At 37.6% G+C, this 60,948-nt stretch overlaps 1 protein-coding gene, 1 long non-coding RNA gene and 1 pseudogene across 2 annotated transcripts; all 3 read left to right on the forward strand.

The window, feature by feature from the left end:
- The first annotated feature begins 41,392 nt into the window (after positions 1–41,392).
- On the forward strand, positions 41,393–44,606 carry LOC112177815 (annotated as a pseudogene).
- An 8,156-nt stretch (positions 44,607–52,762) lies between these two features.
- Positions 52,763–53,584, forward strand: LOC112175568. Its single transcript, XR_002926517.2, has 3 exons — positions 52,763–52,945; positions 53,028–53,094; positions 53,311–53,584. It is a non-coding gene; the product is annotated as an uncharacterized LOC112175568 (long non-coding RNA).
- Positions 53,585–54,090: 506 nt separating this feature from the next.
- On the forward strand, positions 54,091–58,941 carry LOC112180644 (probable inorganic phosphate transporter 1-9). The gene is made up of 2 exons (XM_024319205.2): positions 54,091–54,901; positions 57,811–58,941. Exons 1-2 carry the CDS (start codon positions 54,180–54,182, stop codon positions 58,667–58,669), a joined length of 1,581 nt encoding a protein of 526 aa, XP_024174973.1. The 5' UTR covers positions 54,091–54,179; the 3' UTR covers positions 58,670–58,941.
- Positions 58,942–60,948: the final 2,007 nt, after the last annotated feature.

Genomic DNA, 60,948 nt, shown 5'->3' on the forward strand with positions numbered 1-60,948 from the left:
TTTGGTACCCCAAGTTTGAAGCTCGACCCAAGAATGGTACATGCCGTCCATCACGGCGTTAAGTCTTTGTTATGTGGCAAACCATGAGGGCCCTCAAAATATGCCACGTGGTTAGCTAGTTAACGCCGTGATGGACGGCGTGTACCATTCTTGGGTCGGACTTCAAACTTGGAATACCAAAGTGATAGTTTTGCATAGTCGAATACTGAAGTTAAGAATGAGCCTTAGTTTGAGTACTGTTTGTAACATTTTCTCTTCTCTCACCAATTATTCACTACTAATAACGAGGTTTACAGAAAGGTTTTGGTCATATTTCTTTTGTAAACCATAGCTAGCTAAGCTAATTTTGTCCAAATTAATTTATGCTCGAAGTCTGAACTGTTGGCTTAGCGGGGTAGCATAGTGTGCAAGCGTGAAGGAATAACGTTACTACGAAAGTATGCATGCCTGCTTGTTTGCCCCTGATACCATTGATTGCTTCGAGAGAAGAGAATTGTACAGTGCCTGGTTGCATGCAATACTCCAATAAATAACAAATACCTGCAATTGCATGTTAAATACTTCATTTAGGGACAGTGTGAGGAGGCGGGTATGTACAATTGATATTGTGTACGTACATACCCTCCTCCTTATATATAGATGTACGTGTATCGATAAATGAAATATTTTGCAGGTATTTGTTATTTATTGGAGTATTGCATGCATGATCTGCATGAAATTAGTTATGAACCTCCACAGAGCTGATGAGCCCAGCAGCAGCAGCAGCCTCCTCTCTGGAACACCAGCCTTGCATCATATTCAGGGACAGAGTACTCCAGTTTAATCAATTTCTGCATCTGCATATATATATATATATATATATATATATATATATATATTAGTGCTTGTTTTTCAGTAGAAAGGTAGTAAGCTGCAGATGAATTTTATATATGGATGGAAGTGTAAGAATGGTAGGTGGCTAACTCTGTGTCTCAAGTTCAATGAATTACTATTGTATATTGTAGTACAGATCGATGGATGGTATTAATGAATGGAGGTACGTATTAATGAATGGAGCTAGCTTAGTGTGAATGGAGGTACGTATTAATGAATGGAGCTAGCTAACTAAGCTAGCTGGGGTAAGGGGGGTCAGGACTCAGGACTCAGGAATCAGGGACGGACCTGCACTGACAGGAACCACCGACCTACTCAGTTGAGGGTGTGATTCTGCAAAAGCAAACTTGCAACTTTGTCAGTCTCCCTCTGTTCATTTCATCAGTTTTGCTGTATTTATCTTTATGTTTACTCAACCTCCCCAAAAAAATGTATTTTCTAGCAGACTACTCTAACATCTAAACTAAGTTAGCATGAGAAATTGATTTGTATCCAGGTGTTTATAGCAATCGATCGACACCAAATAGTTTCTTAGTATTATTCTGGTATTCTGGCGCACACGTGCGTGTGTACAGTCCTTCTTGGTTAAGGATGTCATTACCTTAGCTTAGGAACGGATTTCAAGTTTTTGACTACTTTTTGATCACATATTCACATCTTAACCATTCAGTTTTTAGGTCTTAATGTATAGATCATCTCTGTAAAATTTCAGCCAAATTGATTATCGTTAAGACATTCAAAACTGCAATTTACAATAATGAACATGAACGGTTCCGGTTCAACAGATTCGGTTCGTTCATTGGTTTAATAGTGTTTGATACCTTAATGATCATCAATTTGGCTGAAAATTTGCATAAGTGATCTATACATTAGGATCTAAAAACTGAACGGTTAAGATGTGAATATGTGATCGAAAAGTGGTCAAAAACTGAAATCTGTTCCTAAGGCTAAGGTATCCTTACCTGACTGTATATATATAGGCATAGGCCCGATCAGAAGTGGGCGTCCTCAACCCCGAAAAAGTGTGAACGTCCCTCCTCCGGCCTAGATCAGGTGGCGATGGAGGCGTTGTGGTTGCCGGATGAACCCTCTGGATGTCTCGGATGGTGTCACCATCAAGGTAAAGGCTCAGCTGATCGGAATCAAAGGAACTAACAGCGAGCTCGCTTGAAACCATGGAAGCCTATCGAGGTAGACTTCGAACTCTTCATTGACGACTCCAACAGCAATCAGAGGCTCGGCATCGACTGCTGGTTTTGGTCCTGCAACCACAGTGCCTCCATTGCCGCCTGATGGAGGCCGGAGGAAGGATGTCCGCACTTTTTTTAGGTTGCGAACGTCCTCTTTAGAATGCCTTCGTGAATATACATACACACACACGAAGGCGTTCTAAAGAGGACGTTTGCATTGTCGTTAAAGTGCGGACGTCTGGGATTTCTCCTCGTTCAAGCGCTTCTTGCCGGACGGAGACCAGGGGCATCTCGGACCAGTCTGTAGTCGGGTGGAGTCACCGGCTACCAGTTTGCAGTCGCTGCCTAGAACCTTGAAGTAGCAGGTGAGGTCGCTACCCAGAACCTTCGACCTCGATCGCTTCCCAAAAGGATTCTGGGATGCATTTGGCCTCTGTCCGGCACAATTCACGCTGTCGTCGAGGCCTGATTGCTGCAGAAGCATCGACGTCCGCACTTTAGCGACAGTGCAGACGTCCGCTCCAGAACGGGCCTATATATATATATATTAATGCATGTACCGATAGAGAGTTGATATACCATTAATGTATTGATTATAACATAGAATTTTTAAATATTTTACACGGATATGTGGATCTAAAGTTTCAACTATTTCTTATTTGAAATCTTCAGAGTTAAGTGTCCATACTTTTCCTCGGACTACTATGTTCTTAGTTCATGATGTTATTCCATATCAAGGTGTCTTAATTTATTTATTTTCTTTGGTGTATATCACCTTCGTGGATGCTCGTGAAATTAATATGCCTAAAATAAGCACACAATTAAATCCTGCAAGCTTAAATCGTTAGTTGCTAATAGTAATGAAAAGTAGGAGTCTTCTGTCACGTCCTGAATTTCAAATAAAGAAATTCGAATCCAAAATGCGGTAACCTAACAAACCCAAAAGAACACTCAGAAAAATTTTCATTTAAACCAAGCAACAAAACAAACCGAGCTCACAATGTCAATATCGACTTGTTCTTTAGAGTTATATATTACATTATAAAAGAGTGTACAAATTAAACTGAATAACAATTCAATGAGTAAATACACCCACCACACTCACTATACAACGAAAGACTAGAACCAAAAGTGCTTCTACATCCAAGCTATGACAATAACAAAGCTTCAGCTTCAACGACATTTACTCGTTACTCTGACCTGCACAATAACCCTACACCATGGAATAGTGCATCGGGTTGAAACAACAAACCTGGTAAGGTGTTTTGTGAAGGTTTTTTGTGGTTATTTACTCACACGAGCTTGCAAAAGCTTACCGGGTTTGTTGTTTCAACCCGGTAAGCTTTTGCAAGATCGTGTGAGTAAATTCAAATAACCACAAAACACCTTTCCGACTCAAGGATAACAAATCAACTCAATGATTATTTCAAAATCAAATCCTTTTCTTTTTTAAGGAAAATACATGTCACCACTGTGACAAACCAAAGCATTTGAAATCTAACAAATCCCAGAAATCACTTTTCTTTCCTCTCGACAGGAAGCATTTATCACCATGATGACATGATAAAGTATTTCTCAATTCACTACGAGTCTCAACCACAACTGCACTCATAAACTAAACTAAATAAAACCAGTAATCTCTGCATAGAAAATTAGTTCAGGAGATCACCAAAAAGCACACAGTCAAAAATCATAGTAATCCCTACGTGTAGTTTAGTTCAGGAGATTACATTAAAATCAAACAATAGAAATCATAGTAATCCGTTCATATAGTTTAGTTAAGGAGATTACATTAAAATCAAACAATGTAAATGAAAAAGAAAAATAAATAAGGAAACCAAACAACTCACGCTAAAGCCAAGAAATCACCATTTCAACTCTAGTAAAAACTCTCACCTTTTAAATACAACACCCAAGTCCCTCATGGACAATAAAAGAAAGAAACGCTCAAAACTCTCTTTTACAAACATGTACTCACTAGAATGATAACACAAAGTTATACCCCAAGCAGTACATTGGCAGACAGACTAGAGCTCTAATTGATCGTAACCACTCACCAGGCCAAAGGTGTGGTTCCTGATTTCCTTGCCTCGATCACCAATGTGACAATAGGTCCTCAGACCGGAAACATTTAACAAGCCTCACACGACTCAAAATATTACACTCAACTCAATCACCATTGTGACAATAGGTCCTCAGACCCAAAACATTTAAAAAGTCATACATGACTCAAAATATTACACTCAACTCAAGGTACTCTTCAATACTATAAAAATCAACAATTACATGATATATGACATTCCCGAAAAGAGTAAATGCTCAAAACAATAACTCAAATAAAATCACAATTATTTTACTTCTCACAATGCCACACCACCAAGATATATATTTCACGTAAATAAATAAATAAATAAATATATATATACACACACACACACACAAACACGTATTCATCCATTCAGGAATGTCACTAATACCAACGATAGTCCACAATCGCAAAACTCGAGAAAATTATTTTTATAATAAAATCTCATTTTAACTTACCTATGAACGGTAACCGATCAAGTTCATATAATTTAAAACAAATATTTATTTTTGAAAATGATTTCACAATTTAACAAATAAATCTGAATAATAAAGTAACTCCGTTCATAAATGAACCTCGTGAGACTTACTCACTTCTAAATCCCGTTGCGTCTTCTCTTACAATCGAGATAGAGTATAGAAAACACTTCGTCAATCACCTAAGTAAAATAAGGTCTCAACTTAGTACACGATTAAAATAAAAGCGGTTATGGTTCGAACCGAGCATTTGAACAAAAAATGGAAGATTTTGTCAATTGAGACAAAACATCCTCCGAGACCTCCCAAGGTCTTTGGAACACTTCTAGGATCAATTTCTCAAAATTATAAGACGATCCAACGGTCAGATCCTCACGGGTCTCAAACCGAGAAAATCGAAAGTACGTTAAATCTAGCATGTTTCAAATGGTCACAATATGACCCCATAATATATTAGCATGATTGTATCGACGAGTAGATGACAACCACGAAAACATAACCCCAAAAACTGGCTGGACGCCCCGCCACGTGACGCTGACAGTGGTTGAGCGTGGGCTCCACGTGCCTCCAATAACTCCAAAATTGGGTCATGAAACCTATGCCAAAATGTTTGTCTCAACATGTACAACAACTTTCACAACTAGCACAAATTCAGAATCTAAGCCATTTGGCTGGAATTTACCTCGAAATGTCAAGAATTTGGTGAAACCCTAAAATCCCAATATGTTCGATTCTCCTTTGATTCCTCGCTGCACATTGGTTCAAGAGGCTTGAGGGTAAATGATCAGCGCCTCATGGCCTTGAAAAACACTCAAGAAATGGCGCCGAAGGTGGCTGGAAACGGAAGAAATCGAGATAGCTCTGAAACCGCATCGCCACAAAGGTTTTTGCCTTACTGTGTCGTCCCGCTGGTGAATCGTTGTGTACCATCCCCACAGAACTATGGGGAAGGAAGAGAAATTTCTAATATGACTGGTGGCGCGTCCAAAGGTGGCCTGATGGAGGAGATATAGTTGTGAGATTGCTGTGCTGTGAGAAGAAGCACTTCCGAACTTGCTGTGAGAGGAAGCACTTCCAAACTTGCTGTGAAAAGAAGCAGCTGAGGTGTTTGGTAAACTGTTTTTAAAAGTGTTGTGAGAACAAAAAGCAATTTCTATGTGTTGGGTAAGTTATAAGGCAAAAGTGCTTTGGCTAGGTATAATTACCAAAACGATCATACATGTTAAGTTATGCTACTAAAATACATAATTTTGTTTTTTGATTATGTAACCATACCAAATAAAAAAATTTCTTATGTATTATCCTTGTATCCTTGCTTGGACCGAATAAGAGATTTACTTTAAACCCTTCAATATGCATATTATGTTTTACTATTACACAAAATAAGTCTAGAATATTTGGATTAATTTCCCAACCATAGTTCAACGGGAACCTTTACACAAATTGGGCCTTACTCCCGTTGATTATACAACAAAGAGCATTTACTTATGAATCAAGTTTTGCATATCAAATTACTCAGATGCTAGAAAATACAAAATGGGACTATTCAGTCCGTAATCTGGACCATACAAAACCAATGATACCTCAACTATGACTAGCTATTTCAGATCATCAAGCCAATTTAAATAAGGTGTAGCTGACTTAGATCCTCACCAACCGTAGATCAGATATCACTTGATACATACTAGGTCAAATTATCTCTCATTTGTTTTAACGGGGACATCTCTGTACAATTTCACTTGTTCCTTCAAAGCATCTCGCCGTGGTTGCGTCACTTTGTTGTTAGGATAAAAAAGAAGCACTTCTTCAAATGCATTTAGAGCAGACTTAAAGTCTTTCTTATGTTCATAGGCATCACCAAGGTTGTTCCAAGAAGTAACATAGCCTAGATGAAGCTTCACCGTAGTTTCAAAAATGGTAATTCCCTTAGCAAGCTTCCCATCACGGACATAACTGACCCCAAGGGCATTGTAAACCTATTCATACATATGAAAGGTGGAAAATAATATCAGCATAAACCATGCTTCACAACATGATGTAAATAAAGGAAATACAATCTTACAATCTTGTTCAAATGATGTTCTTAATTTTTCCCCCCTCTTTCCCTCTATGGTTTGCCTTAATGAACTTAAAGAACAGGGCGGAAAGAGATTAAAGGTCAAAACTTAAACCATTGCTACATAGACTACCAAATCATGAGAACATTTATTTATATGGAGTTAGTGCTCTTTTGAAAGCATTTACGTATACAAAACGCACTAAGCACGAGTTACATTGACAATTTAGTGGTGATGGAAACCATTAGCAGATGCAATGGAACAAGTACCAAGTATGCATGTGCAATCGCAGGCTTTATGAACTTTAGAGTTGGAAACACCAAAACAAATAAAAATAAAAATATAATACTACAACCAAGTAGGGGTATACGTACACAAATGACTAGATGAACAAATTTCTCCAATTGATATTTCTTTTTTCCATCAGTAACTAACTGCTATGTCATAAAATGTTCAATCAAAAGAGGAGTCGTAATTATTATATGCTAAAAACAAAACCAAAACAAAAAACAAAAAGAAGAAGAATTCCTTAAATAAGGACCAAGATGGAAGATAAATATACCAGGCTTTATGTGCTGTAAACATTCAGCATTCAAAAACTGAATTGTTTTATTCGTCAGAGCACAATGAAGCGAAATGGGGTCACTTGCAGCAAGTCATTTAGAGTATCCATCTTTCAGGCAGCAGAAGGAAAGCCATACGACCTACTCACTTTTCCATTCACTTGATTGAATGTGTTTAAACAGAAACATCAATACAAGATGCAAAAGGGGTTCGAAACCAGAAAATGCATCAAGGCAATCTTTCTTTCAATTACCATCAACATAAATGGAAAAAACTCATTCTTAACCTATCTGGATCAATATGAAATGAATTCACTAAGCTCAAACATATTGCTCAATATAGAGATCAACAAACCTCCAGCATTGCATTCAAAACTCCAAAACATACTTACAACCACAATGACTTCCAACTTGACTAAGAAAACAACAAACCAGAGTATTTGTTAAGAAAAAATCACACAAAAGAGAGCAAGAAATCTGGAATCTAAACTCAACCAATATTGTGAAACTTCTCAATAACTAAGTTCTCAATTAATAACAGCACTGCTAAGCTAACAGATGATTCATGAAATTTCAAACTATAATAATTCTCTCAAAGCAACAAAAACCCAGATCAAGATTTATCATTCTTTCTTATAAATTATGTCAATTCATCACTATCACATCTAAGTTTCAATCAAACCATGTAAAGAATAAAGTCTACCTGTTTCAAGAATCAGAGCAGGTCTTATGAAAGGCTTGGAGAATGAGATTGCTAGCAACAGTGAGAACCAATCCAATGACTGGACCTTCAAATAGAGAAGTTGTGTTCCACTTTCTGAAATACCCAAATATTCCTCCACCCACCAGCAACAGCCTGTAGAGGATCGTGAAGCAGAAATCGTGCATTTCTCAAACTGGGTCTGGGCTTGTTTTTCTGGGTAAACTTGGATTCATGGGAAATTTATCAGATTTCACAAAATCAAATAAAGAAAGAAAAAGGCTTTGGCTTTATATTTCTGTACTCTTTTTGTGCCTGAAATGAGGCTGAATGCATTTCAAAAGGTGATCAGAAGTGGAAATCCTGTCTCAAATTTCTGATAAGGATGAATGATGCTCCTCAGATTATTTCAGCGACTGCAAAAGAAGGAGGAGAAGGCGATGAGTAATAGAGGCTAGGTAATTCATTAATTTCTTCGTGTTTTTCATTCTTCTCGTAGAAGCCGTTTTCAAAAGCTACGAAATGTAGCTTCTCAATTTCCGCTGTTGGAGGAAGCTAGAGTGACCAAAAGCTGATATCTAGGATTTTACCAAACAGCCTATAATAGACCCAAAAGATGTTTTGATCCCAAAATCAGTTTAGGAATCAATCCCAAACTGGGCCTAAAACTGGGTCTGGTCGGCGCGGGGAGAGAGAAAGGGAGCTCGGGTTTCCGTTTTTAGAAACTAGGGTTTTTTGATTTTTTTCAATTTTTTTCTTCTGTTTATCCAAAATTAGAAACTTTTTTTAATGGCCATAACTTCTTCGTACGAACTCTGATTTTTGCGTTTCGCATGTTCACGAACTCTTATTGACGCGCTCTATGACTTTTATGGAGGAAGTTTTCAGAGAAACTCAACGAATAAAAAGTCAACCCTTTAACCCCTCGTAAATAAAACATTTCGAGCAATTATTCGTCCGAAACACTTTTGCTCTACCTTCGAACCAAGAAATCGTCCTAACAATCAACTTAATAATTTCCAAAAAATCATCAGAAATTGATAACAAATTTTTGGGGTATTACATCTTCAATAGAGGATATTGTTAATCTAAGACTAGATTCCACACTAAACTCTATACTGTGCAGCAAACAAAACAAAATTATTTACTTAAGCTAGACTCAACAAAAATCATAGAACTTTACAGACACAAACTAGACACACTAAAGTACATGCATACAAATTTTTTGATTAATAGCAGGTGATTTACTGTGTTAAATAATTAAAAAAAAATAGATGGAGAAAGCTTACAAAAATAGACTACAATTTTTGGTAGGCGTGGGCATTTTAACCCGAAACCCTGCCCGCATCGGACCAATCCGGACTGCCGGGTTCGAGCCTGGCTTTTACAAAAAAAAAAAAAAAAAAAAATTGAACAATGAGAGGCCCAGACCGTTTATGAAAAAAAGGGACAGTCCCGGGCCTAGGAATCCACCAATCAGAAAACCCGGAAAACCTAAAAAAAAAAAAATATATATATATATATATATATATTTATTCCACGTGTCATTTAGTTATTGGTTGTCTGAACAAAAATTGTATACCTTACCGAATGTAATCCTCACCCCAATATAAATATTCTTCTAATCCTCAGCCGCACAATTCTTCTCTCCTCCTCTCTTCTTCTTCTTCTTTCTCCTCAGCCAGTCAACCCCAAGTCCCCAACTTTACCCATCCTCCAAAAACTAGAGACCTCATCCCCGTCGTCTATTCTCCTTTTCGCGTCCGTAGCCCCGAGGCTCGAGCTTCAATGAAGTGTCTTCCTCAATTATCACTTTCTCCGAAGCACGGCCACTGCTGCCAGTAGGACGACAACCTCGATCTCCTCAAATTCCTCCACCTAAATCCCGACGAATATGTTTCTAGCCAGATTTCTTTCGTCAAATTCCTCGACCAAAATCTTGACCTCTCAAATTTCTTCATCGGCATATCTGCTTCTAGCCCGATCGGTGATAGATCTTCACCGGATATTCCAAAATCTCAAGATGGTGCAATAGACCTGAAAACCCGAGAAACTCGGCCTGGAAAACTTGGTCCGGGATTTCTCCAGTCTCAACTTCTAGAAAACTTGATCTGACACCGACCCGAAAACTTCGGGCTCGATCTCGGGCTTAGAATATTGACCCTCGGGCTGGGACCGCGCCCATGCCTAATTTTTGGGGTTTTTGATTTGTTAAAACAATTTGAGAAAACAACACTAAGAACTCATTCTCTACCACCAAACACTCTAAATCGTATCAATGTTCAGTCATGGTTTGCTAATTTTGCTAATTTTAAATGAAGTTATCCAAAGTAACTCACAAGCTCGAATTAACTCATTGCCCTTTCTTAGTTCTTCGTTAAGTGTATACAAGCTCCCCACTTAATCCATTTTCGATTAATGCAACCTACACACAAGCTCACTAAGTTTAACATATCACTATGCCAAAAAGGCCTTCAGATGACAGAACAGTTCTGTCGTTTGAACGAACAAAAATATGTCGTCTAGTACAGTGTCATCTCTTGGGGGCATCAGACGACATAATAAAATAAAAGTCTTGTGTTGTCTGATGAGTTTTGCATTTTGGGAACATTATGATCGGTATCTTTAAAAGCATTCAAACAACAGTTTTGTATTGTCTGATAAACAAAACAACCACAGTATTTTTTAAATACTATTGTGTGAAGCATATTTGCAAGACTTATTTGTGTGGTCTGAATGCCGTTAAATAAGAAATATGAAGACTCGTATGTAGTGTCTTCTCTCATACAACAACACTTAAAGGTTGTGATAATTTACTTTAAACGATAATTATATGTGGTCGTAAAGAGCATCAGAGGACAATTAAGTGTCGCTCTAGGGTAGGTTTGTATGACATTTAATTGTTGTCTGAAAGATTTTGAAATTATACATATGTGATGTTGGGAAATGGTTTAGACAATAGATATCATATTCTTTCTGTTATGTCAGTCTCATTACGAAGACAATTTACTGTCGTTTGAGATTATTTAGACGACAAATATTTGTGGTTTGAATATAAAAAGGACCACTAATAGTATGTGTTTTATATTGTCTATAATCACGTCCAATCACACTTATTTGTTGTTGTTATACAGTTTAGTCAATATTTTCATCTAACTTATGTTGTTATTTTGCCTTTCAGACTACAATTTTCTGTTGTCCCATTGTCAAAAAGGCAATAGACTTCTTATTGGTTTTTGTGTGGTGTCTGTGCAGCTGCAACCACACCTTTTGGTGTGCTTTTGTTGTAGCTTGCAGTTTGTGACGACACATTTTAGTAGTCCCCTGTACAATTGCTGTGCATGCATTCTAGAAATTAAAATTGGCTATTCCTGAAACCATAAAATCCACATCCAAAATCATTCATTGCAATTTCCTTTAATCCACCATTGTCTCATGTACACAAATCTAATCATCAACATCTGCCATATCTACTAATCTGGACAGCCAGCAAAATATATGCATGCAGTACTGCTTGCTAATAAACCAGAAACACTACACAATGTGGGCAACCAACTAAACAACATAGCAAAATAGCTAGCAGTACTGCAATCAAAATCTGGCCTATATTATATATAGATATATACACACTATGCATGTCCAAAAGTTGATGCTACATATCTCCAACTACTAGTTAACCTACACATGCACTAGTTATCTTTGAACTTCATAACATACTTTGCCCACTCTGCCCGGACAACATCAACATTCTCCATTGTGTAATAGTGATTTGCTTTTCTTTCCCACTGCAAGGACAGAAGCATAGTTATGCATCACAATGGATTAATGACGTACAAAAATTAGTGTATCAATTTAAAACCCTATCAATGTAGTAAGAATAAGTAGGGATCGTTCTCAACCGGGGATTAGGGCCTAATTAATTCTTGAAAAATAAGACATTAGTAAAACAAATTAAAGAATATATATACATATTTACGAAAATAAGAAGGGGATTTAGGATTTATTTAATTTAATAACTAAGTATTTATATACATATGTGACACATCAAAACCAAGAATCAAATCGAAATTAAATGAATGAAACAAAAATAGATAGGATTAACGACTACTAACACGTTGGCAAGGTTTCAAACATCAAATCACGAATCAAAATATGTTTAAGCATAGAATCAATCAAGAACAAAGAAGAACGCATACAAAGTTCTTTTTACTTCCCTTAATTAAATTAACTAGATGAACGCACCATAGTTAACCCTATTAATCATGCAATCATTAGTGGTAGCTAATCACTAACAAAAACACTCATAACGCATTAAGAATCATGGAAGTTTGATAAATTCAAGTCAAGAACACAAGTTAGAACACTAATCAAGCATGCAAGACTCATTGTTAATTTACCTAAGTAATTATAGGTTTTCCACCGAAATTATCGCTATCACCTTAATATGGATTCAATTACATATTCATCAACCTAAGTATGCATCCAAAGATCAATTAACACATAAAAGATGGGATTGAAGTTGAAAATTAACAATCAAGCAAGAACACTTTGAAATCACAATTTATCTTTTTGAAAACCTAAAACATGCTTCATAGTATTTGAAAATCACATAACTAAATTTAATCTTTCATCCACCATAGAAATCGCAAATCATATTTCCAAAACAGAAAATTAAATTGAAAATCCATAGAAACCCGAAATAATATTCTTATACAAAACCGACAACATAAAGATGTGTTCAAGGTTACACTTTTTGATCTTCAAGAACGCAAGAAACTTCAAAAGGTGGTGGAATGGATGAGGGCTACGGCAAGGATGCTTGAATGGATGAATGGATGCTCATGCACGGCCTTGAACTTTGGATTTCTTTGAAGTTGCCGAAATCTTGGAAGAGAAAGGGGAGTGTTTGTGTATTTGATTCTGAATTTTGTGGTGTGTTTAACGTCTTCACAAACCTCCTTTTTATAGTGAACGGCAAGGGCTAGAGAATCTAGGTCAAAATCGACTTGTGACATCATTCAACTAATGAAAATATTCCTTGAGAAGTAGAGAACAAGTCACCTCCTTGCTTTGCCGAATTCACCATGTATCTAGTCCATATTTCGGCCTCCTTGTATGTAGAGTTATAAATCAATACTTATTCCTCTATTTTCTCTCATAAAATCCCAAGAAAATCCAAAATAATCCCTTAAAGATATTTGCTGAAAATCTTTTATTCTTCCTTGTAATTGTCACGGCAAAGGCATGTAAAATAGGCCATGGACTCCTCAAAAACATCAAGAAGGATATAAAGCATCATGTGCAAGTCACATGCTTCAAACTTCGGGCCAAACTCTCCCAAAATGGGCTAATTCGAAAGTATTCTTCATATTGCCGAAATTCCTTCTTTATTCTAGAACATTCTTGAACTATCTTGAGTCATCTTCAAGACACAGCATCTCCTAGCAACACCAGGACTCCTAGTGTCATCAGGTTTCCTAATCCAAGAGGGACTATGTCATTTCTTCATTTCCACGCACATTTTTCCGAGCTCACTCCTAGTTGCACTAGGATTCCTACTTCAACTGGGATTCCTTCTCCTAGTAGAACTGAGAAAACTTCATTTCTCCATTTCTTTGTCATTTTTGCGCCTCATTTTCTCCTCGCCTTCATTTTCATCATTTCCAGCTCATCTGAGCTCATTTCCTGCTTTTGGAGCTCAAATGTACCTAAAAACACAAAATTAAGTCAGAAATGATATTGTTAAGAGAATAACTAAGTAAAACGTAGAGAAAATGATACTAAAAACATAGAAATTATTACTTCGATCACAAGCCCACACCTAGCTTTTTTGCTAGTCCCTTAGCAAAACAAACTAACTAAGAAAAACAAACTAACTAAGACAAACTAACTAACTAAACAAACTAAGACAAACTAACTAACTAAACAAACCAAGACACATGAAAATAACTAAGTGTAGAAAATCTAAAACAAAAACAAAAAGCAATGAAAATAAAGGGCTAAATACTAATTACTACCCTGTAGTTTGGGTACAAAATCAATTCATTCCCTGAACTTCTAATTTCATCAAGAACACCCTTGCACTTTCAATTTTGATTTAATAGGTCCAATTTGTTAGTCTTCTCACAATTGAGTCATTTAACTTGTTGACGTGGCGCATATATGGCCTATGTTTTATGATGTGGTGTTGAGGTGGTCTGCATAGTCAATTTAGGAGTGAGTCCGACTATTAGAAATCTATCAAATAAATAGTTTTCAACAAATAATCAAACTGTAACTTGAACCCGTAACAAAATATTAACGAATTGGATCTATTAGATCAAATTCAAAGTACATGGGTGTTTTTGATGAAATTAGAAGTTTAGGGACTGAATTGATTTTGGACTTAAACCACAGGATAGTAACCAGTATTTAGCCCGAAAATAAAAGACTCAAAATACTCTAACGAAAACACTCTAGTGCCCTTCAACATATTCTCTTTGAAATCTCATACTTACACATCACCAAGAATAACACTCAACCAAGAATTAATCATGTATTTTTCGAGAGTTACATAAAAGATATACACAACATATAAACATGTAGGACTTAGAAGCAACAATGGTGAGTGGTTGGAGCTTAGCATGCATATATAGATAATGATTCACCTCACAATGGATATACACTCTTTCTTCTCTCGGAATTCATGGGACATGCTTAAAAGCTTCTTATTCACTCAAGTATATGTGAGAGATGATATATATTTTTCAACAAAAAGCTCACATATAATGAAACAAAAAGCACATATATATAATTTTTTTTTTCAAAAGATCTCATGAAGATATCAATCACATGCACTAATGAACCCAAGCCATAAGTTCAATAGTCATAACTCATCTCCACAGATCAAAGCCTACCCCATTTTAAGGATAAAAAAGGTCTTATAAAAGGGTTGTAATTGGGCCAAGGTTTAGGGTTAAAGAAATGAAGGGAATAAGAAAATCACAAAGGTGTTCTAAAAACAAAGTAGAGCTCTTGAAACATCTTCATGTAGTCACCAAAACAATCTTCAACGTCATGGCCCATAGAGGCTTATATACAAGGCTTAATTTCATCATGTTGGGCCTTTGCTTCATTCTAGACCTCAAATCTATAATGTAAAAATACAAAAGTCCACAAAAACACAAACAATAAACCCAAACCCGTTTAACAACATTTTTTTATTTTTTTTTAACGATTTTTTCTTTACTTCTTTTTTTTTTTCACGAATTTTCTCTTTTTTTTTCTTTTCTCACGGCATAACCATTACAAAATAGTTCCCATGGACATTTATACCCCCACACTTGAACTTTCACATCTTTTCAATCTTCACGCCTTCTTCCTTTGCAAAGTCTTCAAAAATAGCTCCACTAAATCTTTAGAACAAAGGGTAAGGATGTAACTATACTAAGGTTAAGGGTTAAGGAAATTTAGGATGATGAATGAAAAGGCTAAAAATGTAAGCTCAAAGGGGTTAAACTAGGGGAGTCCCACGACGGGCACAAATATGGACGCATGTAGGTTTATTTGGCAATGGTGGTAAAAATCCTAAAGTACCTCTAATCCTTTCCAAAATCAGGGATATATATTAATAAAAGTTTTGACAAGTATAAAAGTGAATTCTAGCATTCTCTAGTCCATTAAAGAGCTATGGCATGTAATCAATCAAATGAAAGATAATGAGATCAACTAAGTATCGCCAAGAAAATAAGAATATACACAAGGTATATAACGTTTATCACTCCAAAGAAAAAGGTACATGGCTCAAATTCTCACATAGGTTATTTTGAATCAAAACTCGTTTTAGCATGCTCATAATCTGTACCATGTCATCAATCCGTATCCACTACACAGTTATATATGACATATAAGTCGTATTTAACCAAAGAAAAATAACAAAATTCATCTCAATATTGTGATCATCTTTTAGCCATGCTTTCAAAGATATAGAATCATCCTAGATAGTTGAAAGGGCGATCCTAATGACTCAAAAACAAAACAAAAGAGTCAAACAAAAACAAATAATTTCGACTCCTAAAAATAAAACCTAAAACAAAAACTCTTTTTTTTTTTTACGACACTTTATATATTTTCTTTTTTTCAATTTTTCAAATTTTTATGGCTTTTCAAAATTTTTTTAACTAACCTAAAAACAAAAACCTTTTCAAATTTGTTTAGCTAACCTAAAAACAAAAACCTAAAATCAACAAAGTTAACGTTATCCTTCCCCCACACTTAAATCATACATTGTCGGATTGTCCTCAATGCAAAACAATTTAAAGCATGCAAAGCACAAGATAAGCATATAAGGGAATAAACCACGAATTACTTTATTGAATAACCAAAAAGATTACAAAATACTAACCAAAAATCGCAAAAAAGCTAACCAAATAATTGTTCCAAAAACAAAAGCTAACGAAAATAAAAGAAAAAGATAGAGAGATCAAATCTGGTTTCTCATGGAGTGCCTCCCATGTAGCGCTTGGTTTTAACGTCTGCTCAGCCTAGACGTGGTCTTCCTTTTGCTCCTTAAGTGTTGGTGCCTTCAAAGCCTCCCTAAGGGTTTGGAATGGTGTTACTTGGAAGCTTCCCTTGTTCATGGAACTTGGTCATGAAGTCCACCACTTGTCCCATTTGCTTTTTCAAATCCGCTATATATATATATATATATCATTTCCATGGTTCTGTTGCCCTTGAATCAAAGCTTGAATTGAAGAATTTAACGTCTCAATGATCTTGTCATAATTAGGGGACGTTCCTTGAGCTTGAGGAGGAGCTTGAGGTCTCTGATAAAATCCTCCTTGAGGTCCTCTGTTGTAGGTGTTCTGATTAGCAACATTATTATTATCCCTCCACCTAAAATTAGGGTGATCCCTCCAACCTAGGTTGTAGGTATTGGAGAAAGGGTTATTCCTTGGACGAGCTTGCCCTTGATTCTGTTTCTGATACCCCAAGTAATTCACACTTTCCCATCCACCATTCTCTATCAATTGAGGACATTGATCAGTCATGTGCCCTTGAGTAGAGCACACCCCATAAACTTGCGCCACTCCTTGAACCTTTGGCGTTAACACTTGTGACATAAGAGACATAAGCTTGTCCAATCTAGCATTCAAGTCCGAATTGAGAGATACTTCCTTCACTTGGCGAGATGTACTCCCAATGCCCTCATATTGATGAGCATTGGCAGCCTTATCAGCTATCAACTTCTTCCCAGCAGCTGGACTTTTGTCCACAAAAGTATCTCCACTAGCAGCATCTAACATTTGGTGCTCAAGAAGGAGCAAACCCTCATAAAAGTATTTCAAGGGGCTTTCATCCTTGAACTTGTGTTGGGGACATTGTGCTAAAAGAGATTTGAATGTTTCATAGTTGTGATGACCTGGTTTTCTGTTATTTAAATTTGGTATTTAATAATGGACCAGTTGTACGAATAATTGTTAGTATGCTTTATTCATAGGTTGTATGTGGAGTGGAATGGTTTTCGCATGTATAAATAATTGAATTTCACAGTTTAGGGGGTCGTGTGAAGTTTGCCTTTTTTTTTTTTATGTTGGGATTCTCGGAAAAGTTCCTTCACGAAAGTTGTAGAGCACGTCGATACGAGTTCATGGACATGCAGAACGCGTAAATCGAAGTTCGTATGAGGAAGTTATGGCTATCGGAAGAAGTTTCCGTTTTAGTATAAATATGGAAAATCAGAAATTAAATTCATTATTTCCCTTTCCTTTTCCGGAAATAATTCTCTCTCTCTCTTCGCTCTCGTCCGCTCCTTCAGAAACGAAATTTTCCTTCTGACCTGACCAGGACCCAGTATTCCGACCCGGTCGGAACTCGCATCTCCGGCGACCTCTTCCGGTGAAACCAACCCAGAACGATTCGCCTCCTTGCTCCGGTCGTCTCTTTGGTGGTCTCTTACGACGATTCTCCGTCTCGGTGGCATTTAAAGGCGGCACAGATTGAAGAAATCGGACCCAGACGGAAATCCTTATTCCGACGTCGGCAGGGCTTCGAGTCTTTTTGGTTGGGCTCAGAGCAGCCTCGCCGATCGATCCTTGGTGGTTGTTTGGATCGATTCACATGAAACTTCGATCAACTAGTTGGGATCACTGTTCACGGCTTGTGAGGTAGTTTTCGATCCCTTAGGCTTGTTTTCTGACTTCGATCCAGTTATGAAAGTTCACAAGCATGCTTAGATGAAGCTTTTTGATGTTGGGAGTTTTGTAAAATATTGAGTTTTGGCCGGCGGCGGTGCGCCACCGCCTGTGGCGGCGTTCCGGCGGTGTTCCGGCCATGTATGGGACTGTTTCTGGTATTATATGTCTTCTACTCGTCCATACGAGCGTTTCGATGTATAATATGCAAATTTTGGAGTTCGAATGGATTTGTTATGATTTTTGCAGTTTCATACCGATTGATTTATTCGATCCGTGAGGATTTGAGCGTCCGATCGACTTGTGGTTTGGTCACATCGATCGTAGACGTATTCCGGAGACTTTGGGAGGTCTCGGATGTGGTTTTGCCTCGATTGGCGCCACTTTGGGGATTTTAGTTCAAAACAGGAGTTTCGAACATAAATCAAATGTGAATCGTCACTAAGTTGGAACCGTATGTGATTAGGTACTTGACGAAGTACAGTGGACGATTATTTGTGAATTGGCGGCTTTGTGCTTTATTGAAGACGCAGCAGGAGTTTCAAGGTGAGTAATCTCACAAGGTTCTTTATGAACAGAATTACCATTATTGTTTCGGCGTTAATCATTTAACTGCAAACCATAGTTGGTATTAGTAGGCATTCCTGAGCGAATGTCTACATATATATATATATATATTTACGTGAAATATATATATCATTGTGGATGATTGTGATGAACAGTAATATGCATGATGATGTTCATATTATTGTTGAATGTGACTTTTCAGGAAACAATATTGTGGAAAAATATGTTTTCTATTGCGTGAAAAGTATTGAGCTTGATGTTACATTTCTGAGTCAAGCGTGACTCATTTTAAATGTATTGGTCCTTGTACCAAGAGTCACAGATGGTGAGCGGGGGTTAGGAAAGCCGAAGCTAGATGTTATAACGTTTTTAGGTCGGTTGCGACTTACTTAACGTTTAGCTTTAAGACCAGATAGGGTCTAAGAAGATTACATATCACAGATGGTGACAGGTTGCAGATGGTGACCTTGACGTTTGAATTCATGACCAGACGGGGTCTGAAGATCATGAGTCACAGATGGTGACAGATGATGATCAATGGTTGAGCTGAGACCAGATGGGGTCTAAAGATCATATATCACAGATGGTGACAGATTGCAGATGGCGACCTTGATGTTGATTTCCTGACCAGACGGAGTCTGAAATCATATGTCACAGATGGTGACAGGTCGCAGATGGTGACCAAGGCAGGAAATAGGTAATCACGTCCGTAGTCGGACGAGTGGTTACGATTTCAATAGAGCGATAGTCTGTCTGCCATATTAGATTATGGGAGTAACGGTCGAGGTTGCTGGAGACTTATAAGTATGTAGTTAAAGGAGAGTTCCGACGGCATTCTTCTTTAATTGTCTAGATGAGACTTGAATTGCTACTTGATGGTTAAGTTAGCAAATAGAGCATGGTCATAGCGGTGACTCATGTTGTCCTTTCTTTGGAAAGGATATGGAATGTTAGAAGGAATCATGGCTGCATGTTTCCTTAAGTAGATTGATGTGAGTTGTTGATTGATGTTCATGAGTTACTCATACGAGCTTTCATAAGCTTACCGGGTTTTGTTGTGTGGAAACCCGGTGCACCATTCTTTTGGTGTAGGGGTTAATCCTGCAGGTCAGGAAAATTGTGGCTGAAGCTGAGGTAGCTACAGGCAGCTGAACGGGTAGGAAGCAAATTTTGTTGGCTTTGCCATTGTTATGACTTCCGCTATGTAGTAAGCTCTGAGGAGCATTTACGCTTTATTTTGTGATGGCAACTTAATTCGTAAATTTGTGTAATATATGACTCTATGGAGCGAGTGTATATTAACTCGGATGGTTTCAGGGCATCATTATGTACTTGTTATAAAGGAAAGATGTTCCAGGTATTTGTATTGATGACTGAACATTCACGCATGTATAATTATGGGATTATATATATCGATTTTCATGTGTGTAAAATCAGGGGTGTGACAATAGTAGTTGGCATAAGACTCATCTGCAGCTTGTTGAATTCCAGTGATCTTCTTCCTTATAGTTATAATTCTTGAAGCAGGGAAAAATTTCTCAAGGAATGCCTTCATAATTGCGTCCTAAGAAGTAACATGTTCATCATAAAGTTCATATAACCAATCCTTGGCTCGATCAGCTAGAGAGAAAGGGAATGTCTTCAACTTGAAAATGTTTTCATCAGCCTCATTGGGTGTCATGCTTCCAACAACAAATTGAAAATCCTTCAAGTGCTTGTTAAGGTCCACCATGGAGAGTCCATGAAATGTAGATAATCTATAAAGAAGTTCACCCTTGATCTCAAAAGTAGCAGACTTACCTTCAGCAGGGTTTGGGAAAACAATAGAAAGAGGAAGCCCTCCTTCAACAGTGGACGTAGAGAGGTCCCTGATACTCTGATTAGCCTCGTTATTTCCTCCAAGACTAGCCATTTCGAACTCTTCTTCAGAGGGTGGCGTATGAGGTGGTGTAGGTGAGAGAGGTGATGAGATCCGAGATGGTGGTGAGTTGGACGAAATGAGTGGTGATGGCGTAAGTGATGGTAGAGATGGAGTAGGTGTAGGTGATGTAGATTCCTCTGAAGATTGTAAGATCCTCTTCCCCTGATAGTTAAAAGTGTATGACTTGAAATTCAAAGGAGAAGGTCTTCTGTACTCAAGTTGTGGAGGATTCTTCAAACGTTTAAGTCTTTCTACAATCTCTTGTGCACTAGGGATCTTAGAAGGCTCGGACATTCATAGAAATCCTGAACAACATTAAAAATTAACTAAGTTAGTAAACTATACAATAAAAGAAATACAAGTTAATTATTTATATAAAGTTAACGTCACACAAAAATACAAACATATAATTACACGTATATAATTTACAAGTATACCACGAAAATTACAAGTATGGTGCAAGTATAAAACGGGTTTTTACAATTTTAGGGGTGGATTTATGAAATCAAGCAATTCATAAGAATTTAAATCAAAGTACAAGCTTTCAATTGTTCGAACGTGCGGCCCAAGTATAGTCATCTAGACACAAGCTTCCTTTCCTATCTTTTGGGCAACCTTACTGAAATGGCCAGGTGGGGGAGGACGAACACAAGAGGTAGAAATCATTTTGCCTTGAGCTACTCCCACATAGTGGTTTAGGCGCAACTGTGTGCACTTATGAATTTAGAACCCGTTATGGACGTTGTCCCCTTTCTAGACTCCACTCCACATAGGCTATACTTACTAAGATAAAAAGTTCCACAAGTGTGAAGATAGTTCAACAAGTGTTAATAAAAACCTCCCTCAACTCTAAGAGACCCGGACTTGGTGCCCTTAAAGGGTTTAGGTTAATATTAACAAAAGAGACTTCACCTATTCCAATCAATATGAACTCATAATCAAAATCAAACACCCGCAAATTACCATCAAACATAAATCTCGAAAAACATTCAATTACATAATTTACAATTTCCAACGCCATATAATCAAGAAATAATAAGATTTAATCCCAGGCAACGGCTCCAAAAATTGACGTACACAAATTAGTGTATCAATTTAAAACCCTATCAATGTAGTAAGAATAAGTAGGGATCGTTCTCAACCGGGGTTAGGGCCTAATTAATTCCTGAAAAATAAGACATTAGTAAAACAAATTAAAGAATATATATACATATTTACAAAAATAAGAAGGGGATTTAGGATTTATTTAATTTAACAGCTAAGTATTTATATACATATGTGACACATCAAAACCAAGAATCAAATCGAAATTAAATGAATGGAACAAAAATAGATAGAATTAACTACTACTAACACGTTGGCAAGGTTTCAAACATCAAATCACTAATCAAAATATGTTTAAGCATAGAATCAATCAAGAACAAAGATGAATGCATACAAAGTTCTTTTTACTTCCCTTAATTAAATTAATTAGATGAACGCATCATAGTTAACCCTATTAATCATTCAATCACTAGTGGTAGCTAATCACTAACAAAAACACTCATAATGCATTAAGAATCATAGAAGATTGATCAATTCAAGTCAAGAACACAAGTTAGAATGCTAATCAAGCATACAAGACTCATTGTTAATTTACCTAAGTAATTATAGGTTTTCCACCAAAATTATCAAAGCCTAGAACGCTAGCACCTTAATATGGATTCAATTACATGTTCATCAACCTAAGTATGCATCCAAAAATCAATTAACACATAAAAGATGGGATTGAAGTTCGAAATAAACAATCATGCAAGAACACTTTGAAATCGCAATTTATCTTTTTGAAAACCTAAAACCTAAAACCTAAAACATGCTTCATAGTATTTGAAAATCACATAACTAAATTCAATCTTTCATCCACCATAGAAGTAGCAAATCATATTTCCAAAACAGAAAATTAAATCGAAAATCCATAGAAACCCGAAAAAACATTCTTATACAAAACCGAAAACATAAAGATGTGTTCATGGTTACACTTTTTAATCTTCAAGAACGCAGGAAGCCTCAAAAGGTGGTGGAATGGATGAGTGCTATGGCAAGGATGCTTGAATGGATGAATGGATGCTCACGGCCTTGAACTTTGGATTTCTTTGAAGTTGCCGAAACCTTGGAAGAGAAAGGGGAGTGTTTGTGTATTTGATTCTGAATTTTGTGGTGTGTTTAATGTCTTCACAAACCTTGTTTATATAGTAAACCGCAAGGGCTAGAGAATCTAGGTCAAAATCTACTTGTGACATCATTAAACTAATGAAAATATTTCTTGATAAGTAGAGAACAAGTCACCTCCTTGCTTTGCAGAATTCATCATGTATCTAGTCCATATTTCCGCCTCCTTGTATGTAGAGTTATAAATCAATACTTATTCCTCTATTTTCTCTCATAAAATCCCAAGAAAATCTAAAATAATCCCTTAAAGATATTTGCCGAAAATCTTTTATTCTTCCTTGTAATTCTCACGGCAAAGGCATGTAGAATGGGCCATGGACTCCTCAAAAACGTCAAGAAGGATCTAGAGCATCATGTGCAAGTCACATGATTCAAACTTCGGGCCAAACTCTCCCAAAATGGGCCAATTCGAAAGTATTCTTCATATTGCCGAAATTCCTTCTTTATTCTAGAACATTCTTGAACTATCTTGAGTCATCTTCAAGACACAGCATCTCCTAGCACCACCAGGACTCCTAATGTCATCAGGTTTCCTAATCCAACAGGGACTCTGTCATTTCTTCATTTCCACGCACGTTTTTCCGAGCTCACTCCTAGTTGCATTAAGATTCCTACTTCAATTGAGATTCCTTCTCCTAGTAGAACTGGGAAAACTTCATTTCTCCATTTCTTTATCATTTCTGCGCCTCATTTCCTCCTTGCCTTCATTTTCATCATTTCCAGCTCTTCTTAGCTCATTTCCTACGTTTGGAGCTCAAATGTACCTAAAAACACAAAACTAAGTCAAAAATGATATTGTTAAGAGAATAACTAAGTAAAATGTAGAGAAAATGATATTAAAAACATAGAAAATATTACTCCGATCAATTAATCCAATAAATCACTAGTACTATAGATTAGTTACTGATTACCTTAGCACTCCACTCTTAGTTTTTGTCCTCTACTATATCCCTCATGTAATGCATAATCCAATATCCACAAGTCTTATCACCCATCTGCTCCGAAATGCCCTGAAACAAATAAATATTTTCAGTGCCTAATAAACCTTGCCTGAACTGGAAAAATGCAAATATAAATAGTTAGCTAGATGGGGAACACATACTGCATAGTTTTTCCATTGAACTGTCTTTCGGCCTTTCCTATGTTTTTGTGCATTGAATATTTTGATGGAGCTTCAACAACAACACAATACACAAAATTATGATGAAACTAACAACTTATAAATTGAGAATCGATAGAGATCTCTAAAAAAGAGAGGACTAAACCGTTTTGTACATAATACCAACAAAAAACAGCTGGCATTCAAATTTATGATAATCAATACCAACACGAATCTGATCTAGGTACTTGCATTGCTATATTTATGAGATCAGAAAGTCAATATTTACAAAAACAAAAATGCATGAATGAAGCTTTCGTACCCTGAATTATAGGGGACCAAAAAAATCTGACCAGGCGTCCCTCTTTCATAAGAAACTGACAAAGAACGAGCCCGTTCAGTCAGATTTCCACAGCCAATGACACTAGTATTAGCAGGATCTACGAAGCCAATCATGTCAAGCATTTTCGATTTCTTCAACACTTGATAAAGGAAGCTGTAAAACCACAAGTCTCAAAATATCATTCAATAACACTGAATTAACATCTTCATTTAAAATGCATTACAAACCTCATATACATCAGAATGCAGCTGCCAGAAAGCTCCTTCATGTTGGTCATGGCATACACATCTCTTCTGAAGATGGCGACCTTTTTTGGATATCCAAATAATTCCTCGCCTAAGGTTGTGTGGATGGTGATCCCATCCTTCAAGTTATCATTAGCCCATGTGGCCAACGTCTTAAGTGGTGGAGGCAAATTGGGTCGCAGCTTGACCAAATCATCATGATAAAAAAATCATCATATGTATCCTTCTTTTTCCTCCGCACATTTTTATGCTTTTGTTGCTGCAATTGATTTAAAAAATAACATTGCATGATTAGTATTTCTATATCATGTAATATAGCAGCTCACATGGTCATTTCGGTAAGAATAAAAAGGTTAAAAATGACAAATAATTTAAGCAAACTACATTACCTTCGCATTAGCTGCAGTGGGTATAACCCAGTCTCTAGGCCAAGCAATGCATGTACCAATTGCATCGCGGACAAACAGAATCTCATCCTTCATAGGAATTAGTACCAAAGCATTAGCAATAATAGATTTGGTGATCGACACTCGGACATTTTCCTCAACCAATGGAACACCATGGATAGTTTGCTTGTTGGACTCAACATCCACTTGAATGATCGTTCCTTCAGCCACTATGTTGTCCAATGAATCTATCGCAAGTTTACACCCTGACTGGACAATATTGGTGGACTGAACCTGCTAATTCAAACCAAAAAATATGTAAGCATTAGTCACATTTGAGGAAGCAATGTCATCGATATGGTTGATCAAATGTAATTGTAAAGAAAAAGAAAAGAAAACTAATTGTAAGGAAAAAGAAAGTAAAGCTAGGGTAGCGATTAATTACTTGCACTTGCTCCACAACTGCATTTTTTTTTTTGAGTTAAATCATTCCTAACTTCCTCCTCAATAATCAAGGTTAGTTTGATGTTCAGCTCCCCATCCACAAAGACTTCATTGTCCTCAACTACTTTTTGCTGGTCCTCCCCTAAATCTAACTTCTTCTTGGCAGTTTTGGCGGCTTCAATTTCAATAGCTTTCAAACTAGCCTTGTCAAGTTGCCTTGAACAGCTGCCCTGGCCAGAGATCAGCCAGCTGGCATCTCTTTCCCATTAACCATCGCTTCTAACTTTTGAAACATTTCCTCCCAAGCGGCTCTTTCCCTAGCAATTTGTTGCTCCATCTCCAACTCCCATTTGGTTCTTTCCTGAGCAATGATATTTTCTTTGTCTTCTTCTAGTATCTTCTTAATACTTATCCTAACACTATCTTCTACATTTAGCGTTTAGGTAGATGAAAATATGCCGAAGGCTTGACGAAGCCACCAACACCGCGTACCCTACCAAGATAATCAGGATTTCCCAATGCCAAAGTCAGAACATCATCTGTTCCTTCAGGGTTGATTTCTCCTTCAAACACTTTCCTCTTCAAACTTTCCTGATATAGACATCAATCACAGCACACAAAAATTATCCTTGGGATACAAAACCTAAAAAGAAAAAAAAGAAGCAACAAGTAATAAACAATTACAAAATACTGAACTTACAATTTTTTCGACCTTCTTCTTCACTGCTGGCCCTTTAAAGTTACCGCTCTTATCTTGCCGGGCCTTTATCCACATCGTAGCACAATCCAATTCTTCAATCGGTATTTTTTCAGCCTATAAATATGAATAGATAGGTGTGACATCATGATCAGTTTGGTGTAAACCGAAAAGAATTACAAATATATTGTAAATAGAGTTGTAAGACGAATACTGACCAGTTCTTCTTGGAAGTTAGCATATCCTTTCCGTGACATTCGATGAGGATTCTTATTCTCCTTCCTCTTTATTCTATGTTTTTCACGAAGTACCTACAAAGCATATGTAGAATTATGCATTATATTTTAGTATTTGCATAAACAATAACTAATAATGCATAAACTGTTCCACAACTGCATGTCCAAGTATGGTATCAGACAAACCTGAAATTGTCGTGAAGTTCTATCAGCCACGAACGTATTCCATTCATCTACCTCAATGGATCGATAATCATCTGGAGGGAACTGTAAAAGTTCAGGAGAATTCAGATAGGGAATAATGTACCAGTTGGTTAGTTTGCTTTTGAACTCTCTCCATTTGTGGCCGACTGATGTAATCACTAATTTCTTCCACTCTTTTGGCACCACATAAGCATCCTACACATTAACGAATACAAAGTATCATAGCTTTAATTACTGTTTTTAGGATTAATTTCAGTTTACCCCCCTGAGGTTTGGGGGTGAAATCATTTCACCCCCTAAACTTTCAATTTTGAATTTTTACCCCCTAAACTTTTCAATTTCAATCAGCCGTGTTCACCCCCTAAACTTTCAATTTTGAATTTTTACCCCCTAAACTTTTCAATTTCAATCAGCCGTGTCCAATTTTTACTGTTCCGTCCAAATTGGACGTTAAGTTTGACTTTTGAGGGTTAAAATGGTCATTTCAACATAAAAAAATAAAAAATTTTTTTTTTTTTTTTTTAATAATTTTGTCTCCAACCTATATACCACAAGTTATAATAGGTTTATAAAAACAAAAAAAAATACTCTAGGTAGTTGAAAGCCGCTCGCTGGTCTACGATATTTGTGACATATCTCCGATAAAGTGAAGAATTTAGGATATATCCCAAATAAAGTGAAGAAATATTTGTAAAAAATAATTTTACACTTTATCTGTAAATAAATATCTGTATATTCCCAATATTGGATATATATCACAAATATCGCAGACCAAAAATGATTTTACACAGATATTTCTTCACTTTATTAGGAATATACAAATATTTATTTTACAGATAAAGTGTAAAATTATTTTTTACAAATATTTCTTCACTTTATTTGGGATATATCCTAAATTCTTCACTTTATCGGAGATATGTCACAAATATCGTAGACCAGCGAGCGGCTTTCAACTACCTAGAGTATTTTTTTGTTTTTATAAACCTATTATAACTTGTGGTATATAGGTTGGAGACAAAATTATTAAAAAAAAAAAAAAAAAAAAAAACAGAATTTTTTTTATTTTTTTGTTTTTTATGTTGAAATGACCATTTTAACCCTCAAAAGTCAAACTTAACGTCCAATTTGGACGGAACAATAAAAATTGGACACGGCTTATTGAAATTGAAAAGTTTAGGGGGTAAAAATTCAAAATTGAAAGTTTAGGGGGTGAAATCAAACCTCAGGGGGGTAAACTGAAATTAATCCTTTTTTTTTTAATAAGAATAATGAGATGTAAATTAGTGAACAACTAGCAACAACTTATATATAGACTGATTGTTTACCTGAATACTATTCCAAATCTTGTCTTTTTCATCCAAAGGCACATTTCTCCAATCATTTATAGATATTGGGATCTTGGTACGTGCCAACACCCCAATGTATGGCTACGTCTCCTTAGCTGCCTTCCCAATTGGCTCCCCATCAGCATTAGAATTCACCTTTAGCTTCTTTCCTCGAATCAGTCGCCTAGTAATTTAATTCATGGTTACCATCCCTTGCTTAAGCAACCTCAATCCACCAGTGATGTTGTCATCATCATCAGAATCCTCGGATGACTTGCTCTTTGCAAACTTACGACCGGACGACGAATTTTTTGTTGCCACAACCTTCTTGGAATTTATTGCTTTAGGCGGTGGCATACTTCTCCTAGCGGACGCATCCTTGTTGGACTGAGTAGCTTTATGTTTTCGTGGAGTTCTCCTAGGGAAGGTAGCCTTGTTGGCTTCTGTCAGTCTTGCTTCAGCCTTCTTGGGGGTAGCAGGTTTACGATTTGGAGAAGTAATAGGTGGTTCAGAGACGGTTTTTCTACTACGTTTCATCTGCACCGCCTTTATCCTTAAGGCTATAGATCTAGCAATTTTCGATGTGCTTGCAGATGGAGCCATGACCTGCAATACACAATAAACACAGTTAGCCCCATAATATATATTAACAATTAATGTCAATAAACAAATGAAACAAAACACATAAAACAATGAAATAACTAACACATAAAGCAATGAAATTACTAACACAACTCAAAATTAAACAACACAGAAGACAATGAAATAACTAACATAATTGGAAGTGTTAATATACATGTTTCATCAAACACATCAATACATATATATAGGCATTCTAAAACAAATCAACCACGAACAAACAACTTTAACTAAATTTTTTTTTTCCCTCAGCCACATTGATTGCAGTCATTTTCCACCCATATTGCTTCATCTCCAGGATGTATATAATTGCTATGCTGATCACCATCTATATTATCAAAAGTCTCGATGGATGGCATTGTTGCTTCAAATGGCTATTGTTCTACTTCAATATCTTCTAACTTCTCATCCGAATCAGCCCCTTGATAGTCTCTATCTAGGATCCTTACTACCACTGACCATTGAGCATCGAGGGGCTCATCAATGTAATATATTTGCTTAACATCGCTAGCTAAGACAAAAGCATCATTAAGATGACATTTCCTATTCAGATTTACCAATGTGAACCCTAGTTCATCTACTTTAATGCCCCTAATATTCTCAACCCAATCACATTTAAACAACAGTACCCTAAACTTGTAGTAGTCCACCTCCCATATTTGTTGTATGACACCATAGAAATCCATATCATCAGTTTTGGGATTTTTATCCTTTGCACTAGAAACTTGCATTGCATCAGCCACCAAAAAAACCCTGCTGTTTTGCATTGATCGCACATTGTCCCGCTCCTTAGTGTTGAAATCAACACCATTAACCTGGTATCCACTAAAGGTCGGCACTACATGATTCGGTCCACTTGACATCCACCTCATTGTTTCCAAAACATTATTGTCCGGAAACTGCAGTTCATTTGAAACCTTCAAATCAATAATAGATTATATTAGTGTAATGTTGAAATCTTATTTTTTTTCAATAATTATATTAACAATCAAGTATATGATCACATACCCTCTCTTTTAACTAAACAGCAAAGGTCTGGTTTTGTTTATCCTTTAGCCACTTTTCATTTTTGGAAAACCTTAGATTGAGAAACTTTAACAATTCCAGATGTTCATTGAATATCAAACACACAAAACTCAATGATTTAAGTAACAAAATATTGAATCAATGCATGGACTGTGGGAAAACTGATGATAATTAAAAGTTTATGACTTACATGAAATAAGGACTTGCATCCTCGGTATTCTGCAATATACACAGATGTGCTTGATGCATCTCCTTGCCATAGACAGAAATCATGGTAGCGCCTGATAGCAGTTTGGATGCTAATCGGGCTCGTGGTTTTGAACTTTCAGGGATTCCAGCAGTAGAAGCATTAGTAAGCTTACGTTCGGTGCAAAACTCAACAGCCTCTTCGACAATATAAGACTCTGCTATGCATCCCTCAGGATGTTTTCGACGTCTAACCCACCCTTTAAAGACTTTTATGTACCTCTCGAAGGGGTACATCCACCGAAAAAATACTGGACCACAAAGCTGAACTTCTCTTACGAGATGCATAGTTACATGGATCATAATGTTGAAAAATGAAGGCGGGAAGTACTTCTCCAATAAGCAAACAGTAACAACCAAGTCTGCTTGCATTTTTTCCAGCTTCGAAACATCTATCACTTTAGCACATATTGCCTTGAAGAAAAGGCAGAAGTGGATGATCGCATACCTAACCGGCTTCTCGAGAACAGAATGTAAAGCAATAAGAAGAAGAATCTGCATGATAGTGTGACAGTCATGCGATTTTAGTCCAACAAGTTTTAAATCCTCCATAGAGACAAGATTCCTTACATTTGACGAAAACCTAACAGGAACAGTCATTTCAAAAAAAGAGCCACAAACTATTTTGTTTTTTAGCAAGCATCAAGTTCTAACTAGCCAGAGGTAATTTATCCCTTTTGGCACCAACTTTTGGGTTCAAACCAGCCCTAATACCCATCTCCACCATGTCCAAACGCGCTGCAACCCCATCCTTTTTCTTCCCGGGAATGTTTAGTAGCGTACCAATGATGGCATCACAGCAGTTCTTCTCGATGTGCATGACATCGAGATTATGTTGTGCTGGAATATATTTCCAATACTCTAGTTCAAAGAAGACAAGGGTCCCCAGTAAAGTGGCCATCTTTGGCTGAAGGGCAGTCCATAATTTAGTTCCAACTCGAGTTGCTTTAACTTCTAAAGGTTATTCTGGTCCCTTGCATTGTGTTATCTGTGCTAGGCAAGCGGAAACGCTAGAACACCTATTTTGTGGCTGTAGTTTTTCGCGGGAAATCTTTGAAGCTCCACCTTTCTCTATTCCGGCATCAGATTTATCTTGGAAGGACTGGTTGTTGGAACAAGCTGTCTCTCTTTCTTCAGGTGTGTTTGATCAGCTGTTGGTGATGCTTTGGAGTATTTGGAGAAATAGAAACAATATGTTATGGAGGGATCAGGCCCAGACTAGTGTTGCCATTGTTACTGGTGACATGGCCTGACACGAGGAGTTCTTGCAAGCTCATCGATCGTTGATCGTTTCTCAGCAAGGCAGGGAGAAGCCCCGTAAACAGTGGGTTGCTCTGGTAGATGCTTATGTTAAGCTCAATGTTGATGGGGCTTTTCTTCCTTCTATTCAGTTTGGTGGAACAGGGGGTGTGCTTAGAAATTCACAAGGCCAGTTTCTTGCGAGCTTTTCACATAAAATAGATTTTGTCAGCTCCCCTTTGCATGTCGAGCTTTTAGCTTTGAAGAATGGACTAGAGTTGTTGCAGGCCATGTTTATTGATCAAGCCATCCTCGAAAGTGACTGCTTACTTGCAGTACAGGCTATTCTTTCTCCAGCTGCAGACCTCTCTTCTCTGGGAGAGTTGATCATGGATATAAAGACTATTCTAGCAGCAAATGAGAACTTCAGAATCTGTTTTGCTCCCCGTCAGGCTAATGCCGTAGCTCATTGGTTTGTAAATGCTCCGGAGTTTATCCTGGATGCCCTCATGTACGATCTCCATCATATCTAGTAATACTACTTCTTCTTTTCCTCTAAAAAAAAAAGAAGACAGACTTCTTCTTCCAGCAAGGTCTACCTTGGTCTTCAACACCCTTGGCAGGAGGAAAGCGTTTTTTTTTCCCACACACACAATTTAGACCTTCTACTCTAGCAAACACCTCATCTCCGGTTAATGGTAGAGGAGGTAGGTCCTCCTCTAAGGTGTTGTCAAAAGCAGCAGCCTGTTTCCTATACGGATGATGTCAAGGTAGAAACCTGCGATGCCTCATGAATGCCATTTTTTTTACCTCTCTTTAACCTATAAGGTCGAGTCTGGTCAAGGCATATTGGATAAGCATTGTATCCTTTAGCAATGCTAACACACAAGTTCCCGTATGCAGGAAAGTTATTAATAGTCCATAGCAGCACCGCTTTCAATTTGAAGTAGTCCCCTCTTAGTGCATCGTATATTCCCTCAACCCCATCCCACAATACTTTCAGATCATCTATTAATGGCTACAAGTAGATGTCGATATCATTACCAGGTTGCTTCGGTCCTGATATTAACAATGTCAACATCATAAACTTCCTCTTCATACAAAGCCGTGGAGGAATGTTATATGTGACCAGTATAACTGGCCAACAAGAATACTTGCTGCTTAGAGAACTATACGGGTTAAATAGATCAGAAGATAGGGCTAGTCTGAAGTTTCTAGGGTCGCTACTGAATTCTGGATATTGTTTCTCAAGTAATTTCCAAGTAGGAGAATCAGCTAGGTGTCGCATCATTCCATCTTTCTTTCTACCAGACTCATGCCAAGTAAGATTCTTAGCTGTGTTGGTCGATTGATATATTCGTTTGAACCTTGGGATTGGTGGAAAGTACCATAAAACCTTCGCAGGTATCCCTTCTTTCACAGTTTTATCCCTACCCAATTTCCACCTTAGAACACCACAGTTGGGGTAGATAAGAGCATATGCATGCTGCTATCTATACAAGATGCAGTCATTAGGACAGACATGAATTTTTTCATACTCCATCCCTAAAGCACTAAGTGTCTTTTTCGCTTCATACAAAGACAAAGGAACCTGATTCCCTTCAGGAAGTAGACCCCCAATCATGATAAACATATCTGAATAGCAAGCATCGGTCATTCCATGCTTTGCTTTCAAATTGAAGATCTGAATCAGACCATTTAACTTGGTTGTCTTCGTACAACCTGGGTACAAAGGTTGATCCCCATCCTCTACATACTTCAAAAACTCATTAGAGTCTTCGGAAATCTGGTCATCCTCACTTTCTCCAAAGCCCCAATCATTCTCCCCCATCCCAGGTTCCCAATCTACAGTTTCAGATTAAACTCTATTGTCATTCATAGCAAATGTAGTAGGTTCCCCATGCCACCTCCAATGCTTATAATTCTCGTTAATACCATTCCAAAATATATGATCCTTAATAACTCCAATAGAAAATCCCTCTGTGTTACTACATTTCAAGCAAGGACAAGAAATCTTGTTTTTGTTATTGGCATTAGACTTGGCAAACTTAAGAAACTCTGCTACTCCTAGCTCAAACTTCTTTGATCTTTCTATCAGCATGCATCCATGACTTATTCATCTTAAATATATAGGTTCCTTCATATATAACAAAACACACTTAAATACTGTCTCTATCTCAATGATACTGTTGCTTATACTTTTAACATGCTTATACTTTTACTATACAATATACTCATTAAGACTAGTACTGCTAAGAGTGGTCTTAACACGTATAAATTCATTCACATAAAGCTGCACCAATTACATCGATCCATGACAATTCTAATGATCAGATTGCATTCCATGCTCAAACTTTTATTATACAAAGTAATACAATATTCTATCAAGAAATAAAACTGAACTTATGATTATACTCAACTAGCTAGCAGTAAACATATAATCATTTTGTGTAGGCAAAGATATGAACAAAAGGATAATTAGATAGTTGCTAACTACATAATGTATAAAGCACAAACATTGAAAACTCACCAAAAATTTACAAAAAAAAAAGCCTTCTATTTTTCTCTACACTACTAGCAGTGAGCCTTCCTTCGCAAATCCTTTTGTTCCACCAAGTTTCCCTATGAAGGCCAACAAAACAGAAGAAACATGTTACAAAACATAAGAACTATGGCAGTTCCTTTTCATAGTCATGGATCTTATGGTAATAATAGGATATTATGCACACTTTCTGTGGACTTTCTAAACCTCAATAGAAATTATTACTGTGTGAATACTGCAGTTTCGATGGGTGGGAAGTTCTTCCTATATGTGTATATGTACATAAACATGACTCGTATTTTATGAAGCTGCCTTTAGTTATGCAAGTCATCAAAGTTTACTCTGGCCTTGACACTTTGCAACTATAGCTTCTTCACTGGGAGTCTTTATTAATAAGTTGGCTTTGTACTTGGGCTTAGCAAGTGTACAAGTATTTTCTACATGGGGCTACACATATGAAAATGACATCCACAGAAAGTCATTATACCTGAACAAATCTGTAAAGGCCAGGTATTGACATAAGATCAGTGCCTATAAGCTGTAATCCAAAGTCAATATAAGGCTGCAAAAAAGAGGGGAAAAATATAGAATTAGTTATAGCCAAAATATATAAAGGCTATATGCAGGTTAAATACTTAAACATACAAGACAACAAGATTGTAACAAAAAAAAAAAAATACAAGACAACAAGATTTAAAGTAACAAATTAAACCTAAATTAGGCATACATCAAGAGATAAAAGATTGGGTAATTACTTAAGGGATGGCTAAATTGTACTTTTGCACTGAAAATAAACCATCCCTAGTACAAATTAAACCTAAATTAGGCATACAACAAGAGATTTCTTTTATAAATTTCTTTGTACCCTTCTATCATAGCTAGAATCAGTCTTGGAAGACATTTGCAACCTCATTAAATGTTCCTTTCAGTTCGGATGTGAACTGTATTTTTGCAAGTTAATACAGGCCAAATCAAAGTAGGTGCAGCGCGCGTTAAGATAATAAGCTCAGTCTTAAACCAAAAATAATGGAATAGCCAATTTTGACTGCCATCTAATGCTAGTAAACTGCTTAGGAAGCTAGCCATTTTACCATAGCAAACTTTCAAGTTAGAAACACACTAAACAAACCTAGAAAATAGACCTAGACCTGGGCTAATTATTCAGCAGCAGACGGAAAAGGAGAAAGATCAATCTCAAATATTGACACTATTTTCTCAAATGCACAATTTTGATTTCAGAAAATAATTTTTGATACTAACACTAATATTTTCAAGGGCCCTTCTTTGCATCATGACAATAATGATTGATAAAGCATTTTAAAGGGATTTGATGAAAAACATTAACCATAAACCAAATGGGAAGGAAAAATACTAAGCTCAAGATAATAAACAGAAAACTATTAATTGTTATATGTGTCACAGATGCAGGGCCACACAGCTTCCTTCTATCTTGTCTTTCCTTGCAAGCATACCTTATACAGAAATGAATCTTTGAAAAAGTTAAGGAAAAAAAAAACTAGTTTTGGAAATAGTAAATATTGAGGAAAAAGAAAGTACCTTAGCAACACACTATTACATATTTGAGTATAAATAGGCAGAGGCTCACTCTCAAGTTGAAACTCTGGAACTTTGAGAGCAGCTGTTGTCCTTGCCTTATACCTGTACAAAAGGGTTCATCAAAATTAAAATCCTTTCCGAGTTGACAAAGTACAAAGAAAAAGTGAATCTGGTTCTAGTGTCGTAGATTGAAGGAAACTTAATTATTAATATGTGCTTCGCATGGTATCAAAGTGTGGCCAACAAAAGACAATAAAGTTAAAAAGCTGTGAAGAGGTGGCGACATAGAAACATCAAAGAAGAAGTGTTGACGGTGGCATTCTAATTCAATCATAAAAGTTTGATCTTTGACAATCAAGTGTGAAGTGACACACCTTTGTTCGAGCACAGAATTATCAAAGCATTTATTGGAACCAAAATTGCCCAGGTGCTAAAATTTAATTAAGTCTTGTTCTCTTCCCTCACCTTGATCATTTGGTGGTGGCTCTATATTAAACAAATGAGATTAAGCCAATCCCATAAATTGACAAAAGCAAAATCCTTTCATAGTGGGCTTGTGAATAGAAAGGAAGAACATCAAGACAATCAATTCAGAGTGCAGCACACAAAGCTTAACTGAAGTAAATTTGGCCTCACGACAGATTAAAGGAGTTAAACCAAATATGCATAATCGCCATCCAAGGAACTCAGACACAAAACAATTGAACCTCACCTTCTCAATAGAAATGACCCCCAAAGCAATTGAACTGTAATAGTAGTGAAAGATTTCTCTCTTTTCAATTGTTCTGAAATTACCCAAAATTAAAAACTCACCTTCAACCTCCTCAAATCAATCATTCAAACCTCGAACTGCAGTAGGACCAATACCCCTACAAAATCCAAACCCAGGTCAATTGAAAACTACTTAGATTGGTTCTTGAACAGGGAAAACCAAAACGGTTATGTATGATAATGGAAAACATGAGAGACTGACAAAAAACTAAATCAAACAAATTCAAACCCATCATAGAATACCTAGGATGATCAGTTTACTCAATTTCTGTTGGAATCGAGCATCAATTTCTTCCCGTCTCCCTCTTCTTCATCTCTTCTTCTTCTTCTTCTTCTTCTTCTTCTTCTTCTTCTTCTTCTTCTTCTTCTTCTTCTCGTCTGTTTTAACAAAATTCCAAAGCAAACTAACACCAAGACAAGAGTCAATGAACCTTCACCATTCCGCCGCCGTCTACTGTCAAGGAGGGTGACAGAGAGAGAGAGAGAGAGAGAGGTTTGGGGTTTCAGTAATCGGAACACCAAATCGAGGATAAAAGGAAAAATGATATTCAATCGCCCCATCCCCAAATAGAAATAGAAAAAATCGAATCGAAATCAAACACTAAAATCGATTGAACCCAGTTGAAACCCAAAACTAAAAAACGATTGAAACCTTAAATTGCTTACCAATATCCAAATCGAAAATAGCTCTACTGGTCGCTGTAGAGCTCCATTAATCTGGACGTGAAAGACGAAGTAGAGACTAAGGTTGATGAATTGAGAAAGTCAGAAAATGAAGGAGAGAGTGAGAATCGAGATATGACAGAGCTAACTGAGAAGGAGAGAGTGAGGTTGGTGTTTGGGCTTTTGCGGGTTAACGTTCTAGGTTGAGCTGAGAGATCTAGCGATGAGAAGGACAGATCGAAAGTGACTTAATTGCGAGGGATATATGTCAAATAGCAAAAGTCAAAATAACTTGGGAAATTTTAAAACAATCCCAACATTTAGACAACATTTCAATGTCGTCTGAATGTCACAACATTTTCTAGTCAACTAGGGCGTGGCTATTTGAGAGGGAAAAGACTCAATCAACTTTTGGATATCCCTCCAAATTTGAGATAGGAAATCACCACCAGGCCCGGCCCTAACCCAGGGCGATGGCCCAGGGCCCAATGTAGATGGATAAAAAAAAATGTTGTTTGAGAGGCTATAGTATATCAAAAATGCAAAGGTTGTCCAAAACAGACCCAACACTATGAGAGACAAAGTCATGAGACAAAGAGAGAGAGAGAGAGAGAGAGTGTGTGAGAGGAGAGAGAGAGGGATGTGTCATCATGGGCCTAATTTTTTCATCAATATGAAATATTTTTGAATTTTTTTTTATATAAAGGGCCCAATATTATTCTTCGCCCCAGGCCTTGAATTTCCCAAGGCAGGGCCTGATCACCACCTTCTACAGCTACACAAATGTGTTGTCTGAATGCTCACCATTTTTCCAAATTAAACCAGTATGGTTTTAGTGTATATTCAGGCAACTGAAAAAAAAAATTTGTCGTCTGAAAAACTCAGACGACATAAAACAAAACTTATGTCGTCTGAAGGCCTTTTTGGCATAGTGTATCAAAATAATTAAGAAAGAAAAGGGCTTGGGGTAAATTTAGGGTCACAAGCACAAGTATGTTGAAATATTTTTTGTTTTATTTATTTATTTATTTTTGTTTTTTTTTTTGAGATAGTGAAAGAATAGTTTATTTTGAAACCTGGTTTGCTTCGAATATGATGTTAAAATTGTGGTTTTAGTCAGATATTCTAATTTAGTATTTAGACCTCCTTGTTTTAGGGAATCGATATTTGGGAGAGTATTTGTTGTGCTTTCATTGATTATAGGGGTCTCTTTACATAGATGCTTACAAGCATAGAAGCAGAGTTGTACATGGAAACATAATCGTACAATGATTGGATATCTACGAATATCTCCGAAAATCTCCGAAAATATCTCTAATATAAACTCTATTACAACTTGCAAACCCTATTACAACTTGCACAAGTAACCTAGAGTTTGGGCCAGACATATATTATGGATTTACTTGAACACTCCCCCCTTGTGTCACCCAAACGTGGCACTCTTCTTGTTACCTCATTAAAAACCTTGCTGAGTAACAAGAACCTTATGAGACAAAAATAACCTCGGTCAAAAGGGAAAAAGAGCACAACACACCATTCACGTTTCGAGATCAACATGTGGACATCTCCCCCTGATGTCTACATCTCCTTCTGATGACTATGTCATGGGTGTTCGGATAACTTCCGCAAGCCAATGCTTGCAACATGTTTCTTGAACGTGAATTTGAGCAATGACTTAGAAAACAAGTCTGCCACATTATCCTCAGATCGAATCTGGTTCACTATGATTTTGAGGAGCTTCTGTTATTGCTGATTGTAGAAGAACTTGGGCGATATATGCTTGTCATTGTTGCCTTTGATTTAGCCTTGCTTCATTTGTTCAATGCAAACAGCATTATCCTCATAAATGTTGGTAGGCTCATCTGTGGTAGACTTCAAACCACAATTTCTTCGCACATGCGTAACTATGGATCTAAGCTATATCCATTCACGAACCGCTTCGTGAAGAGCAATAATCTCTGAATGGTTCGAAGAAGTAGCAACTACGGTCTGTTTAGTAGACCTCCAAGATATCGCAGTCTTACCCATGGTGAACACATAACCAGTTTGGGAACGACCTTTGTGTGAGTCCGAGAAATACCAACATCAGCAAAACCTTCCAAAGACTTATGTCGTTTTAAGATGAGGAGAGGGAACGCAGACCACTATTGATGGCGTCCCTAACATGTGATGGGTCTGAATCTATCATCTCTCTGTAAGGAAAGAACAAGCTCATATCAATCGCACCACTTAAGTATCGAAAGATATCTTTAACAACAGTCCAATGGAGTCTTATTGGCGCAAAGCTATATCTAGCTAACAAGTTCATGGAAAATGAGATGTCCAGTCTTGTGCATTGAGCTAAGTACAATAATGCGCCTATTGTACTCAAGTAGGGTACATTTGCCTCTAACACATCTTGTTCGTCGTCCTTTGAATGAAGAGGATCATTTTCAGGATCAATACTACGGACGATCATGAGGGTGCTTGAAGGCTTGACCTTGTCAAAATGCCTAAGCATCTATCAACACCATGCTCAAGTTCCAAACCGAGACATAATCATATTCTCCAAGATCCTTCATCTCAAACTGGATTTCAAGTGTTAAGCGGTTTTCCTTATCTCTTTAAGAGCTTCCAATAAAGATCATGTCACCAACATGAACCGCGCTAGAATCTGAAACTTGTTCTAGAAACACGCGAGCATATCCCTTCCCAATAAAGTAGTCACTTTAGTGTGTGTTTCAACCTTATTGCAAACACGCTCTGTGGTCTAGAGCCACTTGACTTGGGTAAATGAAGTTCACCATGAACTTTCATGTATATTCTGTATCTAGATCCCCATAGAGATACGTAGTGACCACATTCGTAAGCTGCATGTTCAGTTATTGAGAAACTACCAAACTGACAAGGTAGTGGAGTGCAAAGACATCCATTACGAGAGAATATGTCTCATCGTAGTTGATTCCAGGGCATTTTGTGAGAACTCTTGCTCCATAAGGCAAGATTACCATCTCATTTTCTCATCATGCTTTCTAACGAAGACCCATTAGTCAATAGGTTTTATATTAGGAGGTGTTTACTGGCTCTATAAACCTTCCTCTTTGTTAGAGAATCCAAATTAACCTGGATCGCATCTTTCCATTTAGGCTAAATTTCTCTACGTTGGCATTCATTCATCAATGGAGCGTGGTTCGATATCATCAGACTCTACAAACTCATGAGAAACGAAATGAGGAACTACATCATCAATTATGATGGAGTTTCTATCCCACATCTCATGTACACTAGTGTAATTTTCATAGAGCTCTATACTCTCAGGAATAGGTTATGACATTGAGGCGTTCCCCAACAATAACCATAATCCGGAAGATTCTCATGAGACGGATTTTGAGTGTCGATGATCCAAGGATTGGGTTGTGCCAAAGTATCATTCGAACCGACAGGCCTCCTACGCATCTTAGCTAGGGCCATGGCCTATAGCACCAAAATGCCACCCTTTATGGCGTTGGCGCCATGCCTACTTCCGTGTAGGGTGGCACTATGTCCTCTTGTAGGGATGTCCATCCTTGCAGGCATGTTTGCAGCATATATGTGTGATCTCGTCACTTTAGCTGAGATAAAGATGAGACATAGTGGGGACAGACCACGACAATTCCTGTCATTCCTGCTAAACATCCGTGTTCTTATATCCCCCTAATGATGGGAAGACTGTCTCATCAAAGTGACAATCCTCAAATCTAGTGGTAAGGATATCGCCTAGCAAGGGCATTAAATGGCAGACGATTGTTGGAGTCTCAAATCCAACTTAGCTGCCCATCATAGTGCGCTGTGGTGGCACAATTGGCACATAATAGCACATTCAAATATGCGTAAGTACGAGATACTGGTACCCAGTCACTAGTTGTAATGCAGAGGTAGATTGAGTGATGGTGGGTCATAGATGAATTAGCATAGCTGCATGCGATATTGCATTACCCCAAGCGGATATAAGGAGATTGGTGCACATTACCAATTTTCGGGCACCATCATAGTCGTTTCGGCGAGATCATTTGGGTATGTACATGGGAATATGATGTCTAACATCAGTCCCATTGCAATAACCATCGAAAGTCTTCAATGTAAACTCTCTAGTATTGTCAAGTCCAATTGACTGAATAAGATGATCCAGGTAGTGAGCTTGTTGTCATATGATATGTGCTAGGAGTGTAGTATAAGTAGCATTTACAGGTGGACAATGACACACCACGTGACCAGTCACGTGTTTGCGTGTCAACCAACATCATGAAATTTTTAAACGTTCGCAAGTTGGTTGAATCAATGCACAGAATCCCCATGGATTCTATATAAGAACAGAATGAGTATTTTCATATCCTTTGCATAGGACGGTCTTAGTCTTAGTTTACCTAAGGAACGGGCTTTGTAAAATGAGCGAGAGGCCTTAAAAGCAACCAATAAGGATTTTGGTTAGGCTTGAGCGTCTGAATCGCTATTTGAAGCAAAGTTGGTTATTGTAGCATCACTTGGGGCGCCATCACCTTGATGGACGCCATCCATGGTGTCATGAATAGGGGCTGTGCCAGCCCTAGGCAAGTGGTGGACGGTAGCCGCGCCGGAGGTAGCGGCGGCGATCACACTTAGTTTAGGAATCAACTTTTGATTCATGCTTCATTTCGCTCGAAAGAATGGATGTCCGTGTTAATTCTTTAGTAGATGGATGATCATATCATGACTAGGATGACCTATCCTGTCGTGACAAAGCTAATATGTATCTAAATCTAAGAGATATTCTCTCATAACTTTATTGGATTTCATACCTCGAATAGTGGTGACATAAAATCCACTAGAGAGACACATACGTTTTTCTAAGATGCGTCTTTATTTTCAATCATTAGAGATAGTGCAAAAGAACTCTTTTTCGTTCTCCATATGCATTTCTACATGGAATCCTTTGGCTATTCATTGGGTGAGATTTCATTTATACTTTATTGTTTTATTTCCTTTATTGAGAAAACACATTTTACTAGTATAAATAAGGAGATTGAGATTGTTTTGAAGCAATTTTAAAATATGAAATCTAGTCAAGAACAATCACCATTTTAATAGATAGAAATTTCATTTAGAGATTTTTGTATGTTTTGATATTAATAATGTGTGCCCCAGTGAGCTTAAAATTCTGGCTCCACCATTGTCTGTCAGTCTTTTGTAGATTGTTGTTGAGGCTTGCTTTTGATTTATAACAACAAATTAAGAGCAACAAATCCCTGTAACCATGGTTTTGTTTCTTTATCTTTTTCTCTCTGTTTATATTTATCTTTTATTTGTGATGAAATTTCATATTGTTTGTTATTTGTGGAGTTCACGAGCATTGAGATTATATAGACCTTCATAGGAAGCGATATGGGTATAGACTTGATCACTTTGAGCGCAAGTGCAAGAAGGAGGCTTGTGAGGTCCACAAGCGCTCTGAAATTACGTAAAAGGTCAATTCTATTTGTTTTCACCTACTTTACTGAGAAATTACAATAAAATAAAATAAAATTGTCCTTATTATGGTTCTTACTAATTTTGTAATGGAACAGGCTCTGGGTATCAAGGGCAAGATGTTTGCCAAGAAACTCTATGCAGAAAAGGCTCTAATGAAGAAAACATGGGTTCTGTTTCTTGGCTTTCAGTTTAATTTAATTGAGCCTTTTTGTTTATTTCTTCATAGTTCTGCTATGTGGGTTCTCTTAAATATTTTGCTCATAATGCAGAAGTTTTCTATTATCAGTTAATATGTTTTGCATATAGTTACTAATTTTGATATTCTTCTTTTGTGGTTATTGATATGGTTCTTTTTCCACCCTAGATTGTTAATATGTTCTTCTTGATTCATAAGTATTATATATTTGGGTAATTATCACAAATGATACCTGAACTTATTCTCTATCTTATCGATGATACCTGAACTTCAATTTTGATCACAACCAGTACCTGATCTTTTTGATTTTATTTTAAATGGTACCTATCATTAACTTTCGTTAATGTTCCATTAAAAACTGAAATGTGCTAAACATGTGACTCATTTTTTAAGGATAAATTTGTAAATTACCTTGTTCTTTTTTTGTAATATCACTTATTTTCACTTATATTGTGGCTATAAAAAATGAGACTATCAAAGGGAAAAACTTTCAACTTCAATTAAAAATATGAATGACAGGAAAAAAAAAAGAATTACGAAAGTTTTGATAAGCTTTGGTTTTTAAATGTTTTATAGTTCGTCCAAAAAAAATGTTTTATAGTTTTATTTGAAATGTTTTGTCTGTATCTATAAAACAAATTAATTTTTGTTAAGATCTTGTTTTAAAATTATTTTCATAAGAGGGTAGAGATACATTTTTAATTTTATTTTTAATTGATCTTCTATTTTTATTAACATATTAAATGATCAAAATATCAAGTAAACAAAATCATTTAAATGGGTATTTTCGTCAAACTACTCTTGAATATAGGTCATCTGTTTTGCGCATGTTAGTTTTTGACGGAACATTAACGAAAGTTAGTGCTAGGTAATATTTGAAATGAAGTCAAAAAGTTCAAGTACTGGATGTGATCAAAATTGAATTTTAGATACCATCGATAAAAATATAAGATAGAGGATAAGTTCATGTACCATTTGTGATAATAACCCTATATATTTATATTCATATATGTAGCAATGATTACTTAATAATGATTAATTTGTTGTTTGATAATACACAATACGAAGTAACGATCATATGTACAAGTTTATACGCTTATCAAATAGTTTGTAGTTGTGTTGGTAGCTCACGCTGGAGGGTGTACGTGTTTACTGTTTATTGAACTAGTCATTATGGTGACTTGAAAGTCACAATTAAATATTATTTTGTGAACGTTGACAGATTGGCTATGCATGAGGAGTCATCGACTAGGCACAAGGTTGATGATGATGATGTCCATGAAGGAGCTGTTCCAACATTGATGTTGGACCGTGACAATACAACACGAGCAAAGGTATGGTTGAACAGCCATCAAATAAAATGATTAAGATAGCTTTTCGTGGATGGTATCTGACTTTATGCTGTAAATAGACTCTTAGCAATTCCATCAAGCAAAAACGGAAAGAGAAAGCTGGAAATTAATGGGAAGTCCCTCTGCCTAAGGTAAGACAAGTGCAAGTTTCTGACTCAGTACTCTTTCATGTGTGAATAAAATTTTGTAACTGAGTTGTATCTTTTTCAGGTGAGGCCTGTGGCTGAAGATGAGATGTTTAAAGTGCTTAGAACGGGCAAACGCAAGAGTAAGAACTTGACTTCTCTCTATCCCTATGCATCCAAGTTTGAAGTTAGCTTCGCATCGATAAAGTTTGAAGCCAATTGGTCGTTTATATTTATTCAGTCATTATTTAAGGCTTATGATTTAGTTTTTTCCACATAACCAGATAAAATTGTTCTTCGTTCATGTTCATGATATGCTTGTAAAACTTTTGCACGAGTATATTCATGTAATTTTATTGCTCTCATTCTTGATAGCTTATATTTTGGTTCTTCTGTGTAGCTAAGCAATGGAAGCGGATGATCACAAAAGCCACATTTGTGGGACCTGGTTTTACAAGGAAACCTCCCTAGTATGAGCGATTTATCGGCCTAGTGGATTGCAATTCACTAAAGCTCATGTGACTCACCCTGAACTCAAATGTACTTCTAACCTTAAGATACATCAGTGTGAAGAAAAACCCTAATGGTCAAATGTATACCTGTCTTGGTGTCTTGACCTAGGCAACCATCATCGAGGTACCTATCTCAGTCTTGTGTGCTGATTCATGACATTTAGAATTTCTATATCATGACGTCTCAAGCTGTTTGTGATTGTTTGTTTATCTGTGAATTTCAGGTGAATGTAAGTGAGCTTGGTTTAGTCACACCTAACGGGAAAGTAGTGTGGGGTGAGTTCAAAACCTCCGTGTACTTGGCATTCTGCTTAATTTCCAATTCACTTTGCTGTCGTACTCCCCCTCTTTTGAATGAGGGTACTTTTAGATTTTTAACTTGTGTGGTTGTACACATCTTTGCCGGTGGATGCAGGGAAATATGCTCAGGGGACAAATAATCCAGAGAACAATGGATGTGTAAATGTAGTTCTACTTGTATAAGAGAATTAACTGTCGAGCTTTGAGGGGACTCTTCTGATCTTGGCATCCTGCATCGCACGCCTATGCCTTATCATGCAATAGCCAACCACTCCAAATTTTAGAACCAAAAATATGGCTGTAATGTGATGTGTGCATGGATCATACAATTTCGACTTTCAGAAATTGAATTTGCAATAGACTTCTTTGTTCAACTGTACTCCCAAGCTATTATCAGTCGAGCAAATTTTTTGTCCTACTGATTTATACTTTGAAAGTGATTATGATGCCAAATGATTTAGTCAAAGTCAAGTTAATACTCTATAGGCGAGATATTGTCAAAAGTTCCTATTCCATCCGAAATTTTTTTGTAATCGATAAACCCTGGCCCAAACTCCCTTTTGTTTATTTGATAGTGTAATTTTTTAATTTAATTTTCAGACATTATTTCTGCAAAAAAAAAAAAAAATGCGCGCAGTAATTTTTTTTTTTTAAGGGATTTTGTCCATTTACCCCATTTCTAGGGATTTTTTTCCCACTTACCCCATTAAGTTTTTTAATTCTCTCTTACCCAATACACTCTAAGGGAGTCTTCCCTAATACCTTTTTTTTTGTTTTTAATTTTTTTTAATACCATTTTACCCTCACCCCCTTGTTACTTAGAGAGAGAGAGAAAAAAAATAGAAGAGAGAGAAACCATGGGAGACTTCGCCGGAGCCCGTCACCGGCCGCCGGAATCCGGTCACCGGCCGCCGGAATCCGGTCACCGGCCGCCGGATTCCGGCCACCGGCTGCCGGATTCCGGCCAACGTTCGCCGGATTCCTGCCAACTTTCGCCGGAATCCAGTCACCGGTCGCCGGATTTCGGTCACCTACTGCCGCCCACCGGAATTTGCTGAAAATCTTACCGGAAAGTTTTTTTGCCCCCAATAGACATCTATTGCCCCCTAGTAGATGGGCAATAAACCTCTATTGCCCCCCAATAGACGTCTATTGCCCCCTAATAGACGTCTATTACCCTCCAATAGACGACTATCAGCCATGTATTGCCCCCAATAGACGACTATCAACCATGTATTGCCCCCCAATAGAAGCCTATTGCCCCCCAATAGGACTTTCAGTTGCCAGAATGGGAACTAATCTCCATAAATTTAGACAAATAAAACTTTGATTACAGAAAAAAAACAAGGAGATTACATCAATTCAAAACGTCTATTGCCCCCCAATAGACATCTCTCTCTATTTCCTTCTCGGATTTATGCCCAAAGTTTACAAAAAAAATAAAATAAAAAGAAGTTGATTTCGGCACCCAGAGAAATGCTCTGGGCACCCACGCAGCAACTGGACCAAATCACTCGAGTCCGACGGAGGTGGAAGCTGGCCACGAACACCTTCCCCTGGTCGCCGGCGACGAGATCTCCTACCACATGAAGGCAAGTGTATCTGGACAGATCGGTGTCGCCATAGCCTTGAAGATCCGGTGCGACTGTTGGTAGCCGAGCGAGGCCACAGCCTGGTTTTGGTGCCTCCATGCCAGATCTCCGAGAAGCCGTGCCAGTGACAACGAGGGAGGGAGGGAGGGAGTGAGGCCACAGTCTGGTTTTGGTGCCTCCATGCCAGATCTCCGAGAAGCCGTGCCGGTGACAACGTCGTCGATGGGAGGGAGGGAGCGAGGCCACAGTCTGGTTTTGGTGCCTCCATGCCAGATCTCCGATAAGCCGTGCCGGTGACAACAAGGGAGGGAGGGAGGCCTGCAGAGACCGCCGGTGACAACGTCGTCGATGAAGGGCGACCAGAGGAGGGAGAGAGAGAGAGAGAGAGAGAGAGAGAGAGAGAGAGAGAGAATATCGTGCCTGCAAAGAGAGGAGAGACAGTGTGGCATGACAGTAATTTATTAATTAGGCTGAGGGCAATTTTGTCTTTTCATTTTAAATTGGGTAAGTGGGATTAAAAATCTGTTGGTGGGGTAAGTGGGATAATTTTTGTTCATTTTGGTGCTATTGGTCAAGGACCCTTTTTTTAATGTCAAAAGACTATAATTAAATATGAAAGCCTCTAGGTTAACCAGCGGTTACAACATCAAATAATAAGGCGGCATTTGAGGCATTTATTAGAATTGTGTTGGTCCAAGAGAGGCCATCAAAAAATCTAGGGCTCTTGACCATTTACCCAATTTGGACCTAACAAATGCCCACAAACTCTACTAAAAGATTTGTGTGCTTACTTAATCCATTTAAATGTAAAAAGACAAGTTTGCCCTCCGAATAATTAAAAAGACAGTAAAGACTTCGCTGGAATCCAGTCACCAGCTAGAGGTTCCTAAAGAGGTCATCATAGACTTCTATTACCCCCAATAAAACCCAATAATTTTTATTTGAGGGCAATAAAACCAGAAGACAGACTCCGATCACTAGCCATTGGTCACTGAATGTCCTCAAAGAGGTCGTCAGAGATTTTATAGGTCACCAGAGGGGAATAAAAGTTTATCAGGTATTATTAGTGGTAATAAAACCTGTTGCTAGAGATCACCAAAGAGGTCGTCGGAGATCTTATAGGTCACCAGAGACTTTTATTACCCTCCCAATAAAACCCAATAAATTCTTTTTGGGAGGCAATAGAAGTTTATTGGGTTTTATTTGAGGGCAATAAAAGTTTATTGAAGATTATTGGGGGCAATGAAATCAGACGCTAGACTTCGGTTATCAGTCCAGGGGTTGCTAGAGGTCCCCAAAAGAGGTCGCTGGAGACTTTTGTTACCCTCCAATAAAACCCAATAAATTTTTAATAAAGTTTATTGAGTATTATTGAGGGGCAATAAAACAGGACACTGGACTCCGATCTACCGTCACCGGTCGTCGGAATCTGATATTTGATCATCGAATTCGGGTGGGCGGTCCTTGGAGTTTGGCTAAGTCTCTGATGACTTCTTTCTCTCCGAGTGACACAGAGAGAGAGGGGGGGGGGGGGGGCTAAATTGTCCCAAAATTGAACAAAAAAAATTAAATTGGGTATTAGGGCAAAAAAATATGTAATTTCTTGCTTAAGTGAGCAATCTCATAAGATTTTTGGTTAAGTGGGGTTAGTGTAGCTCAAATTTGGGTAAATTGATATTTTTTCAAAGATCTATGACCTACATTTGCAATTTAATCGGCTACAAAATTAGCTTTCCTATGGACATGTTTGAAAAAGATAGAAGAGAACATTGTAGTGATCTTCCGTATATCTCGTACAATCTTCAAGATCCTCCAAGGCGGTTTTATAGTACCCTTTACGGCATCAATGACAAATTTCGAGTTGCCCTCTCTACTTGGACGTTTAACAAACCTGTTGCTAGGCACTGATAAGACTATTTCTTAACGCTGTTGCTTTTGCTATTGGAACTGTGGCACTTCCAAATTCTTTTGCAGCTGCAAGTAGAGGTTTACCACTACAGTCTCGCTTGACAAAGCCTCCTGCAGCGGAATTCCTATGGCCATAGCCATCAAGGTTTATTTTGACAAAAATTTCTAGGGGGGCAGTAATCGTTTGATTATGCAATTACACTGATGATCGATTATAGTTGACAATTTCATGACTAACTGTCTATTTATTTGATGCAATCAGAATAATTGCAGTTTATATTATATTTTGCACATGAATTTACGCTACTGACACACGGGTCTAAACCGGTATGAACCGGAGGTTTTTCCTTTTGTGATCCATAGCCCATCAATTTATACTCTATGAGAATAAGTTAAATCAAGTTAAACAACTTCTAATAAAAAATCAAGGACTTTATTCTAAACAATCGAGCTTTATAAATCTTCTCTTTTTCTTGATGAGAGAAGGTTGTATTACTTAGTGAGATGTGGTCTACAGCTCTTTATTACAAGTTAAACTAATATATTATTAACTTTTTTGGCTTAATAGGTGCATCTGAGGTATCAAGACCATAAGGACGTAAATTGATAGCATATAGAGTATAGACAGCCAAAATAATGCTGGTTACCATCCATGTCTGAAGCCAGTTGTTGAATGAACGTACTGCTGGACCAACTATTAATTGGTCATGTACGTTGACACTGGCGTGAGTACTGGCTTGAGTAATGCTGCCAACTTATTTCGAGCAGCAGTTCCTGGACGTCTTCGGAGGAAACAAACTGAGATTCTTTGTCTGTAATTTTCATCATATATGCGCCTCTCATACTTGGATGCACAAGCACTATTTTTGCACTGGTACGCTCTTTTAAATGCCTACATAATAATTGAAGATAGTGACAATCAAGTATTTAATTCTTGGTCTAACAGGTACAGTTAAATGTATCATCGGAAGTGAAGGGAAGGTTCATATTGAAGGAGTCATGACTCATGACGGAGAGCGGACTTGTCGTAAACTCATAAACTTGTACCAAATGAAAGTCCAGGAACTATGTGCAGCTGGACCATTTACCATCTGTTTTAATCTTCCAGGATCTGTTGATACTCGGCTGTTTTCTCCTGGCTTTCGGCCAGATGGAATCCTGGAAGTGGTGGTTATGAAATCCAAAATGTCTCGGAAATTCCTCAAGTTCCCTTTTAATGGTAACAAGTCTTCTCCTGTCAAGTTTCCCCAAATAACCATCTGCTGTAAAGTTTCTGTAAGGGAAGTCTGTTCCATGACATACCTCTTTTCTTGTGGGTTAACAAAGAGCATGAAAACGCAGACGTCTGATGTCTCATTTTTTTACTGCAAAAACGAATGCGTTCAACTCGGTTTGCTAGAAAAGGATTTCCCACCAGTTTCAGATGTTTCTTTTCGTTCAATTTACAAAGACGATGAAGACAAGTTGCTCATAGATTTTATTGAAGAATCAATTGGAAACTCATGAAATGAAACTCGGGCTCAAGCTTTTAGCACAGTGAGTGTCCGACTCTGAAAAAGCATCGACATGAAGGATCACACGAGTGCCCATCGCGTTGATTGACCATGCTTTGCTTCAAGTCAAGCAGTCACCCCATTACTTTCAGTGGGAGCAGCATGACGCTACTTGGAGCAAAATTCAACAAAACTGGGGAGCACAAGTAACATGCTTCCTTCTGTGATTGTGTTTCTGCAGGCGAAGACGAAAGCAGTTATGTCAGTCCGTTAAATGGAGATTATTTAACTGAAAGATTAGTCCAAACAAGTGTCACCATCTGAAGGTCCACGCGGTTTTGCAAAATTTTATACTTCTTTGTTCTCTCCGTCGTTGTTCCTTCTTTAGTGAGAAAATTACGGTCTAAAACCCAGGAAGTCTGTTAGGGTTTCAAAGACTATCTTAGGATGATAGACGATAATGCTATGTCTTCATGATTTTCGAATTAAGACTATCATTTCTTTTAGGGTGGTTCTATTTAGACCTCCCAATTTGCTATTTGGACCTATCTAAATTTTTATCCAAATTTAATCCCTATTTTAACCCTCTATTATAATTATAAAAAAAAAAAACTGAATATATAGAATGAATACTATTGATACGCAAGAGTCATTATTCTAAAAATACTCTATTTCTTCGCAATTGTTTTTAGCCCATTGACAAATATGAATCATAAATTTTTTATTTTTTATTTTTTTATTCAAAATTTGTGATGCACTTCATAACTCCATAGCCATGAGAAATTAAAGACGAAAAGAAGAACGAGTAAAGAGCATATTACATCACTTGAGATATGCAGGTGGTTTTAAATTATGCAAGAACCCAGAAATTTTTGTCGGTTTTTGGGTTGAGAACGTAGCCTCCAGCTTGGCCCTTCTTCTATACTCCAACACAATTGCACTTGTAGTTCTCAATTAAATACTCTACTGTATGCATGTATTTATCCCTTTTGATGAAACTGTCGATGGCCCTACATGTCATGTATAGAGTTTAGACTTTAAAGTTGGTAGTGTGGTCATATATTAATCCTTCATCTCCTCACTATGTATATAGTTCTTTACCGGACAAAATAAAATAAAAAATTAATGTTCAAAGGAACTGCATGTATCATAGGAGGTATAAAAAAAAATTAAAAAAAAGTAAAATACAAACAAGGACAAAATAGAAAGTTTATTGAAAAAAATTGGGATGGGAGGTCTAAAGAGCAAATTAGGAGGTTCAACTAGAACCACCCTTTTTTTTAATAAAAAAAAACTACAACAAAGATTAAAGATGTTAGAATCTCATACATAACCAAAATAAAAAATAAAAGCAAAAGGAACAAATAAAAAGAGACTATTGTTTCGGTAGTGGCCGGCTTCCTAAAACAGAGTGGCCAAAATTAACTAAAAACATAGGTCGTGAAGTTTGCTTCTTGAATATGTTTAAAAGAGATGTACGTATTCAAATTTGAGCATATAATGTCTTTGACTAGAGTTTTCATGCGCTAAGGAGTGTTGCAGTTTCTCTATCAAGATCTTCAAGTCTCCTTCAACAAGAACTTTCTTATAGTCTTTTTCTTAGAGCTCAAGATAAATCTTCTTGAAAAGCAAAAGTTTCGCCAAAAGGATGTTAGTCCATGCACTCTAAATTTTCAGTACCAGTAAATAGATCAACTCAGGATCATCTCTGATGGCAAATTCTACAATGGTTTTGTTGTTGTTTTTAACCGAGTCATCAAAATTGAATTATATACATGATTATGTACAAGAAGTGATGATAAGAAAAGCTTAGAAAACTAAAGCCGGAAAAATCTGGTGATATCTCTAGGCAACTAGAGAGACATATGGCGGCCATAAAAAAGAAGTCGATCCATGATGATAATATTCCTAGGACTTGGATTCTGAAACTTGACCTACCTACCTAAGCCTCCCCCAATAAATAAATTCCAGCTCCTGCAGCAACTGCATTTTTTGCAACATTTCCTTTGAGATGGCTAAGAGTGCCTGAGATTACTAGGCGTTTAATTTAGCAGTGTTTTATTTATTTTATTATTGTAATACAAAAGCTGATGCAGACAAATAATCTACCCTAATCCAAAGCAAGCGGCACAAAATGTTAAACAAATTCAATTCCAAGTGAACAACGCTATAACTCATCAAAATGTGTGATTCCCAAAAGTCCAACACGTACCCTTCAATAGGAAAACAACAAAACCATATTGTAAGAGAGCAAAGTTTAGAAGAAACATGTGTGATGTATTATGTTTAACAGTTAAGCTGTTGGGATTTATAATATAGTTTGTGAAAAGAGCTTCAAATTTATTTTTTTTATTTTTTTTTAATATTGAGATCTTCTTTATTCTATGTTTTAATAGCGGTTCAAATATTATGAAAGTTAATTACTCACAAAATGGGGAATTATAAGGGTCCTCAAAATAGTACACTTTTTATAATTGATGTTAATAAATTATTAGCTTAATATCGCTTTCTCTCTTTTGGTTTGCTAGTACGTATTTGCGTTCGAGTCTCAATTTCCACCAGTTTGTAATTAATGGGTTTGAGAGTTTTTGGGTTCGTGTGCGTACAAGGGGGGATTAGTATGACTTTGCCGGGATGAACTCATAAACCTTGGTCCGAATAGTGATTGAGTGGATGTGCATGTTATTAAATCGTTAGCGTAACCGAGGCGCAAGGATTACTACATCACCCCCAATCAAAAAAGCAAAAACAATATTAAAAAAAAAAAAATTTCCTTCAAAAAATGATATGAAAAGTCATGCAAGTTTCTGACTACTATATACATGTAGAGAAGACACATACATATGATACATATAAAGAATGATCACTACTAGAAAAAGTGAAAAACTAGCCAATGCACACTGCTTAAGTTCACACAGATATAAATCTGTGTGAAATCTCCATTCACACAGTCATCTGTATAAGTTATATTCTAAAAGTGGGGCCGCAAAAATTCACATGAATGTCCGTATGAATTAAGGTGATACACAGACGTCCGCGTGAAAATTTATTTTTATTTTAGAAAATTCTGTATATGTGTCAGAAATTCACACAGATTTCCGTATGTATCAGAGTCGACACACATAAATCGGTGTAAATTGTCTTTCAAAATTAAAACAGATACAATTACCTACATAAAATTTACTAAGCCTAATTATATTTGACATATTATTTTCACCAAACATTTAATTTCACACAGGGCGTCCGTGTGAAATTTAGTGTTTTTTTTTTATCAAATTGAATACTATATGGGAACTGTATTGTCAACTAAACACTTCTCTCTCTCTCTCATCTCTCTCTCCGGACTTCTCTTTTTCAGATCTATTTCCTCTGAGTTCTCTCTTTCTCAATCGATGAAGGACTCCCAGAGATGGATTGCAACACTCCCAATCCAATCTGAGGGTGGAATGGCATTCGTGTTCGTAGCAAGGGAGAATTTCATTATCTCGAGCTTGAATTGGTCCTCTCACTCATCTGCGCGGAAGATTTGGTGAGGGTTTTTACTTCTTTGTTCGAGTTATGAATAGAATAACCCAAAATTCTGAACCTTTCATCTTGGTCCTCCTCGTCAGTGATTCCAGGGCATTGGGTTAATGAATTTTGACAGGAGGCATGGGTTTCAAGATGCCAACTCCCCAGGTAAGGCATGGGTTTCAATTTTTGCTTTTCATTATTTCTTGTAGATCTGCCTAATCTTACTGTTCTAATCGGATCTTTCGACCTATTTCTCTTCCCATTTCCTCCGATTCGGATTCTAATCATAATGTGCTCTAATCTGTACATCCTCTTTGTTTTTGAACATGTGTGACTTGATGGAATTGTGCATATCATAGTCTCAAATTTGTACTGCAACAGATGAATGCAGGTAAGTCAATGGAGACTACAGCTGAGATAGAAAACAAGGTAGATACGGCTGGGGATTTGGCCCTCTTTGCTAAAGGAACATACAGAGGCAACTAGAGATGATGATGGTGTTGATGATGATGAAGAATAGGAGGATGTGGAGGGTGTTCGTAATTTTGCAGCTCTTTGTACTATCAGTCACATTTTGGACGGACCATATGAGAATCATTCAACCAAAGCTCTTTGCAGATCGTGAAGAATTTAATAGCTTTTAGTAAAAGAATTTTGGACCATCAATAAATAATTTAATATATTTAATTAATAAATAATTCAATAACTTTCAATAAATATCTAAATTGGATGACAAAATTTTTTTAATATGTTAATTCCGATTTAAGTGAGACCCATCAAATACTTTCACACAGATAGACAATTCCGTGTATAAGTGCTACTTACAACGCCAGGAATACGTACAGATATATAATCCGTCGCTGTACCGTGTTAATACGTCAATTCACCTATATTTACACGGATTTCTGTGTGGAATACCATGATTTCGTGTGTGATGGGTACTAATACTATACCCCTGAGTTGGGTGAATCGAATAATACCGCATATTCATAGAATCATTGACTTGTATTAATACTATAGTAGTCTAATTAAACCTCGGATCACATCAATGTCCGACTCTGCGAAACTACTCCATACCTTCCTCAAGGGCTCAAAATCATAAATATATACGATATTAGTCCAATCACTGCAATCTGTATCTATAGGCTGTGCCAATATCTAGATAGTATAAGTAGAACCATTTTCAGACCAAAAAAAGTATGAGCATTTAGCAACTTAGAGCAAGCAAAAGTGAGATTAGTGAAAAAAAAATGGCGCTAAAGGTGCTTTCCGCCCTTGACACGGCGAAGACGCAATGGTACCACTTCAAGGCCATCATCATCGCCGGCATGGGCCTCTTCACCGACGCCTACGACCTCTTCTGTATCCCTCCCATCATGAGACTCCTCGGCCGCATATACTACAACAAACGTCAACCAAACGACACAGTATTCAACAACAACGACAACAACTTCGTAATCCCGGCGCTAGTCGTTACGGCGCTGGTGGGCTTCCCTCTCCTCGGCACCGTCCTGGGGCAGCTGCTTTTCGGCAGGCTTGGGGACCTAGTCGGTAGGAGACGTGTCTACGGGCTTTCGCTGATGGTGATGGTGCTGAGCTCCATAGGGTGCGGCTTCTCCATCTGCACCTCCCCCACCTGCGTCCTAGTCAGCCTCGTCTTCTTTCGGTTTCTCCTCGGCGTTGGCATCGGCGGAGACTACCCCCTCTCGGCGACCATCATGTCGGAGTTTGCCAACAAGAGGACACGTGGCTCGTTCATAGCGGCTGTGTTCTCCATGCAAGGGTTTGGAATTCTGGCGAGCTCTTTAGTGACCATCGTTGTGTGCGCCGTCTTTAACTTTGCGAGCAAGCCGGATCCGAAGAAAGCGACTCCGGACGAGGCTGACATAGTGTGGAGGTTGATACTCATGCTCGGTGCAATTCCGGCTGCCATGACGTACTATTGGCGGATGATGATGCCTGAAACTGCCAGGTATTAATTAATTCATTTACTGAAGAACTAAATTTTTTCCTTCCGTTTGTTATTGAATTATGTATATGGTTCGTCAACATCTGTGGTGTCTCAGATTGTTTGGCTGTATGTGATGAATGAGGTAGCTATAGCTGGCTGTGAACTTTTTTATTCATAACAGGATGAGCAAGAAATGCTGGTATATATTTGAATTTAGACCCATTTTAGATCTTACTTATTTTTAACGAGTAAAATACATACACTAATAGTTATGCATCGTTTTCCAAAGGAAATAGTCCGGTGATATAGAATCTTTAATTAGCCTAAAGGAATTGTTAATTGGGGCACACATGCAGCTGGATTTTCTTATGGAGAGAGGCAATTAGGTGAAGGATCATAATCTGTCTTATCAGCTCATCATGTTTTTTTTTTTTTTTTTTGTTTCACTAGAATGATCGAAGAAGATATATGGACCCATAAGATATTCATAATGTCGAATGGAGGTCACGGTTTTTGCACTAATTTTCTTTCTTTTGGCATAAGTTAGGGTACGTGAGTGATCTTAATTTCCCATTCAACACCACCAAATGGAATTGAAAAATGAGAGAGAGAGAGAGAGCGACCCTAGGTTGAAAACAAGGACACTAAACAACTTAATTATCAACAGCTTATTTATTATTCCTATTTGGATTTCATATAATAAATTGGAAACAACTTTCGATGGAAATGATCAATTCTAATTCTCACTCACTTTCCTTCTCTGCCCCATTGATATCTCCAATCTCTTCACTCTCCTATTTCGTAAAACATGCCCTGAATTAATGATATAACTAAAGTACGTAGTCTCAGTAATGTTCACCTGGTCAGTTGCTGACCAAATAATTTATGCTCAATAACCCTTAGATTTACATCCAAGGGTGGAAAACAAAACACCTCAACTTTATAATAATTCTCTCTGCCATTGGATTTACATCCAAAGGTGGTTGAGTATTATTTTCTTGGTCAATAACTGACCAGGTGAACATTTTCGTACGTAGTCTTTCATTTACTAGTCTCGCTTATAGAAGCCAAAACAGGCCGGATTTAAATTTGCTCACAACTTTTATTTTGTGGTGATATTACCATTCTATTAAAACTTGTCACGTCATTTATAATTAATTGAATACTTAAATTATATTTTTTTTAATAAAACATCATGATTAACGATAATTATGTTTTATAGCACATGACAGTTTTATATTGAGTGGTGGTGAGCAAATTTGAATTCAAACAGGCCACGCCCAAAAGGTTTGGATTCAACTTGCTAGCTAGCACTTACTAAATTTTAGGGGCCGTGACCACTTACCCAATTTCTGCTTAAAAATTGACCACTTGCTCCACCAAGAGTTTTTTAACCCCATTTACCCAATCTAACATTCATTGACAGTATTGCCCTCATTAACTACTCCCCTCAGACCACCAAGCAAACCCGAGCCTTAGCCAGCCCAGACTCTTCTCTCCAAAATTTCAGACTGGCCTCAGCTCACCTCCCTCCTACGTTCGTCGATCGAGACCCGGAGCTCTTCTCCATCCTCCTCTCGCTTCTCAGAACCGGAAATCTGCCATCAAAAGGCCAAATCTTTGAACCTCTAAGACCTAATGAGTGGCTGGGTAGATCGATATCTGGAGGAGCACTGGTGTCCGGCGGCGATGCTTGCAGAGGCGCTGGGCAGAGCACGCTAGGCACCGGGGGGCGAGGGTTGGGCAGCGAGGTGGCGGGTGGGCTGCTACGTCGTCGCCGATCTGGGTGCTGTGACGATGCAGGGCTGACGAATCCGATCTGGGTGCGGCAACGGTGCAGAGGAGTCGTCGTGAGGTCGAGATCGGGTCTCTGGTCCTGCTGTTGGGTGCGGAGATCAATTTCACTTGGCTGGGTGCGGTGAGGCCGGCGGCCAAAACAATTTTTTTTTTTTTGGACGGAGGCAGAAAAGAAGAAATATTTTTCCTTCTTTGAGTTTTTTTTTTTTTTTTTTTTGACGGAAAGAAACTAGAAAACAAGAGTTTTTTTTCTTGGCTATTGGCTGGTCTGATGAGTATTGGGGGGCAATAATATGATTACTGGGGGGCAATAATATGATCAATTGTGCATGTAGTGTATTCATTTTAGTTTTGGGAGTTTATACAATTCACTGGACAGAAATAATATGATTATTGGAGGCAATAATATGATTTTTGGGAGGCAATAATAAGAGTATTGGGGTGCAATAATATGATTACTGGGGGCAATAATATGATCAATTGTGCATGTAGTGTATTCATTTTGGTTTTGGGAGTCTATACAATTCACTGGACGGAAATAATATGATTATTGGAGGCAATAATATGATTTTTGGGAGGCAATAATAAGAGTATTGGGGTGCAATAATATGATTATTGGGGGGCAATAATATGATTACTGGGGAGCAATAATAGCCGGATTCCGGATTCCGGTCATCGGTTGCAGGATTCCGGTTAATGGTCGCCGGATTCCGGTTACGGGTCGCCGGAGTCGGTTGCCGGCCATTGGTCACCGGAGTCCGTCAAGGTGGAGGATGACTTCTCCCTCTAAGTGAGAAAGAAGGAGAGGGCAAAAAAGTCCCAAAAATTAATAAAAAAGAATTAATTGCGTAAAGGGGAAATAATCCCTTAGAGTGTTTTGGGTAAACGGGGTTAAAAAACTGCTAGTGGAGCAAGTGGGCAATTTTTAAGCAGAAATTGGGTAAATGATCATCTCCCCTTAATTTTATTTAGTAATAGTAAATGTTTGGTAGTGAAGAATTTTGTTTACTATATTGAAGTACCAAATTTCATTCATTTGTAGCGATAAACATAAACATATCATTTTGTGAAGAATTGAATTGAAATTAGCATTTTCGCTGAATGGATGTGACCAAATTTTTAATTCCTTTCAGGTATACAGCACTGGTTGAGCTAAATGTGGTGCAAGCAGCCAAGGATATGGAGAAAGTGTTGGCTGTTTCCTTGAGTCAAATTGCAGAAGATGAACCAGATATACTATCAGTAGGACAAAACCCTGCATCATCATATCCCTTCTTCTCCAAGGAATTTTTACGTCTCCATGGCCGCGATCTCTTCTCTTGTGCTGCCAACTGGTTTCTTGTTGATGTTGTCTTCTACAGCAGCAACCTATTCCAGTCTCAAATATATAGAAGATATATCGACCAAAAATACCCAAAATACAAGGTTAATCTCTACCAAGATGCTTTGCATGTTGCTGAGTTGCAAGCAATTGTTACAATATGCTCAACAATTCCAGGATATTGGTTCAGTGTCTTCTTCATTGATCGAATTGGAAGGCGAAAAATTCAAATGATGGGGTTTTTCGTCATGGCACTTGTTTATTTCTCGATTGGGATACCCTACAAAACTCACTGGGCAAAAAATACAGATGTAGGTTTCATGGTCCTCTATGGCCTCACTTTCTTCTTTGCAAATTTTGGACCAAATACTACTACATTTATAGTGCCTGCTGAGCTTTTCCCGGCGAGGTTTAGGTCAACTTGTCATGGGATTTCTGGAGCATCGGGGAAGGTTGGCGCCTTGATCGGATCAATTGGATTTCTATGGGCTGCACATGGTCAGAATGAGGAGGATCGAAAGACGAAAGAAATCAAGAGGTCGTTGATGGGTTTAGGTGTAGTTTGTATTCTGGGATTGGTGGTAACGTATTTCTTCACACCCGAAACTACGGGAAGATCACTAGAAGAGAATGAGAATGAGAATGAGAATGGAAATGAACAACATGCATGATCAGGAAAAACATGTTACATGGCTAGAGAAGCAATTTTAAGTTCTGTGTGTTCTATATATATTGGAACCATTAGAGTTTGTTCTCTTATCTCCTGTAGATGGTAGGGATAAAGATTTGATCGAGGGTTTGGGATAACATTAGTGGACTTCGATAAGGAGAAGATTTTTGCGTGTAAAGTTTCATTAAATTAGGACCTTGTTCATTTCTTTTTCAACTGAGTCTAGCTGACTAGGTTTGGGGGTAATCTTGCTCGTTAAGGACTTGATTGATTCTCTAGTCCTGATTGTGAATAACGGTTTGTTGTGAGTAATTAAACCAAATTAATTTAAAGTTTCTCCATGTGGTATACATGCAAAATAGAGTCACATAGCGTAAAAGGGCAAAAACAAGGAATTCAAAAAAGACTAATTTCATTCATAGCTTTCAAAATGTCAAAGTTACACATTTAAAGTTCAGCAGCAAAATATTTCACCCTGCATGTGGATCAATGACAAGTGTTCAAATTCTAAAGATGTTTACCCTAAAGTTGTACAAGCAGAAAGCTGGCACAAACAGCCGTTAATTTATTGGAGTACTGCATGCATGATCTGCATGAAATTAGTTATGAACCACCACAGAGCTGATGAGCTAGCCCAGCAGCAGCAGCCTCCTCTCTGGAACACCAGCTTCGCATCATATTCAGGGACTGAGCACTCCAGTTTAATCTTCAATTTCTGCATAGTATGTGTGTGTGTGTGTGTATATACAGCAACGTTCTAAAGAGGACGTCCGTGAAAAACTTAATTTGCGGACGAAAGCTTCTTAGCCGTTGATTGGTTTAAATGAAAAGCAATGGCTCAGATCGAATTCTTCACTTGCATGCAGGTCCCACCCACATCTTCTCTGTCTCCCGCACAGTCTAATTAGTTAACACTCTCCTCATCTGTCTCTAACTCTATTCTAGTTTACTAAAGATTGAAACTTGCTCGTGATCCTGATCCTCCTCCATCTCTCCAATCTCCAAATCCATAAACAGATTGACTAGAAAGTGGGAATTTTGAAATAGGCAAGACCTCAGTTTTCATATATATCACCACCCCAAAGAAACCCGCCGACAAACGCTGCCTCAAGCTCCTCTCCAACTTCACATTCGCCTCTCCCTTTCACCATTCTTGCAATCCCATTCCCTTCGACGTCCCTCTCATCTTCTATAAGCTTTCATCAAGAGTTCTTTTTTCTTTTAAATTGAATCACAATCAAGCAAACCCAGACTATTATGTAAATCCAAACATGAATTTCCAATTAATAGAGTTGAGCCCAGAAACTGATGCCCAAAAAAAAAAAAAAAAAAAAAAACTCTTGTCTCTGAGAAACTGATGCCCAGAAACACCTTGATTTTGAGAGAGAATATTAGAACTCAAAAGGGGAGGACCTGTATCTAAAAGACATAAATTAGGAGAAAAGTCTAGAGGAGATCAGTACCAGACTACCAAACCAGATCGAACAAAAGAAAAAAGAAGAAAAATTCTTGTAAGTCAAGCTTCATTGGTGAGATGCAACTATGGAAACGCAATGGTAGAAGAGACTGGAATTTGGTGACTGCCTAACATTTCAGATGGGTCTGGTCTTTTCGTCGCACCGCCTATGAAAAAAGATCGGGAGCGAACCGGGCACCATGCGGATGAAGCTATCCGCCTATTCCCCTTTGATATCCAGAATTCCTAGTTGAGAAACGTTTCGAGAACCGCTGAAGTTTGATTGGAGCATTTGGACCTGTCATAGCGACCTGGCACGAGTTGGACGTGTTCTGGAACCTTGAAGAGGGATAGAGAAGAAGAGGATGTGGTGGGACCCGCAAATGAGCTTTGAAAATTAAGCTGACTTGTTGAATTTCTTTACACCAACCAATGGTTCACACGTATTTAGTTCGTATCTTTCCATTTTCACGGACATCCGCCTCAAATCCTTCCTATATCTATATATATATATATATATATAGATTAGTGCTTTTTTTTTCAGTAGAGATTGATATGAAGCAAGCTAGACATACGTAGTAATTAAGTTGCAGATGAATTTTTTATATGGAATGAAGTGTAAGAATGGTAGGTGGCTAACTCTGGCTTAGTTTGGGATTGATTCCTGAGGTGCTTTTGGGGCTGTTTCTGCTTTTGGATCAAGAGTATGGTGTTTGGTAAAATCTCTGGAAGCTGCTTTTGGTTGAAATTGCTTCTCCGTAAAGCTGAAATTGGGAAGCTACAATTTGTAGCTTTTAAAAAGCTGCTTTGGGAAAACACGGAGC

Source organism: Rosa chinensis, chromosome 7 (genome assembly GCF_002994745.2).
Source record: "Rosa chinensis cultivar Old Blush chromosome 7, RchiOBHm-V2, whole genome shotgun sequence".
Taxonomy (NCBI): domain Eukaryota; kingdom Viridiplantae; phylum Streptophyta; class Magnoliopsida; order Rosales; family Rosaceae; genus Rosa; species Rosa chinensis.

What these genes read in the sequence shown, in the direction of transcription:
- LOC112180644 (XM_024319205.2), top strand. Translation starts at nt 54,180, where the DNA reads ATGGCGCTAAAGGTGCTTTCCGCCCTTGACACGGCGAAGACGCAATGG. An exon ending in ATGATGCCTGAAACTGCCAG is followed by an intron (nt 54,902 to 57,810) that starts GTATTAATTAAT and finishes AATTCCTTTCAG; the next exon opens with GTATACAGCACTGGTTGAGC.